The 72,089-nt window shown below is 43.6% G+C and overlaps 2 protein-coding genes across 2 annotated transcripts; both read left to right on the top strand.

The window, feature by feature from the left end:
- Positions 1–29,337: 29,337 nt before the first annotated feature.
- LOC143935787 (keratin, type I cytoskeletal 19-like) lies at positions 29,338–36,820 on the top strand. The gene is made up of 8 exons (XM_077459897.1): positions 29,338–30,045; positions 30,586–30,668; positions 30,749–30,905; positions 31,766–31,927; positions 32,431–32,556; positions 32,634–32,854; positions 33,191–33,225; positions 35,488–36,820. Exons 1-8 carry the CDS (start codon positions 29,353–29,355, stop codon positions 35,586–35,588), a joined length of 1,578 nt encoding a protein of 525 aa, XP_077316023.1. The 5' UTR covers positions 29,338–29,352; the 3' UTR covers positions 35,589–36,820.
- An 8,941-nt stretch (positions 36,821–45,761) lies between these two features.
- LOC143935786 (keratin, type I cytoskeletal 19-like) lies at positions 45,762–55,533 on the top strand. The gene is made up of 8 exons (XM_077459896.1): positions 45,762–46,553; positions 47,094–47,176; positions 47,257–47,413; positions 48,183–48,344; positions 48,927–49,052; positions 49,210–49,430; positions 49,972–50,006; positions 54,106–55,533. Exons 1-8 carry the CDS (start codon positions 45,810–45,812, stop codon positions 54,204–54,206), a joined length of 1,629 nt encoding a protein of 542 aa, XP_077316022.1. The 5' UTR covers positions 45,762–45,809; the 3' UTR covers positions 54,207–55,533.
- The last annotated feature ends 16,556 nt before the right edge of the window (positions 55,534–72,089 follow it).

The following is a 72,089-nucleotide window of genomic DNA, read 5'->3' as shown; positions in this document are numbered from 1 at the left end:
GAGGCAGCCCTTTTGAAAGTAATGGCTGGTCTTTCATTGATGAACTGCATACATTACAGTATACTCAGCTAGAATAGGCCAATGGCTAATCAATATTCTTTTGATTTCTGATTGTTGATTGGTAATGTCTTAGCCCTTGTATACAGGGTTGGACATTCCAACGGAAAATATCCGATCGGACCATGTTGACGGATAATCCGACCATGTGTGGGCTCCATTGGACTGTTTCCGTTGGAATATCCGACCGACAAAGTTTTAGAGCTGGGCTATAAAATTTTCCAACAACATGATCTGATCGGACTTTGTCCAATCATTTGTAGAGAATTCCGATCGGACAAAGTGCCACGCATGCTCAGATCAAATTCCTAGACCAAAGCTATTGGCTACTAGCCTTAACATAGTCCCGTCCTAACGAAATAACGTCATCATGTTCTGAACGATCAGATTTTCCGACAACTTTGTCCGACCGTGTGTATGCAACACCAGTTTTGGACAAAATCCGTCGGACAAAATCCGACCGTGTGCAAGGACTTAGCATCCGATCGTTCGTAACATGATGACATTATTTAGTTACGGCAGGACTACGTTCAGGCTAGTAGCCAATAGCTTTGGTCTAGGAATTTGATCTGAGCATGCGTGGCACTTTGTCCGATCGGAATTCTCTACAAACGATTGGACAAAGTCAGATTGGATCATGTTGTCGGAAAATTTTATAGCCCAGCTCTAAAACTTTGTTGGTCGGATATTCTGATGGAAACAGTCTGATGGAGCCTACACACAGTTGGATTATCCGACAACACGGTCCGATCGGACATTCCATCGGAATGTCCAACCGTGTGTAGAAGGGCTTAGAATTACATGTGCAGATGGAAGATCACTGAGGACTTTTTTAGGTTTAAGCGCTTGCCACCCGCCGGGCTTGATATGATGGCCAGGCTGCATGGCTCTTGTTCTGGGTGGGCATCATATGATATCCGTCCATTTAAACAGGACATGCGCACGATCGTGTGCGCATAGCCCTGTACCTTTGGTGACAGCATGTCACGGAGACACCGCTCGCCACCGAGGAGGGTGAACAGCCATTGAGCATGGCTGTCTACCATGTGATCAGCCATGATGAAGTCACAGCCAATCACAGATGGTACCGCCCCATTTTGCACGGCGCATGCGCCCGATCGGGAGCTCGCTGCGCATGCACATTGGTGGCAACCTGTTCTTGGAAAAACTGCTTGTCACCAATGCTGGTAAACAGCCATTGGTCAGTGGCTGTTTACCACGTGATTGGCTGTGATCCTTTCACAGCTGATCACTAAATGTAAACATAGAGCGGTAATGAGATGTTAACGGGTTCTCCTCCTCACACACTGATCGTATGTTATAAGAAGATTGCGGTAACATCTTGTACAGATATGTATAGTGTATAGACTATATATATAAGTGTATTAGTGCCATCTCGAAAGTAGAACCCAACCGAAGCAAGGAGTCCACTATAAAGTTGGCAAACCAAGGTAAAGCAGACCCCGAACAGCCCAACAATCATCCGACAAAGTCCAAACATAAGCCAATAGCGTTCGCATAGCGATCACACGATAGCACAATAACCATGCCGTGTTGTGTGTAAAGCCGTGTACACATGATATCCGACAGAAAAAGTCAGATGGAATCTTTTCATCGTATATTCCGATCATGTGTATGCCTCAACAGACTTTTTTTTACGAAAATTCTGATGGAAATAGAAATAGAACATGTTTTCAATCTTTCCGACAGAACCAATTCCTATCGGGAAAACCGTTCACCTGTATGCTGTTCCGACGGACCAAAAACGACACATGCTCTGAAGCAAGTATGAGACAGAAGCGCTCGGTGTGGTAAAACTAGTACTCGTATTGGAGCTAGCACATTCCTCACGTTGCTAATTCTGTGATCTTTTAATGCAGTGCATTCTTTTCTTCTTTAGAATGCTAGAATAATGAAGTTGTTTTGCTGCTCATATGCACGCAGAGTTCTCACAAACGGATGTCTTCATTATTTATCCTCATCTCATGACTAATATTCTATTTTTTTAAAAGCCCGATCTCCATAATAATGTTTACAATTATTTTTTATACTCATCTTTTATAATTTTCTTATTTCATCAAGATTTATTTTACGATTACTTAAAAATTATTTTCTAGTGATCTCCATGTATATATTTTTTGGAGTGTCAAGCTACCATAATAACATTATTTTCTTATATTTTTTATTAACCTCAAGAAGGTTGGTGTCCCTTGTTAATTTGACATTGTCTTTTTTTAAATGTACCTGCCTACTTACAAACAAACATTTCTTTTTGAAGAAAAACACATAGGGAAGTATTTTGTGAAAAGAAAATATCCATTTATTCTGGGTAACAAAATAAAGAGGAAGTCAACGCTGGACAAACTTTTGTAATTTGCTAAGCCTTTTGGCCCCCATGGCACACATCAACAAGTCTGTGGAAAAGAAATTTGGTAGCTTGAGGAGTCCATATAATTCCTGTGGCGTTGAAGGAAACTGTAGATTCAAATAAGAAAAAAATAAGAACTTTTGCACATAACATTGCAAGCAGAGTACACAAAAACATTCTTGCACAACATCAGTATACCTTTTATTTTACTTATACTTTACTTACCGTATATACTCGAGTATAAGCCGAGATTTTCAGCCTCTTTTTTGAGGCTGAAAGTGCCCCCCTCGGCTTATACTCGAGTCACCGCTGTCTGACTGCCCGAACAGCGTGTCGAGCAGACAGACAGCGGCCATTCTACCTTTCAAAAGCCGCGCCTCTGCCTCCGCCTCCGCCTGTGATAGGCGGAACACTCAATTTCCCAGCAGTCAGTGTTCCGCCTATCACGGACATCGGCTCATCCTCGGATGAGCCGATGTCCGTGATAGGCGGAACACTGACTGCTGGGAAATTGAGTGTTCCGCCTATCACAGGCGGAGGCGGAGGCGCGGCTTTTGAACAGGGGAATGGCCGCCAGGGCGCCGACGAAGAGCGGCGATCCTGGCATGGGACGACACGGAGGCTCGGGACGGGACGACACGGAGGCTCGGGACGGGACGACACGGAGGCTCGGGACGGGACGACACGGAGGCTCGGGACGGGACGACACGGAGGCTCGGGACGGGACCGGACGGAGGCTCGGGGCACAGGTAGGCTGGACACACAAGGCTGCACGGACACACACACACACACACACACACACACACACACACACACACACACGGATGGATGGATGGACACACACACACACACAGGGATGGATGGATGGATGGACACACACACACACACAGGGATGGATGGATGGATGGACACACACACACAGGGATGGATGGATGGATGGACACACACACACACACACACACACACACACACACACACACACAGGGATGGATGGATGGATGGACGCACACACACACAGGGATGGATGGATGGACACACACACAGGGATGGATGGATGGACACACACACAGGGATGGATGGATGGACACACACACAGGGATGGACGGACACACAGGGATGGACGGACACAGAGGGATGGACGGACACACACAGGGATGGACAGGCATATCTCACCCTCGGCTTATACACGAGTCAATAGGTTTCCCAGTTTTTTGGGGGTAAATTGGGGGCCTCGGCTTATACTCGGGTCGGCCTATACTCGAGTATATACGGTATAAGGTGTATATAAAAAGACAATAATATAAGGCTCACTTATCAGATTCCTCATCCCCTCTGATGGCCCATTGATAAAATTGTATGGGGGGGAGGGCTTGAGGTGACTTTGGGAGCCAAAAAAAAAGCCTCCAGCACTCTGCTTAAATTTAAGGACACACATTTTATGTCCTGTACACACGGTCGGACTTTCCGATGGAAAAGGTCCAATCGGATTATGTTGTCGGAAAATCCGATCATGTGTGGGCTCTATCGGACTTTTTCCATCGGAAATCCCGACAGAAAAAGTGGGGGTGTTTAGGGTAAAGCAGTACAATGGAGCTGACAATATACATTGTTAAAGGGACTAGGCTATAGGTGTATATGGGCCCAGAATAGCATGCTGGGAGATTAGTGAAGGCAAATATACATGTAGGCCAAAAAAGGAGCATTAAAAAAGCTTCCAGCATGCATGAGGATAAAGGGGACACTCACAGCATATTCCAATCATGGTAATTAGGGAATGATGAAATAAATACAATACGTTAGCAAACATTAAATACAAACATTAAAATCGGGCGGCTTTTCAGAACGAAATTAACAGAACGCACTGAAGAACAGCAAGGCCTGTGAAGAGCAAGCTGAAAATCAGTAACGAGAGGACCAGAACACACCGAAAAACAGATACGAACTGACTACATACACTGAAAACCAGATACAAAACCACAAGCACAAACTGAACAGCAATACAACGATCTGAATAAGCTGGAGTCTGAAAAGCGCAAATCATCTCTAACCAAACTTTTACTAACACAAGATCAGCAGAAGGAACCCAGTGGGTGGCGCACTGGGTCTTAAACTTCCCTTTTCTAGTCCCGTCATACGTGCTGTATGTCCACGCGTTCTTAACGGTTGGACTTTGGTGTGATCGTGTGTTCCTACGACAGTTTCAGTGGAACTCTGTCAGAACTCCGTCGGAAAAACCTTCAGAGTTTATTCCGACGGGAAAACCGGTCGTGTGTATGCGGCATTAGAGGGTCAATGTATATATCACATGGGGGTCATAAAGATAAAAGGTACTTGGCACAATAAAAAGCTGGCAAGGCAAATAATGAATTATGGGGACATATATTGAAAAATATATAACAAATCAGATAAATAAATAAACAAAACAGGCTATCGGTCTCGATATATGGAGAGAAGTATAAATAAATCACTCATAAAAATGACTAACATCCCACTCAAAGTTGAGCCTGAGTGGGATGCGAGTCTGGAGGTGAGAAATCCAGAAAACTTCCCTACGACAAAGGGACTGGAACGCATCACTCCTTCGTCTAAATACTTTGACCTTTTCTATAACCAGAACCTGCATAGCTGTTTTGTCCCCATGGTGACACCTGTTAAAATATTTGGCCACATTAGTGGACAAATCCTTGTCTACACTGTAAATGTGTTCCTGGAACCGATCTCTCAACCGTCTAGTCCTTCCCACATATTGCATGTTGCAAAGCACACATGTGATTAACCACATCAATACTGGGCACTTTTGCCCACTTCCTTCCCAGGCCAATTTTCAGCTTTCAGGGCTCTCGCATTTTCAGTGAAAATTGCGCGGTCATGCTATGCTGTACCAAAATTAAATTTATATCATTTTGTTCACACAAATAGAGCTTTCTTTTGTTGGTATTTATTCACGACTTAAATTTTTTCACGATATAAGTGAAAAAAGAGCGGAAATTTGGAAAAAAAACAATATTTTCTTTATTCTATTTTAAAAGAAATCCAATAAAATCAAAAATCGAAGTAAAAGAAATACCGTTAAGTGTATAATAACTGGTTTGTATGATCATGGATAGATGTATGCAAATGATCATGTACAGATGTGTGCAGGTGATCACGGACATGTGTCTGCAGATAATCATTGGGACATGTGATTTTACTGAGACATATATGGGGGACAGGTGTTTTTACTATGTGGGGACATGTGGGGACATGTGTGTTTTACACTGTATGTTACTATGCTAATGATCAGTGTGTAAAAAGCTGTAAAAAACAGATCATACACACTGATCACCAGCTGGCTGCAGTGATTCGCTCTCCTCTCCTCACGACAACTAATGCGTGAAGAGAGCCGATCACCTAGCAACTGGCTCTATGTTTATATCACATGTTGGCTGTGATTGGACACAGTTGTCATTTGATCAGGAGCCCTCCTGCCAAGAGCCCTCCTGCCAATCTGAGATGCGCCATGTCAGGGTGACACAAGCATATCGAGATTGCGCCAATGCGCTTGGCAGCGCGCCTGATTCCCCTCCTTCTGAGGGATGTTGCTAAACTTACACTCAGAAGGAGAAAGCGCCCACCTGGCCGTACATATGCGGTGGCGTGGGAAGTGGTTGCTAGTATTGCAGTTGAAAAAAACCCAATGTTTTATATTTTGTGATTAACAAAGGAGCTGAAGGTGTTACCACCCTGAATGTGACTGCAGCAGTTGCATCCCGCTGCACCACATCTATAATTACCCTTACAGTGTAACCAAGTAACCAGTCTGGGAGATTAGGTGTGAAAAAAGCTAGGTGACAGCGGACACCCCAGAGAGGGATCTCTACGTGAGACAATGTTGACACCCCCCTTTAATATCTCAGAACAAATATCGTCTGAGAATAAAGTAGGCAGATGTCGATTAAAGATCTGTTTAACCACTTGCCGACCAGTGCACGCTGATGTACGTCGACAGAATGGCACGGGCAGGCAAATGGGCGTACATGTACGTCCCTTTAAATTTGCCGCCCTGCCATCGGGAGCGCGCCACCGGCAGCGCGCTTCCGCGCTGGTCGGGACCCCCGTGAGTCCGGTTGCGGGACCCGCGGACTCGATCGCCGCGGGCATACCCGCGATCGTCTCACAGAGCGGCCAAATGAAGAAATGCCGTTGTAAACAGCATTTCTCCATTCTGCCTAGCAACTAGTGACGCTGATCTCTGCTCCATGTGATTGGAGCAGAGATCAGTGTTCACTAAATGAAAGCCCAACCCCCCCACAGTTAGTAACACACCCCTAGGAACAGTTAACCCCTACACTGCCACCCACTGGTTAACCCCTTCACTGCCAGTGTCATTTACACAGGAATCACTGCATTTATATAGCAGTGATTACTGTATAAATGACAATGGTCCCAAAAATGTGTCAAAAATGTCCGATGGGTCCCCCACAATGTCGCAGTCACAATAAAAACGCTATAAATTTTGCACAAACCAATCAATAATCGCTTATTGCGATTTTTTTTACCAAAAATATGTAGAAGAATACGTATCGGCCTAAACTGAGGGAAAAAATGTTTTTGATATATTTTTGGGGGATGTTTATTATAACAAAAAGTAAAAAATAATGCGTTTTTTTCAAAATTGTCGCTCTATTTTTGTTTATAGCGCAAAAAATAAAAACCGCAGGGGTAATCAAATACCACCAAAAGAAAGCTCTATTTGTGGGAAAAAAAGGACGTCAATTTTGTTTGGGAGCCACGTCGCACGACCACGCAATTGTCAGTTAAAGCGACGCTGTGCCGAATCGCAAAAAGTGGTCTGGTCTTTGACTAGCAAATTGGTCCGGTCTGAAAGTGGTTAATCATATTAAATTCACTACTGAAGTGAGTGGACAGTGTTAGTTGATTACTTATTTTGTTCCTACTGTTTTTCCTCTGAGGGGTTACTCTACTTATAAGTTCAGATCTCTTTTTATGTTTGGCTATAGTGTGTGCTCTGTCGAGCAGCCAGCTGGGATACCCCCGCTGTAAAAATCTCCCATATAGAGACCTTGCCTCCCATTCAAATTGGTCATTGTCCCTGCAAATGCACCTCATGTGTAAAAATTGGCCAACAGGGATGCCCCTGATAGTGTGTCTGGGGTGGCCAGACTGGGTAAGTAAGAGAGAGTTGCCTGACAGTGGTTTCCTGTAGAGGGTAGAACATACCTGCCATCAATGCCTGTCAGACTGACATCTAAAAAGGACAGTGAATGACAGATTAAGATCATTATCATTAAAGTATGTAAGCATAGATGGCATGAGATCCATGCCCCCACATAAAACCAACAAGAGGTCATCAATGAATCTCAGGTAAACGACAATCCTAGCTCTATAGGGATTTCTACCCCCAAAAATGCGGGACCGCTCCCACCAACCCATATAAAGGTTGGCTAACAAGGGCGAAAATTTCGTGCCCATAGCTGCCCCACACCTTTGGAGGTAGAAATCCCCATCAAAAACAAAGAAGTTATGTGACAAAAGATATTCCAGTCCATTATTGGATTGTGATGCACCACTTCAGTTACGTCTGCATTTCCAGATGTATACGGTGTTGGTAGCATAATCAATTTTGTCACGTAACATTTTTTCCTTTTTATTCATGATAATTTAATTTTCTACACGGTTTAATCCATTGTTAAATCTTTGATCGAGGTGTGTAAATTCACTTACACCTTGCAGTGGCTTTAGGGCTAATTGGAGCTCTGAAATTTCTCCCTGTAAAACATTCATCTCCATTTTCTTGGATGCAATGATAATGTCCATCAGGGTTGGTGAACATGAGGAGAGGGCGTCAGTCTATTGTGTTTTGAGGGACTCATTAGAAAGGTAGGAAACGTCTTAACTCTTAGGCCGCGTACACACGCGGGGACTGTTCGCTCAACTTTGTCCGCTGAACAGTGTTTCGGCGGACAGTCCGCTCGTGTGTGGGCTTCAGCGGACAGTTTCAGCGGACAGTCTGACGAACAAAGTTTTTCGGAAATTCCGAAAAACTGTCCGCTGAAACTTGGTTTGAGCGGACAGTCAGCCCGTGTGTAGGCTTGTTCGTCAAACTAAGTCTCGCGCATGCTCAGAAAGAATTTACACGCCGAAGGTTGCATTGCAGTGTATAGGACGTCGTTTTCTAGTCCCGTCGTACGTGCCGTTCACGTCATCGCGCACGGTTTCAGCGGACTGTTCGTTCGTCGTGTGTGGGCAAGTCCGTCCATGCTAATTTTGAGCGGACTGTCCGCTGAAACTGTTTGACGAACAAAGTTGAGCGAACAGTCCCCGCGTGTGTACGCGGCCTTAGTCCTCTCGGTATTCATTCAGTTAAAGAGGAGGGCCAGTTTAAAAAAAAAAATTAAAAGTCAGCAGCTGCAAACACTGTAGCTGCTAACTTTTAATAAGCACACTTACCTGTCCAGGGCGCCCGCGATGTTGGCCGCCCGAGGCTGACCTGTCCCTCGACTCTCGGGTCCCGGCGCCGCTATTGTGCCTAAGGGAAACAGGCAGTGGAGCCTTGCGGCTTCACTGCCCGTTTCCTACTGCTCATGCGTGAGTCGCTCAGCGCTTTGTGAATGGGGTGCGCTGTGTTCTGGGACACACAGTTCCCAGAACACAGCGCGACCCATTACCCAGAAGACGTTGCACGGAGGAGAGAAGACAGAAGATCTCCGCGGAGGAGGAAGAGGCAGATTAGGATGATGTGCCTAGCACCAGGCATTTCTGGTAAGTTAAAAAAAAATAATAATTAATTTTTTTTCTGATTATTTTCTAATTTTTAATGTATTTTTTTTTTCAGGGTGGCCCTCCACTTTAACAAGTATTCAGTAAGTGAACTTGTTTTTGAAAACACCCTCATTTACTTAGTCATGCTGCTTTCCAATTTTATAAACAACAGTCGTATTGAGCCAACTTCATGATCATTGATAACATTTTCACGTGCGTTCGTTCTCAATGGATTGTCACCCAACAAACGGAAGGTGTGGCTGGTGTCAGAGGATATGGTGTTATCAGTCATAATGCTTAGAATAGCGTGGAAACACTCATCAATAGTAAAGTCTGTATAGTCCACCATTCTAGCGTGTCGCAAGAAGCTAGTATACAAGAAAAAGATAAGGCTGATGTGAGTTTCTTACAGAGTGCTAGCCCCAGCCCACCTCCGTGGGAAACTTGGAAAGAAGAAAGAAATGGCTGCACATCCAGAACTTCTGATTGCCTTTTATTTTGCTTCACAAAGATAACACCAGAGACACCAAACTGTGGTCATGTAGACAAGTTTCACACATACATCTTGGGCTTAATCATTACAATGACTAAGACAACTGATAGATCTTAAATAGACCACCCCAATAGCTACAGGTGTTCTGGGAGCGGGGATTATCAGTTATGTGAACACAGCTCGATCCATCACCAAACCTCAGCCCTGTAGAGCATGCGGCTGGAGACTTGGGTAAAAGCCTAAACTGAAGGTCCATGTACCCATGCATAGCAAAGAATCCTGCATGCACATATTGACATGGACCAACAGTTGTATGTAAACAGCCCATCAGAGTACCCGAGTACCTGTCACCAGCCCATCAGAGTAACCGAGTACCTGTCACCAGCACATCAGAGTACTTGAGTACATGTTTGCAGCTCATCATGTTACCCGAGTACCTGTCTCCAGCCCATCAGATTACCCGAGTACCTATCTGCAGCCCATGAGAGTACCCCAGTACCTATCTGCAGCCCATGCCTCATAGAATATAGATTGGGGTGTTTGCTTTTCAAAATGGGGTCATTTTGTGGGTAATTCCACTGTCCCCCACTGTCCTAGTGCTCAAGGACCTTCAAAAGTGTGATAAGTAGGAATGAAAGGAGATGTGTAATTTATGCTCCTGGAACGCTTGAAGGTACTACTTCAATGTTGGGCCTCTGTATGTGGCCAGGTTGTGTAAAGGTCTCATCCATGGGGCATTTCCATATTTGGGAAGAGTAGCAGAATATATTTTGGGGTGTAATTTTTGCTATGTACATGCTATGTGTTATAAATATCTTCTAAATTGACAACTTTGTGTAACAAAAAGTATTTTTCATTTTTTCCCACAGTTTCCAAAAACTCTAGACTCTATAATGCCGCGTACACACGGTCGAACTGTTTGACGTACTTAGTCCGTTGAAACACATTTCAGCGGACAATCCGCGTACTAAGATTTTCGGATTTTCCAAAAATCTGTCCGTCGTACTTTGGTTTCAGCGGACAATACAGTCGTCAGTATGCTAGTTCGACGGACTAAGAATGGCGCATGCCCAGAAAGGATTTACACGGCGGAAGGGTGCTTTGCTGTGTCTTGGACTTCCTATTTCTAGTCCCGTCGTACGTGCTGTACACGTCATCGCGCAAGCTTTCGACGGACTATTTGTGCATCCGTGTGTGGTCAAGTCCGTTCAGTGGAAAGTACGACAGATTGTCCGTCGGATTGTATGACGGACTAAGTACGTCAAACAGTTTGACCGTGTGTACGCGGCATAACTTTCACAAAGATCAAATAATATTCACCAATTAGGGTTATTTTTACCAAAGCTATGTAGCAGCATACATTTTGGCCCGAATTTATGAAGAAAAATGACTAATTTGCAAAATTTTATGACGGAAACAAAGAAAAAAGGTATTTTTTCACAAAATGTACTTTTATTTATAGCACAAAAAATAAAAAACCCACTAGTGATTAAATACCACAAACTGTGAGCATGGAGTATTGTATTGCCAGCGGTACTCTTGTGATAGAGGCTGCTGGTAAGATGTTCTTCTGGCGTTTTAGTAATACTTGTGTAATACAGTGGTAATACAGTGGTAATACAGTGGTTAGGTCATAGGTCATCGTAAATTTTTAATTGAATGAATTGTTGTTCATGGCTTCAAGACATTGATATAAAATGTCGCCTGGACCCTCCCAGATGAGGTATATGTCATCTATGTACCTTTCCCTTGTAGAGACACGGCATGTGCACAGACAGTTACTCATCTGAGCTCAGCCCTTCCTTCTTTGAGCTTGCCACCCAGCTATCGGCTAATTGCCAGCTCCCATCTCTCTCCATAGTTACTCAGATGTTGCTACTATCCTGCTTGTCAGTCCTGCCTACTTAAGCTGTCCAGTCCAGAGGAGTTCTGCCTTCACCTTGGTCAACATCACAAGAAACATCTCCTGTGTTCATGTTCAAAGACTGGCTTTGCTGACATCCCTTCTGGCTCCGGATCCTGCTTGTTGTTACACTACTTTGATCCCTGACTTGTGGCTTGGCAGGCTATCCGTTCCGGTTACTGAACTTTAGCTATGTTTTGATTGTGTTTGTTATTTTTACTTTTATTATTAAACAAGTGTGATTTAACTGTACTTCTGTCTGGGTCTGATTTCATGGTTTCTGATTAGTGATGGCCGAACGGTTCGCCCGGCGGTCGTTTCGCGGCGAATTTCCGACATTCGCGGTCCGCACGTTCGAACGCCTTTTTCCGTCGTTCGCCGCGGCGGACTTACGTGTTTAATGTATACAAGAACTTTAACCTTTGGTGACACGTTTATCATGTGATACAGGACAGCCAATTGAGACATGACAGCACATGGACACTTGTACATTCCCCCTAACCTATAAATACACCCGATCCGGTGGCCATTTTACATTCTTTCTTCTGTTAAGATAGGGACAGGTTCCTGTGTGGAGTAGGGAGAGATAAACCACTAGCTATTTGGTACACAAAAGTTCTTTTCAGGACTGGTATAGGTGTTAGGTGTTGATAGGTTTGCTGTGCTGCTGATTCTTGCAGCAGCCTGAGTGTCTTTTGTTAGTTTAGAGAAAGGGAAAGGACGGTGTATGCTACAGGGACAGCCAGATTAGTCTTTCATCATCATCATCATCATCATCATCATTAGCTGTTACTATCAAGGTCCACAAAAGAGCTGTTCCAGTAACCACTAATCGTTCTCTTTTTTTGCCAATTTGTATAGGGACAGGAAGGAAGCAGTGTTGTCAGGCAGTGAGGGTAATTTTAAAGACTTGCTGTTATTATTAGTTCCACAAAGGTTCTTTTCAGGACTGGTATCAGTGGTACAGTAATAGGCTTGTACATGTATAATATTCTTTCTTCCAAATATAGAAAGGATATTATACTTGACTGCTGCCCTTCTGCTGCAGTCTGCTAAACATTCACAACTCACTTGTTCCACAAAAGTTCTTATAAGGACTGGTAACTTGGTATAGGGTGCTACGGTACATAGGCTTGAGTGCGGTACAGTCTGCTGTTCTGTAAGGACCGCTATCGGTCCACAATAGATAGGGTTGACGTGCACCACTGCTGACCGCTGCCCTATACTGCAGCAGTCCTTCAGCGGTATAGGGACTGACGTACAGTCTGCTAAACACTAATACACAACCTGCTTGGTCCACAAAAGTTCTTATAAGGACTGGTAACTTGGTATAGGGTGCTACGGTACATAGGCTTGAGTGCGGTACAGTCTGCTGTTCTGTAAGGACCGCTATCGGTCCACAATAGATAGGGTTGACGTGCACCACTGCTGACCGCTGCCCTATACTGCAGCAGTCCTTCAGCGGTATAGGGACTGACGTACAGTCTGCTAAACACTAATACACAACCTGCTTGGTCCACAAAAGTTCTTATAAGGACTGGTAACTTGGTATAGGGTGCTACGGTACATAGGCTTGAGTGCGGTACAGTCTGCTGTTCTGTAAGGACCGCTATCGGTCCACAATAGATAGGGTTGACGTGCACCACTGCTGACCGCTCACCTATACTGCAGCAGTCCTTCAGCGGTATAGGGACTGACGTACAGTCTGCTAATCACTAACACACAACCTGCTTGTTCCACAAAAGTTCTTATAAGGACTGGTAACTTGGTATAGGGTGCTACGGTACATAGGCTTGAGTGCGGTACAGTCTGCTGTTCTGTAAGGACCGCTATCGGTCCACAATAGATAGGGTTGACGTGCACCACTGCTGACCGCTGCCCTATACTGCAGCAGTCCTTCAGCGGTATAGGGACTGACGTACAGTCTGCTAAACACTAATACACAACCTGCTTGGTCCACAAAAGTTCTTATAAGGACTGGTAACTTGGTATAGGGTGCTACGGTACATAGGCTTGAGTGCGGTACAGTCTGCTGTTCTGTAAGGACCGCTATCGGTCCACAATAGATAGGGTTGACGTGCACCACTGCTGACCGCTCACCTATACTGCAGCAGTCCTTCAGCGGTATAGGGACTGACGTACAGTCTGCTAATCACTAACACACAACCTGCTTGTTCCACAAAAGTTCTTATAAGGACTGGTAACTTGGTATAGGGTGCTACGGTACATAGGCTTGAGTGCGGTACAGTCTGCTGTTCTGTAAGGACCGCTATCGGTCCACAATAGATAGGGTTGACGTGCACCACTGCTGACCGCTCACCTATACTGCAGCAGTCCTTCAGCGGTATAGGGACTGACGTACAGTCTGCTAATCACTAACACACAACCTGCTTGTTCCACAAAAGTTCTTATAAGGACTGGTAACTTGGTATAGGGTGCTACGGTACATAGGCTTGAGTGCGGTACAGTCTGCTGTTCTGTAAGGACCGCTATCGGTCCACAATAGATAGGGTTGACGTGCACCACTGCTGACCGCTGCCCTATACTGCAGCAGTCCTTCAGCGGTATAGGGACTGACGTACAGTCTGCTAAACACTAATACACAACCTGCTTGGTCCACAAAAGTTCTTATAAGGACTGGTAACTTGGTATAGGGTGCTACGGTACATAGGCTTGAGTGCGGTACAGTCTGCTGTTCTGTAAGGACCGCTATCGGTCCACAATAGATAGGGTTGACGTGCACCACTGCTGACCGCTCACCTATACTGCAGCAGTCCTTCAGCGGTATAGGGACTGACGTACAGTCTGCTAATCACTAACACACAACCTGCTTGTTCCACAAAAGTTCTTATAAGGACTGGTAACTTGGTATAGGGTGCTACGGTACATAGGCTTGAGTGCGGTACAGTCTGCTGTTCTGTAAGGACCGCTATCGGTCCACAATAGATAGGGTTGACGTGCACCACTGCTGACCGCTCACCTATACTGCAGCAGTCCTTCAGCGGTATAGGGACTGACGTACAGTCTGCTAATCACTAACACACAACCTGCTTGTTCCACAAAAGTTCTTATAAGGACTGGTAACTTGGTATAGGGTGCTACGGTACATAGGCTTGAGTGCGGTACAGTCTGCTGTTCTGTAAGGACCGCTATCGGTCCACAATAGATAGGGTTGACGTGCACCACTGCTGACCGCTGCCCTATACTGCAGCAGTCCTTCAGCGGTATAGGGACTGACGTACAGTCTGCTAAACACTAATACACAACCTGCTTGGTCCACAAAAGTTCTTATAAGGACTGGTAACTTGGTATAGGGTGCTACGGTACATAGGCTTGAGTGCGGTACAGTCTGCTGTTCTGTAAGGACCGCTATCGGTCCACAATAGATAGGGTTGACGTGCACCACTGCTGACCGCTGCCCTATACTGCAGCAGTCCTTCAGCGGTATAGGGACTGACGTACAGTCTGCTAAACACTAATACACAACCTGCTTGGTCCACAAAAGTTCTTATAAGGACTGGTAACTTGGTATAGGGTGCTACGGTACATAGGCTTGAGTGCGGTACAGTCTGCTGTTCTGTAAGGACCGCTATCGGTCCACAATAGATAGGGTTGACGTGCACCACTGCTGACCGCTCACCTATACTGCAGCAGTCCTTCAGCGGTATAGGGACTGACGTACAGTCTGCTAATCACTAACACACAACCTGCTTGTTCCACAAAAGTTCTTATAAGGACTGGTAACTTGGTATAGGGTGCTACGGTACATAGGCTTGAGTGCGGTACAGTCTGCTGTTCTGTAAGGACCGCTATCGGTCCACAATAGATAGGGTTGACGTGCACCACTGCTGACCGCTGCCCTATACTGCAGCAGTCCTTCAGCGGTATAGGGACTGACGTACAGTCTGCTAAACACTAATACACAACCTGCTTGGTCCACAAAAGTTCTTATAAGGACTGGTAACTTGGTATAGGGTGCTACGGTACATAGGCTTGAGTGCGGTACAGTCTGCTGTTCTGTAAGGACCGCTATCGGTCCACAATAGATAGGGTTGACGTGCACCACTGCTGACCGCTCACCTATACTGCAGCAGTCCTTCAGCGGTATAGGGACTGACGTACAGTCTGCTAATCACTAACACACAACCTGCTTGTTCCACAAAAGTTCTTATAAGGACTGGTAACTTGGTATAGGGTGCTACGGTACATAGGCTTGAGTGCGGTACAGTCTGCTGTTCTGTAAGGACCGCTATCGGTCCACAATAGATAGGGTTGACGTGCACCACTGCTGACCGCTCACCTATACTGCAGCAGTCCTTCAGCGGTATAGGGACTGACGTACAGTCTGCTAATCACTAACACACAACCTGCTTGTTCCACAAAAGTTCTTATAAGGACTGGTAACTTGGTATAGGGTGCTACGGTACATAGGCTTGAGTGCGGTACAGTCTGCTGTTCTGTAAGGACCGCTATCGGTCCACAATAGATAGGGTTGACGTGCACCACTGCTGACCGCTGCCCTATACTGCAGCAGTCCTTCAGCGGTATAGGGACTGACGTACAGTCTGCTAAACACTAATACACAACCTGCTTGGTCCACAAAAGTTCTTATAAGGACTGGTAACTTGGTATAGGGTGCTACGGTACATAGGCTTGAGTGCGGTACAGTCTGCTGTTCTGTAAGGACCGCTATCGGTCCACAATAGATAGGGTTGACGTGCACCACTGCTGACCGCTCACCTATACTGCAGCAGTCCTTCAGCGGTATAGGGACTGACGTACAGTCTGCTAATCACTAACACACAACCTGCTTGTTCCACAAAAGTTCTTATAAGGACTGGTAACTTGGTATAGGGTGCTACGGTACATAGGCTTGAGTGCGGTACAGTCTGCTGTTCTGTAAGGACCGCTATCGGTCCACAATAGATAGGGTTGACGTGCACCACTGCTGACCGCTCACCTATACTGCAGCAGTCCTTCAGCGGTATAGGGACTGACGTACAGTCTGCTAATCACTAACACACAACCTGCTTGTTCCACAAAAGTTCTTATAAGGACTGGTAACTTGGTATAGGGTGCTACGGTACATATGCTTGAGTGCGGTACAGTCTGCTGTTCTGTAAGGACCGCTATCGGTCCACAATAGATAGGGTTGACGTGCACCACTGCTGACCGCTGCCCTATACTGCAGCAGTCCTTCAGCGGTATAGGGACTGACGTACAGTCTGCTAAACACTAATACACAACCTGCTTGGTCCACAAAAGTTCTTATAAGGACTGGTAACTTGGTATAGGGTGCTACGGTACATAGGCTTGAGTGCGGTACAGTCTGCTGTTCTGTAAGGACCGCTATAGGTCCACAATAGATAGGGTTGACGTGCACCACTGCTGACCGCTCACCTATACTGCAGCAGTCCTTCAGCGGTATAGGGACTAAGAGTTTTGTCACAGGGTCATTTAAAAAATGACATGCAGAGGAAGAGGCAGGCCCTTCCGCAGGGGTGGTAGGGGTAGGGCAGGAGCAACAGGCTTGAGCCAAAGTGGGAAGTTGCAGAAGGTGCGTTCAATTACTTTAAAGGATGCACCAGACTTGGTTGAGTGGCTCGCTCAGCCTTACTCTTCTGCACCCTCCTCATCCTCTCGATCTGCACCCTCTTCTTCACTCTCTGCTATGTGCACCCCCAAAGACACTACCACCAACAACACGACCACCACCACCACCACCACATACCTTCCGCTTGAGTCACTGGAATTATTTTCCGATCCATATCAAGAGGACATTTCTGATGCGCAGCCACTCTTGGTATTGGATCAGGAAGAGGAGGTAGCAACAAGCGCTACTCAGCAGTCTGACGCCAGTACCCAGATCAGCCCAAGGAGGAGGTTGGTCCCCGGTGTTGCTGCCTACTCCGAGATCTCTACTTATAGCGGTGGGGAAGGTGACGTTGATGATGACGTGTCTAGTGATGTCACGTGGGTGCCCACAAGAGAGGAAGAGGAGGGGAGTTCAGAGGGAGATATGGACCAGCAGATAGGGAGGAGAAGCAGCAATGACTTACATTGCACAGCAGGGACAAAGCAGACTGCAAATGTATCAGGAGCGAGTCATCGACCATGTACGGTCACATCTGGCGCTCCCAGGACACCGGCACATGGCTCCGCAGTGTGGGCTTTTTTTAACGTGTCCGCTGCTGACAATAGCGTTGCCATCTGCAATCTTTGCAGTCAACGCGTTAGTCGCGGTAAGCCCAATACTCACCTAGGGACGACCGCCTTAAGAAGGCACATGAGCAGCCATCACCGAGCCCAGTGGGAGCAACGGAACACACAAAGCCACACTGCAGGCTCTCACCGTCCAGCCTCGTCTTCTACTTCTCCTTCTCCTCTCTCCTCACAATTGTCCTCCACTCCACCTTCCATCACGCCAAGCTCACATTTTTCTGCAAAAAGGCAGGCTTCCGTGGGCCTAATGTTTGAGCGTAAAAAAATGATGATGCCGGATAACCCTCTTGCCCAACGGTTGGCGGCTGGCTTGTCAGAACTCATAGCCCGCCAACTACTGCCATATAAACTGGTGGACTCGGAGGCCTTTCGCAAATTTGTGGCCATTGGAACACCACAATGGAAGGTCCCAGGAAGGAAGTATTTCTCAGAGAAGGGCATCCCAGAGCTATATGGCCATGTTCAGCGGCAAGTGAATGTATCTCTGGCACACAGTGTCGGTGCCAAGATACATCTGACCACAGACACGTGGTCTAGCAAACACGGGCAGGGAAGGTATATCAGTTTTACTGCCCACTGGGTGAACCTTCTGACGGCCGTCAAGCATGTAACCCGTGGCACCCGTGTAGATTTGGTTTTACCGCCACGGATTGCATGCAGGCCTGACTCTTCTTCTCCTCCTCCTACTCCATCCTCCTCCCTCTCCTCCTCAGCTGCCTCCTCCTTTTCCGCTGCTAGCGTCTCTTCCACTGCACCGCCCAAGCTCCCCAGAACCTATTCCACATGCCAGGTGAGACGTTGCCATGCCGTGCTGCGTCTGTTGTGCCTGGAAGCAAAGAGCCACACTGGCCCGGCACTCCTTTCAGCTTTGCGTTCACAGGCAGATGAGTGGCTAACACCGCTCAATTTGACAGTTGGTAAAGTGGTGTGTGACAACGGTGCCAATCTGCTTAGCGCATTGAAACAGGGCAAAATCACGCACGTGCCGTGCATGGCACACGTCTTAAACTTGGTCGTGCAGCGATTCCTTGTCAAATACCCTGGGGTCCAGGACATCTTGCGGCAGGCAAGGAAAATCTCGGCCCATTTCAGAAGATCTTACACGGCCATGGCTCGCCTTGCTGACATTCAGCGGCGACACCATCTGCCGGTCAGACGTCTTATTTGCGATTGCCCGACGCGATGGAACTCAACCTTCTATATGCTTGATAGGCTGCTCCAGCAGAAACGTGCAGTTAACGTCTACCTGTATGAACTCTGCGAAAGAAACGGTTCTGGGGAGCTGGGTTTTTTTTCACCGCGCCAGTGGCTGCTCATGCGCGACACATGCAGACTTCTGCGGCCATTTGAGGAGATCACCAAACTGGTCAGTCGCAGCCATGGCGCCATCAGTGACATGGTACCTTATGCCTTCTTTCTGGAGCGTGCATTGCGTCGTGTCATTGATCAGGCTGTGGAGGAGCAGGAGCGGGAAGATGAGGAAGTCGCAATGCTGGATGAATTCCCAGGGGGGGCTACTCTATCTGAGACAAGTCAACAACAGGAGTCTGATGAGGAGTCAGAGGAGGATGGTGCCGGGGCGGATGAGCAGGAGCAAGAAGAGCATGCTTTAAACCTTTCTGGGATCCCTGTTGTGCGAGGATGGGGAGAGGAGAATGAAGAGGACGACATTATCCTGGATGATGAGCAGGAGCCAGGCCACCACACCGCTTCCACTTTAGTGCAAATGGGGGCCTTCATGCTCCAGTGTTTTAATAGGGACCCCCGTATAAAAAGCATGAGGGTCAAGGACCAGTACTGGGTGGCAACGTACTTAGACCCCCGGTACAAACACAAAATGGCGGAAATGTTACCGCCGTCGCAGAGGGCTGTCAGAATGCAGCACTTCCAGGCCTTGCTTCGAGAAATGCTGCATTCTGCTTTTGCGTGCGCTGGCAGAGGAGCAATTCCCACTCCCAGAGAAGGATTTGCGGGTACCAATCCAACAGCGCCTGCAAGAAGAGGCCGGTTTGAAGATGTGTTGGTGACTTCGGATATGAGGTCATTCTTTCAGCCGACCCATCGACAGGTGTCATCCGGATCCAGCATCAGGGAACGCCTAGACCGTCAGGTGTCCGACTACATTGGGTTAACGGCCGATGTGGACGCTCTGAGGAGTGATGAACCCCTAGACTACTGGGTGGGCAGGCTTGACCTCTGGCCAGAGCTTGCCCAATTTGCAATCGAACTGTTGGCTTGCCCCTCATCCAGTGTCCTGTCCGAAAGGACGTTCAGCGCAGCAGGGGGGATTGTGACCGATAAGCGTACTCGCCTAGCTCACCACAGTGTTAACTACCTCACATTTCTAAAAATGAATGAGGCATGGATCTCGGAGGAATTCAACACATGTGACCAGTAGACCATGTATATGTCTATAAACTATTTTTTTAATCAAGCACACAGACCTTCTTAATTCATTTGGCTCACTTCCTTGACCCAAAAAAGCACACCGTACTATATGCCCCTACCCTCCTCTTTGAAGAGGTTGAGCGGTGTCATATTTCTACTGGGGCTGCTTATGATATCCCTGTGCTGTGCTGACTTCCTCCTGGGGGTTCTTATTATGAAGGGATCACACTATCCCTGTGCTGTGCTGACTTCCTCCTGGGGGTTCTTATTATGAGGGGATCACACCATCCCTGTGCTGTGCTGACTTCCTCCTGGGGCTGCTTACGGTGCTGCTGTCAGTGCTGTATGTCACGGTGCTGCTGTCAGCGCTGTATGTCACGGTGCTGCTGTCAGCGCTGTATGTCACGGTGCTGCTGTCAGCGCTGTATGTCACGGTGCTGCTGTCAGCGCTGTATGTCACGGTGCTGCTGTCAGCGCTGTATGTCACGGTGCTGCTGTCAGCGCTGTATGTCACGGTGCTGCTGTCAGCGCTGTATGTCACGGTGCTGCTGTCAGCGCTGTATGTCACGGTGCTGCTGTCAGCGCTGTATGTCACGGTGCTGCTGTCAGCGCTGTATGTCACGGTGCTGCTGTCAGCGCTGTATGTCACGGTGCTGCTGTCAGCGCTGTATGTCACGGTGCTGCTGTCAGTGCTCTGTATTACGGTGCTGCTGTCAGATGCCTCTATCACGGTGCATGTGTCATTCCGGTATGTCACGCTGCTGGTGATCATCTCCTGCACCCTCTTCTTTGCCTACCCTGGTCCCTGACCTTCCCTCTCCTCCATTGCCTTCATTAGCTCCATAGTCCTGAATTGTTAGAACAATTTCCCAAATAAAATAAAAATGCTTGTAGTTATCGATCCCAAATTCACCTCATACATGTATTATGTCATTGTCCAGATGGTGGGACTACGTTTTACCCCCTAATAATTACCACGTGGCCGCAAATTCGACATGAAGGTTTGCAAAGTTCGCCTCCCATTGAAGTCAATGGGGCCCGCGGCGAACGTTCGGTTTCGCGAACGTTTGGGTCCGTTCGCATTTCGCGTTCGCGAAACGTCCCGTCGGAAGTTCGTCCATCACTATTTCTGATAGAGCTATAGAACCAAAAATAGTTATGGTGCAGGATGAGTAGTACTGCAAGTACTTACAGCTGCTAAACCAAGGTTGTGTGGTATTGAACTATACAATGCCTCCACGTCCATTGTGATGATTGTGACAAGGTAGGCATTGGCTGGAACTGAAAGGTTATCAATGACCTGGAGAAAATTAATTGTATCTTTCGTGAAAGAGGGTAGAGCCATGCCATGTGGTTGAAGATACGCATCGATGACTTGACTTTAATTCTTAGTCAATCCCTTGTTCCCAGAAACTATGGGTCTTCCTGTTGGATTCATAGGATTTTTGTACAAATTTAGGAGGCTATAAAAGATCTGAATCCTGAGATATGGTGTACGTATATATTCCCAAAGATCTTTGGGAATTTTTTATTGAATTTCTCCACTGTAGAGGAATGAATTTAGCGATACCACTCTCTGTTGGAAAGAATATGCATACACATATTCTTATATTGAATAAAACTGACAAATCGCTGTCCAACTTCAGTCTGTTTCCTATATTTTGTTCTAAAAATGGTTATCATTTTCCTAGTGCAGGTATTTACTGTAGATTGTCCTCCCATTGCTTTTTGCAATCTGTACTTACATGATGCTAGCAGAATTGGCCCAGACATGTCGCTCATCACCGAACGCGCACAAGCGACCAAACACAGACAGCAGATGGCTAGGTCCCACTCTGAATAAGTGTAAAACAGTTCTGGATTCACCATTTGCTGGCAGGGGTCTGCAGTCCCCTTTGGTGTAGCAACCAATAGCAACTGAAAAGAGTATTTTTGTGCTAGCTGTGTTCTAAGTGGTCTACTTGTCCCAGTCAGTCCTGTGCAGACTCTGTCAACCCTCCTAGCTGCAGCAGCCTAGCTCTATTCCCAGAAACATTACAGTCTCTCTCGCTGGCTCTGCATCTACTTCTGGCATGTCTCTTCCAGATTTTCTTACTGTGCCTGCCACTCACCGACCTGGGATAGATTCCAGCTTATGACTTACCCGACAATGTTCCCCACTGTCCTTCTCTTGCTCCTGTTCAGGATACCCCTCATTTGGTTTATATGGAGAGGTTCCTTCCTGGCTCACGAGCTCCAGGCCCAAGATCACCTCCCAAGAAGAGGGGCTCCCTCAAAGGCCAAAGGAAAATTGGAAATAATGGCTCCTGATGAAATAAGTTGGATGGGGTAAGGGAAACAACTTGGCTGGTGAACTGTACAAATAAATATCAGTACATAAATAGATACATTTTCTGTGTGTATTTACAACTGTACAGCATGACTAAGACACTCCTATCTACATATACACATTTTTGAGCCAGACCATCTCTTCCTAAGGAAAACTACTCTGCTTGCTGGCATTCTTGTCCTCTGGAACGATGGGGAAAGACAGCCATCCCATTCCTGAAGATCCTAAGAGAAAACATAAAAGAACACATCCTACACTCACATCTACCTATATACTGTAAAAGCCTCTATTGAAAGGGATTTAGTCTCCTTCCAGCAAAGAAAAATAAGCAACACAACATGTACATTTTTGCTTGCTTTGTTCTGTCAGGAGGGAACTATAATTGAACAAACAGAACAACAACAACAAAACATACATATTTTCACGATGAACAATCCTTCTTCTGCTCTGCCACTCCCTGAAGAAACAGGCTCCAAAAGAGGTGAGCAGGAACAGTTACACCCAAAGTGTCCATGAACAGACAGTCCCTCTGTCAGTCACACAGGGTGGCAGGCATAGTCTGTTCCTGAAAATTAGGATAATAAGGAAGAAAGGGCACAGACTGCCTCTCCCACAGTTCAATTAACCAGATTTTACGCATTTTCCAGCCTTTCTCTCCTCTGTGGAAAAGAAGTGTATAAGTGCTGCAACCTTCCCACATAAAAGCTCCGCCCAATGCGCAGGCCTTGAGGCTGCTGATACCTCCAACATACCAGAATAAGGAATGGGATGGTCGCCACTCGGGGTGACATCCAAAAAAGTATTCCTTTATTAAATACATGCACAGAGCAGTAAAACAGTCTATGTGTTTCGGAAATGGCTGATAAAAAACAAACTAAGTAACACTTAAATAGTATATACAAAAGTCACATGATAAACCAACACAGTTGAATTAAAAATGCAAAAGGGAAAACTCAGCATGAATCCATGCAATGAAACACATGACAAAAAGTAGACATATGAAAAACCAGGAATATAAAAAGTAACCCAAAATAGCATGCGTAGTTTGTATTTTTTTCAAAAAGGGAACCTCATAAACATAATGGGTGTGATAATATATATTTTTAATTCACCTCTGTTGGTTAACCACTTGCTTACTGGGCACTTAAACACCCTTCCTGACCAGACCAATTTTCAGCTTTTGGTGCTCTCACACTTTGAATGACAATTACTCAGTCATGCAACACTGTACCCAAATGAATTTTGTGTCATTTTTTTCCCACAAATAGAGCTTTCTTTTGGTGGTATTTGATCACCTCTGGGGTTTTTATTTTTTGCGCTATAAATGAAAAAAGACCGAAAATTTTGAAAAAAAACGCATATTTCTTTGTTTCTGTGATAAAATTTCGCAAATTATAATTTTTTTTCATAAATTTTGGCCACAATTTATACTGCTGCATATCTTTGGTAAAAATAACCCAAATTAGTGGATATTATTTGGTCTTTGTGAAAGTTAGAGAGTCTACAAGCTGTGGTGCGAATCGCACAAAATTGATCACACCTGATGTACTGTCTCATTTCTTGCGACCCGAACAAGTCAGGAAAGTACAAATACCCCCCAAATGACCCCTTTTTTGAAAGTAGACATTCCAAGGTATTTACTAAGATGCATGGTGAGGTTTTTGATGTTGTCATTTTTTTCCCACAATTCTTTGCAAAATGAAGATTTTTTTTTTTTTCTCACAAAATTTTCAATGTAATAGGTTATTTCTCTCACATGGCATGTGTATACCACAAATGATACCCCAAAATACGTTCTGCTACTCCTTCTGAGTATTACGATACCAAATGTGTGAGACTTTTACACAGCCTGGCCACATACAGAGGCCCAATATTGAAATAGCACCATCAGGCGTTCTAGGAGCATAAATTACACATTTCATTTCTCAACCACCTATTACATTTTTGAAGGCCCTGGAGCACCAGAACAATGGAAATGCCCACAAAGTGACCCCATTTTGGAAAGCTAAAACCCCAATGTATAATCTAGGAGGCATAATGAGTCGTTTGAAGGGTTCATTTTTTTTCCAGAAGTTTTGGGAAAATGTGGAAAAAAAATGAAAATGCATTTTTTTTACGCAAAGTTGTCCATTTAGAAGATATTTCCAACACATAGCATGTACATAGCAAAAATGACACCCCAAAATACGTTCTACTACTCCTCCTGAGTATAATGATACCAAATGTGTGAGACTTTTACACAGCCTGGCCACATACAGAGGCCCAATATTGAAATAGCACCATCAGGCGTTCTAGGAGCATAAATTACACACCTTATTTCTCAACCACCTATTACAGTTTTGAAGGCCCTGGAGCACCAGGACAATGGAAATGCCCACAAAGTGACCCCGCGTGGCACTGACAACATGTGGCACTGACGACATGTGGCACTGACAGATGGCACTGGAGGTAGATGGCACTGGAGGCAGATGGGGCTGACAGATGGGGCTGACAGATGGGGCTGGCAGATGGGGCTGGCAGATGGGGCTGGCAGATGGGGCTGGTAGATGTCGCTGGCAGATGTCGCTGACAGATGGCACTGGGGCTGGCACTGGCAGATGGCAATGGCACTGGCAGATGGTGCTGGCTATTTGCTCTGGCTAATTGCTCTGGCAAATGGGGCTGGCAGATGGCACTGTGGCTGGCAGATGGCACTGGCGCTGGCAGGTGGCACTGGCGCTGGCACGTGGCACTGGTAGGTGGCACTGGCACTGGCGGCACTGGCGCTGACGGCACTGGGGCTAACGGCACGGGGGCTGACGGATGGCACTGGCGCTGGCAGGTGGCACTGGCACTGGCAGGTGGCACTGGCACTGGTAGGTGGCACTGGCACATGGCACTGGCGGCACTGGCACTGGCGGCACTGGGGCTGACGGCACTGGGGCTGACGGATGGCACTGGCGCTGGCAGGTGGCACTGGTTCTGGCAGGTGGCACTGGTACTGGCGGCACTGGCACTGGCGGCACTGGCGGCACTGGGGCTGATGGCACTGACGGCACTGGGGCTGATGGCACTGACGGCACTGGGGCTGATGGCACTGGGGCTGACGGATGGCACTGGCACTGGCAGGTGGCACTGGTGCTGGCAGGTGGCACTGGCACTGGCGGCACTGGCGGCACTGACGGCACTGGGGCTGACGGCACTGGGGCTGATGGATGGCACTGGCGCTGGCAGGTGGCACTGGTCCTGGCAGGTGGCACTGGTGGCACTGGCACTGGCGGCACTAGCACTGGCGGCACTGGCGGCACTGGGGCTGACGGATGGCACTGGCAGGTGGCACTGGTGCTGGCAGGTGGCACTGGCAGGTGGCACTGGCACTGGCGGCACTGGGGCTGACGGCACTGGGGCTGATGGCACTTGGGCTGGCAGGTGGCACTGGCGCTGGCAGGTGGCACTGGTGCTGGCAGGTGGCATTGGCAGGTGGCACTGGCACTGGCGGCACTGGGGCTGACGGCACTGGGGCTGATGGCACTTGGGCTGGCAGGTGGCACTGGCGCTGGCAGGTGGCACTGGCGCTGGCAGATGGCACTGGCACTACTGGCAGATGGCACTGGGCTGACAGATAGCACTGGGCTGACAGATGGCACTGGCACTGGGGCTGAAAGATGGCACTGGGGCTGACAGATGGCACTGGGGCTGACAGTTGGCACTGGGGCTGACTCACAGATCCTCTCTCTCCTCACACGCTGTCTCTGTGTGAGGAGGGAGAGACACGGCAATGAGAGATGATCTCATATGTTTACATTTGAGATCATCTCCCATTGGCAGCTGCGATCGCGATGTGAACGGCCGCTTTGATTGGCTATTCACGGCGATCTGTGTTTGCCTGTCTCCGGGAGACACGGCGAATACAAAACTTCTGCGATGCGTGCCCCCGGTGGTGCGCATTGCGGAAGTAAACACAAGGCCATCCAGGGAACGGCCAGGCGAAGGAACCCGCCTGCTCTACGGCCGTCATTCGGCTATAGGGCGGGCGGGAGGTGGTTAATCATGTGACTTTTGTGTATACTATTTAAGTGTTACTTATTTAGTTTTTTAATCAGCCATGACTAAGAACTAACCTCTGAAATGCGTAGGCTGTTTTACACGCTCTGTAAATGTATTTAATAAAGGAATACTATCCTCTGTCCCTGGGGACTGAATAACTCATACAATACACAATATGTCCAAAGCAAATCAGCCAATTACATTTTGAAATAAATACATTTAAGCCCCTAATAATTTCCTGAATCCATGGTCATGTTATGCTCTGGACTGCAGAGTGGAAGGGCTCTTCTTTGGGTATCCACACTGTTACCTATATAATGTGGACGCTTCCCCTTGATTGTCCAGTGGCAGAGTCCCCTCAGGTTCTAGAAGACTGCAGTAGCATACTGATGTCAGGGAAAGAGGCAACAACTGCTAATGGCAATCCCAAACTGCAGTCTTGGATCACTGGTCTGCACTCCCAGAAAGGCATCAGAGAAAGATGTCCCTCAGTAGATTTCCTCCAGCAACAATAGACCTCCCCAGCATTAATGCCCCCCCCCATAACAATGGAGCCCCCCCAGTGACAATAGATTCCCCAGCAGCCAGCATTAAAAGACCGTTCAGCACACTGCAACACCCCTCTCCATTACATAGATTCAGTTCTGGAGGTGACGGAGCTGCCATCCCCTGTGTTCCTACTGAAAAAAATTCTGTGTATGGTACATCTGCCAAGTGGCATCTCTATCTTCAGACAACCTTAACTTGCAGCATTTATTTCAAAGGACCAAAATCTGTAATTCAAGGTGCTCTTGGACAGATATGTTTTTAAATGTTTGTTTTGTAGAATAAGCTATGAAATTCTGTGGAGAATGTTGTTTCCTCTGTTTGCAACTAAACCTTGTTCTCATTATTAATAAACTTAGAATATGGCAATGTTGGTACAGGGGCTTTAAAAAATGGTCAACTTTAGCTTTTCTGCCAGAAATTAAATACTGTGGATTCTGGTCTATTTTGATTATTAACTTTTTTTTTTTTTGCAGCCTCCCAAATAAAATAATACTAAGCACATTTAGAAACATCTTAAACATGTTTCTGTAACTGCTCAGCTGTGTGGTCAGAAATTCCTTATTCTCGCTCAGCACAATTTGAAAGCAGGTCCTCTGTCCTCTACCTAATTTGTGAACAATTTGAACGAACTTCCTCTGAGCCACAAGTTCTTGAAAATGGCCCTTTCAAACTATACCATGTGTGAGTATTTTCTTCTGCAAATTTACTTTCTACCACCTTCATCATTTAGCTCTATTGGCATAGGCGTGCGCACGGAGTGTGCCGGGTGTTCCTGGGCACACCCAAATGCTCAGGCACATCTGGCAGACCGCAGGGCTATTTTTCTGGCAGTATGTGCGGAATCTCCATTTTGGCATCTCTGCTATATGACAATGGCAGTGCTGCAATGGGACTATTTTTCATTTGGCTATGTAACTCCTGTGTGTGCAAGCCACGGGCTGTGGAGTAAGCTGACAGGCGGTCGCATTTTCCAATGCTACCACTATAGTTCCGGCTCCCTGAGCTGAATATCACTCCACCACCTGCTTGCACCATGGCCAGTGGCTTGCGCTCACAGGAGCAAACCGGTTTTATAGCATTGTTTTAATCATCTGAACACATCCTGCCCCCTGTCACCGCAGGGGCTGCCACAGCCCATCACTGTTGAGAAAATAATTGGTTGCCAGGACCGCTCCTGGTAGAAGAGAAGAGTGTATCTTTCTCCTCCCTGCTCTGCCTCTGAGTGCCCCGCCTCCGGCGTCCGCTCTGCATACAAGGGAACTAGCTGTGGTGAGGAGGACCCGCCGTTTGTGTGCGGCACTGCAGCAGGCAGGGAGATTGTGTAGTGCAGTCTTTCCCAGTCACATTGTGTATGGGGCACTGGAGAGCAGCTGAGAAATAGGAGCCCAGCCTGCTATGCTGGGATTTGTAGTCCCATGGAGGGGAGGACAATGCTCACACATACTGGGTGGGGGGTGGAGTTGGTGATATAAAGTAAAAGGCTCTGTGCTGCGAGGAGGCTGCTATGGCTGACCTGACCCCTTTCAAGAAATACTTATTGTCTGGTATACTGGATTAAAGGGGAGCTCTGCAGACTCTAGGGTAAAGGCGAATGTAAGTGGGATCTCTGTGGTATCCAAAGAGCCCGTCACATCACAGTCTGCAGAGATGCCCTTTGTGTCAGAGTCTCCCCTTACAGTGTATATAAAGGACAACTCTGATGTAAGGGGTCTCTGATCACCTGAGTCCCCCAATTACATAGGAGTTCCCCCTTCAGTGAATACATTGTTTGAGTGGTACTTGACACTTTACCGCTGTAGTTATATATTTCAAACAAGCTTGATCAAGTTGAAAATAAATCTGATGCTTTGTGTGCAGCTTTAGACCAACTGCATACTGTGATTAACCGTTTCATTAGTTTATCATTTCAATATTGCATTTTTGAGTGTTTTATTTGAGGTGTGTTCAGCCAAGTCAGTTGGCTTTTCCTTTATTGTTATTTCTTTAGAGTGGAGTGAGCAAAAGTTTCTAATGAGTTGGGCAGTAATAAATGAATTATTGTGAAGTTGTTTTACAATGGTCTAAAGTTTTCCAAGCAAGCAGATAACCAAATGTTTAATGTTAGAGATACTTGTAAACATTAATATTAGTAATTAAAGTTTTGTGGCACTCCCAGTCTTCCATATATAAGACAGCAGAATGAATAGAGAATATATCGTGAAGGACATCCAGAAACACACACTTTTAGGTGATCTATACCACCCAAATCCATCATCATGAGTTACGGTGGTCACTCCTCTGCTGGATCACACCATGGAAGCTGCCATGTTGGTAATCATCCTTCTAAGATCCCAAGCCACACATATGGTGTTTCTCATGGAGGATCTTCAATTAGCCATCATGGAGGATCCCACTCTTCTCACCACCATGGAGGATCTCATGCTTCTCATCATGGAGGATACCACTCTTCTGATCACCACGGGGGATCATATGCTTCTCATCATGGAGGATGTCATAATTTACATCATGGAGGTTCCCATACTTCCCACCATGGAGGCTCCCACAGATTCCATTCTACAGGTTCTCATAGTTCTCATCATAGAGGATCCCATGCCACCCACCATGAAAGTTCCCATAAAGTTCATCACAGTAATCACTATAGAGTCCCCAGTGTACATGGAGGATCAGGAGGCAAAGGAATCTCCATATCCAAGCACATTCACGGAGGTGCTCACAGCAGCAGCCATAAAAGCATTGTTAGCCATCATGGTTTGTTCAATGTCAATGGGAAGGAAACCATGCAGCATTTAAATGATCGTTTGGCTTCCTACTTGGAAAAAGTTCGCTCCCTAGAGCAACAGAATGCCCAGCTTGAAAGGAATATCCGGGAGTGGTATGAGAGGAATCAACCCAGCACTTTACCTGATTACAGCGGCTTCTTCAGAATCATTCAAGAGCTTCAAGGCCAGGTAAATAAATTATACATTTATATTTTTTTAAACTCACCCTGACACCTACAAATTTAAAATATAAAAACAGATTAGGCAAATTAGGTTTTCAAAAGGATACCAGATTACATATTTTATAAATCACCCGAAATGGGTCTCAGTGCATTTCATTCATGCTTTTGGGCACTCTGAAGTGTTACAGAAATGCACCATTTTTCTGCAGCACACTAGATGGCAATGGAGGACACTTCAGCACAGGACTGTGTAAAGACCTGAATGGAGCGTTCACTTTGTACACTTTCAATAAAGTTAATAAAAAAGTAAACAATGTCTTGTGTTGTAAAAGCAATGGCCCCACTCATCACCATTGCTGAATACCAGCTGAATGCTAAAAGGGAATGTTTTAGCATGTGGCTAGTGTAAATGTACCTTAAGTCATATTACAGTGCAAACAGTAATAGATATGCAGTAAGCTACCTTAATTGTTACAGGACAAAGATTAGGTAAATGCACTCTATGAATTTATTGTTTGCAATAAATAATTAACACTATAATTTCCAGATTTCCTCAACTTCTGTGGAAAATGCCAGGATTGTATTACAAATAGACAACGCTCGTCTAGCAGCAGATGACTTCAGAAACAAGTAGGCCTTTCTATATTTCATGTCTTTCATGATTATTATCAATATCAGCATTAATTGCTTTGTCTTCCTTTTGTCACCAGGTATGAAATGGAACGCCAACTGGCAAGCAGTGTTGAAGCTGATGTGAATGGACTTCGTATACTCCTGGAAGAACTTACCAGGGAAATATGTCATCTACAGGCACAAGTAGAAAACCTTCAGGAGGAACTGCAGCTAATAAAGAGGAACCAGGGGGAGGTGGGATTGCTGTTACCCCTTTTTTAAGATAAATCAGACATTTCTTTTAAGAAAAATAATTTTATAATGTGTTGTTACAGGGTAGGTGTAAATATTGTTGAAATCACTTTTGCTTTAGAGGTATGCTGCCATCCTGGGCCATCTGTGGGAAACTGACAATTTTTAACACCTTTTGTTATTTTTTTATCTTTTTTTTATTTGTCAATGAACTTAAAGTGTTACTAAACCCAGGACACTGCATTCACTATATCTGGTCTCCCACGGTACACAGAAGATGGAAATGAAATTATTTTAGTAAATTAAAACTGCTAAATGCATTTTCTCATCAGCAGTCAGAGCAGTCTTGTGACTTCTATTAGTGTCCAGCTGAGCACTGGTTAAAGCTGATGGGAGGACTTTTCTGACTGCCCTATAAAACTGCAAGACTCCTGACCCTCTGTCTGATTAGTGCTGATTGGCCCTGTGCTGATCACATGCACTCTACCAAGAAAAAGAAAACTCTGTACCAATACACACCAAACTGTGCATGTGCAGCTTGACTCCATAGGCTCTGTGTTATCAGGAAATTATTAGGGGACAATGAAAGGAGAGGAGGATCAGAGAAGCCAGAATCAAACAGTCTTTCTACACAATGCAGAGGATTAACCCATTAGGTGCCACAGGGGGGTTAGTAACACTTTAGATGATCTCAGAAATGTCTCAAACTATTATCAAATCCATCTAAAAGCCCACTACGTTTGTACATTAACATAAGCCCAAAAGCGTCAAAAAAGAGTCAACACAGGTTCTAAAGCACACATTATGGCGATCTTCAGAAATGCACCCATAACACAACTAGTTTCTAAATTTTTTTCTTACAGGAAGTCAACACTTTGCAAGCTCAGTTGGGTGCCAGGGTCAATGTGGAAGTGGATGCTGCTCCATCGGCTGATCTGAATAGAACCTTGTTTGAGATCAGAGAGCAGTATGAGAATCTGATGGAGCGGAATCTGAGAGAGGTGGAAACTATTTTCCGACAACGGGTACGTCTTTTTGTAGACTAAAAAAGCTTGTTGAACCTGTTAGAAAAAAAGTGGGATAGCAATCGATTACATTTTGATCATTAGGCCCTATTACTTCATGGTTATATTCCAATTAACAATAAATATTGATGAGCTTTAATGCTCATTTGTACTGTACCATCCCAATCTTCCCATTACAGTGAACATCAGGACCACTGATCTCATATAGAAACCTTCACATGTCCACCACACCCCTTGCACAGTTACAACTACTCTGGCCAATGGCCACGCTCATGCTTCCTGATTAGGGATGTGAGTGTTTATTGGGGCACTGGTGCAACTGGGCTTTAAGGCTGTTGCCTAAGTACACAAAGGAAAAAAATGCAGTGGCATAACTTGAAATATATAAAAACTAATATAAATGTGCAAATCAACTTAAACCTAGCAACTGTATATTAAAAATGTGTGATATGTTTCTTCACAGAAAGTGGTACATGACTCTAATAAACTTTCTATTTATATAGACTGAGGAACTGAATCGTGAAGTTGCTTCTGGTTCTGAACAACTCCAGTCTGTACAAACTGAAGTCATTGACTTGAGACGTTCCATCCAAACCTTGGAAATCGATCTGCAAAGCCAGCTCAGCTTGGTAAGTGTTATTGCCAGCCAATTAATAAAGTTTGTGTCAATGACTAGTTTATACAATCTTTCTCTATTTTTTCCTAGAAATCAGCTCTAGAAAACTCCTTGGCAGAGACAGAAGCCACATTTGGGGCTCAACTTGCTCAATTACAATGTTTAATCAACAATGTAGAGTCCCAGCTGGCCCAGATGCGATCTGACCTGGAACGTCAGAATCAGGAATACAGGATCCTGATGGACCAAAAGACTCACCTGGAGATGGAGATCGCCACCTATAAGCGCCTATTGGAGGGTCATGATATCCAGTATGTATTTCACACAGGACAAGTAACTGAACTAATATTCCTTAAAACACGCAGGCCTCAATTTATAGCAACACCTATTCACACTTAATCTTATCAGATGAAATAAATAATTGTTATATTTAATATATTTTTTATATAAATTATTTGCTGTAATATTTAATCTGCCACCAGAATAGAACAATCCAATTTGGAGAACAGTTTAATTCTTAAACCAGACAGTTAATAAAATGTTTCCATTTTGTTTACCAATATATTATTTAAACCATAAAGCCATACAGAATAGTCAGAATACCATATATTTCTTCATTATTCTTTACTGTGTGTTTTACATTTCAGCACTTCAAATCAAAGTTTTCTAGGAGACAGCCATGGTATGTAAACATATATTGTCTTAAAGTGATTGTAAACCTATATTTTTTTTAAAAACAAACATGTCATACTTACCTGCTATGTGCAATGGTTTTGCACAAAACAGGCCCGATCCACCTCTTCTGTTTGCTCTCATGGCTCTTCCCATGCAGAGTACCCACCATAGCAGCTTGCTATGGGGGCACTTGTGGGGGCTTGCTCACAACCGGGCTCTGTGTGTCCATAGACACACACACAATGTAGCTTGACCCCACCCCCGATCCCTCCTCACTGACTGTGAATGATAGCAGCAGGAGCCAGTGGCTCCTGCTACTGTCTTTGAATCTATGAGGAGGGAGAGAGCAGAGAGAGCCACGGCTCTCGTGCACAGGGTTAGATCGAGGTTGGGCTCAGGTAAATATAAGGGCTGCACAGAGAATCTTTAGGCATTAAAAAGCAGGGCACAAGCTGGTGGAAATATGTGTACAATGTAATATATGGGAAACATTTTAACTGGTATATGGACATTAGTGGCATTTAGACACCATGCCATAGGGTTTGGACCTCATTTCAGATTCTTTAAAAGGTGACCCCCATCCCATGACCCGGGTAGGCCACCCTATTCCTTCCTCCCTCCCTCTGTAGCTCACCCCATCCAACAATTGGTGTCCTCCTATGCCCCCCTTTGGTTCTCCTATAACCCCTACCTCCCTTATCTGTTTTTGTCCCCTAACAACCCCATTAATAAACTCTGACACAGAGGCCTTCTTGAGAGATTGGAAAGGATGACTTATTTATCAATATTAAATCTTTTCCTGTACATGTGCTGTATTTGGCCTATGGTAGCTTGCCCTATTTGGCATTACTATCCATTATTCCTTCAGGAAACCAAAAAAAATCTTGCCCTACCCATCATGTATATATTTATATTCCTTGGTCTGCCACCATTTTATATCCCATATTTTCCCTACCTTTGGGACCCCTGTTTTGATGGTCCCTCATAAGATTTTGTGCTTTACAGTTAATAACCAAATATCTTATGCCCTGTACACACGGTCGGAAATTCCGACGGAAAAAGTTAGATCGGATTATATTGTCAGAAAATCCGATTGTGTGTGGGCTACAGTTAATAACCAAATATCTTATGCCCTGTACACACGGTCGGAAATTCAAACGGAAAAAGTTAGATCGGATTAAATTTTCGGAAAATCCAATCGTGTGTGGGCTCTATCGGACTTCCAAATGATCGGATTTTCCGACAACTTCGTCCGACCGTGTGTATCGGACCAGATTCGGACAAAATCCGTCTGGAAAAAATCTGACGGATTTTGTGGTCGGAATGTCCGACCATGTGTACAAGGCATTAGACTATTGGTCTATACTGACCTTTGTCAGATGATACAAAAACTATTACAATGACTTTTGTCTCCTGCAACTGTATCGTTATTTTGGCCATTTGGCCTACATTTATAACTGTTGATTGTATTAACTGTATAACTGTCGATCCTTGTTTTGTATGGTATTACGAAAACTTTTCAATAAAGTTCCTGTTTATTAAAGACCTCCCCATCTGTATGATCTCCATCTTAATGACATTTGTTTACTGAAACCCAATACCAATCACTTTAATTAGCAGTCATACTCTATAAACGTTTATTTTAGCCAAATATATTTCCAAAATTCTATCTGAAATTTACGTTGCTTAAATCACTATGTAGCCAGATATTTCCAGGCAGTTTTTGCTAATGATTTCCATGGCAGTCACATTATCTGCTGTGAATTTTGATATGCCCGGCTTGTATATGGGACAAACAACATTCAAAGTGCCAATATTATGAATGATTAGACAGCAACTTGTTTCCCTTCCTACCATGTGCCAATGGTGGGCTTTGGTCCAAAAAGGACCCACAGTAGTTTTCAGCTGTGAAAATGTGGAATAGTTTTGCACAGGAACTTATTCTAGCTGTAGACAGTTTCTACAAATGTTGTGTGCATTCATGATACTGCAAAACATAAAGGAATAACTACATTTTCAAATACATACTGTAGTTTATGTTTGTCCAAGGCAAACTTTCTCAACTTTTTTACTAAATAAATACATTTCAGGTCTCGAGGTACCCCTGCTCATGGTACATAAGCAGTTTTCTCAACTTAACTAATTATGCAACTCTAACAATGATAATTGTAATATAGTGGATTGATATGAGGGACATAGACAATTTGCATCCCTTTTTAATGTGACATAGATCTTTATTAATTTGAACTATCATATCTTCTACTTTCAGGATCTCACCACACAGTGAAAGTTCACCATGTGACTAGCCCCACTCATTATAGACATCATCAAAGTCATCATCAACATCATAATCACCATAATTTTTGTTAATGTGTTTTTGACTCTTCTGGAGAACCCTGTGGATAATAGTATTATCCTAGCTCTAGAAAGTCTTTTGGTGTCTTCCTCTGTCTTCTTCTTATGTGGCCTTCAGTATCTGATTCACCTAGGCAAAACTTGGTATGAGACATGAACTAGATCCACCAAGATACCCAGTAGACATAACTGAAATGATTCAAGGTTTAGGAATAGTTAGATACAGTATGTGTTCAACTTTAGAGGTTGGTGGTAGATGATTCAAGTTTACCTAAATTGTAAGTTAATTTCAAGATATTAACTCACGTGTTACAAAAGCTACAGAGTTCAGGCCTTTGAACACTTTTAAAGATCCAAAGATTCCTTTTAATGTGCAGATGTTGTGCCAACATGTAGTGCAATGTGTTGCAGTGCCATTTATTCTGCAACAGCGTTGAATGTCACCCAAATGCATGAACAGAAAGCATCTATGCTATAGTATGACACAGTATACAACATGGTACGATATGGGTTATGTTGTAGTGCTTTGGAGAAAACAATAAAGCGCAAGGATTTTTACCTGGGACCCATTCAAAACAAATAACCTGTGGTACCACAATGCCCTAAAAGTAAGTTGTGGTGAATATGTTATTGTAACACTTTCAAGCGTAAACAGGCTCTTATGGTGCATACAGTTGCAATGCAGTTTTCTTTGCTCAGAAGAAGTGAGTTAATCGATCATTTTGAATTACAATGAGCATATGCAAAATGAGTTAGAATATGAACCAGTCTGAACAGTATAGACCAGAATATGAATTTTTGCTGAATTCTCCTTCGCAATGTATTTTCCGATTAAAAAGATCCAAAAACAGCATCTTGAAATGTGCCTATAGTACGTTAATGCACAAATAAAACACGTGCTTAATTCAAGTGGAACTCTAGTTTTCTGTTGTGAATTTAGGGGGTTTTATTAACATAATTGTGTGCAGGTTTTATTATAGAGTTGAAACATTTTACGGTTTTATAATGATATGTTATGAACATATTTGTATTGTCTACCATTGTACATATTAATGGATTATTAGCATGCAAAATTCATATTTTATTGTGGTGGACATGCTAAGCCCTAGATTCTGGTTATTTAGAATGTTTTAGGATTATTGTGACTATATTTATATTTTTGTGTACTACTGCAGTAATCTGGTGAATTTTGATCATCATTCTCTTGTCCTTGTCACCTACTACATTTTCAATAAAACAAATCCTATATTCATGCAATCAGCTGTGTGTGTGGTATTAATGATGCACATGATTTTTCCATAATAAAAAAAAAATTCTAAATAGTCTTTCATATTAGTGCCCACAAGGCACCATTGGACCCGTGCCTAGGGCAGCAAGATTTCAAGGGCCAGCATCTATACTCAGACATTACTATCCATCTGGTCATTTGTGGCTTAAATTGAGAAAGAAACTGCAGGAAAGGGGGTGCAAGGGATTCTGAGAGTGGTAAAAGACTCTTTATAGTTGAGGAAGCATATAAAGCAGACCATATGCCACCTCTAGTAGTTTCTATTATATAATTGTGTAGCGGTGCCCCCCGTGGGGTCACTGAGTGTAGTAGTTCTACCCGTCACCCTGCTAAGTCCAGCATTCACTTCCAGTTACTCCTCACTGGACAATAAACAGTCCATCAGCTTGTTTTTGTGGTTCTATTGAGGGATTTAACTTGGATGGGGTAAAGGGAACATGGGATGCCAAGATAATTGACTTTACGCAAATCAAAGATATTTGTTATCTGTATTTGCAGTCTCTAAAGCTCCATACTCCTCCAGCACATCACTTATTAGTCATCTTTGCTTCTTCTACTTGATTCCTGGCACAGCTAGCACATGGTTAGACCCCACACTGAACAAGGCCCAACAGTTCTGGATTCAACATTTGCTGGCAGGGATCTGCAGTCTCCTTTGGCGTAGCAACCAATAGTAACTGAAAAGAGTATTTTTGTGCTATCTGTGTTCTAAGTGGACTACGGGTCCCAGCAGACACTGCCAACCCTTCTGGCTGCAGAAGCCTGTCTCTATTTCCAGCGACATCACAGTCTCTCTCTCTGGCTCTACATACACTCCTGGCATGTCTCTACTAGATCTTCTAATTGTGCCTGTCATTCACTGACCCCAGATGGATCCCTCCCGATAACTTCCCCGCAATGTTCCCTGCTGTCGCTCTCCTGCTCCAGTTCAGGACACCCCTCGTTTGGATTGTATGAAGGGAATCCTTCCCAGCCCCCGAGCTCCAGACCCAAGATCACTTCCCCAGAAGGGGGCTCCCTCAAAGGCCATGACAGCCTAACACTCCATCACTCAGTTCTTCCACCTGACAACTCCTCCCCCAGCAGGCTTACCCTGGAAATATATAGGAGGCTGCCCCCGGCCAATCCTAGTTGGGGATTGGCCAGGCCTCCCAGATACACCCCATGTCACTACAATCCTCTCTCGCCACCCTTTTTCCAGAACCTTCCAGAAACCAGAGGGAGGCACCAAAGAGATGAAACCATATGTCAGTCACTTGCTGCTACTCTCAAACCACTCCCAGTCCCCAGATTAAAACAAACAGGCCTAGCTTTTATCTAGGCCTGCCTAAATTTACCAGCACTGGCTAAAACAAAAAAATACAAACTCTAGCAACCTACCTACCTAAGGTAGAGCTCGCTACACTCACCCCCCACCAGAAATTAGCTGGTCCCTAGCTATGAAAATTTTAAAAAATTGCTCCTGGGCCCAGGAGCAAGGGCATCCCATGAAATAAGTTGGATGGGGGAAGGAAAACAACTTGAATGGGGAACTGTACAAATAAATATCAGTACAAAAATAGATATATATTTTTTTGGTAGGTACAACTGTACGGCATGACTAACTACAGGTCCCTGCAGCTAACAACATATACACATTTTTGAGCCAGAGCATCTCTTCCTAAGAAAAGATAGTCCGCTCGCTGGCATTTTTGTCCTCTGGAACAATGGGAATGGACAGCCATCCCATCCCTGAAGATCCTAAGAGAAAATATAAAACAATCACATCCTACACTCACATCTACCTATATAATGTAAAAGCCTCTGCTGGAAGAGGGTTAGTATACTTCCATCAAAAGAATAATAATCAACACAACATTTACATTTTTTCTTGCTTTGTTCTGTCAGAAGGGAACTATAACCTAACAAACAGAACAACAACAACAACAAAACATACATATTTTTACGATGAACAATCCTTCTTCTGCTCTGCCCCTCCCTGAAGAAACAGGCTCCAAAAGAGGTGAGCAGCTATACCCAAAGTGCCCATGAACAGAAAGTCCCTTTGTCAGTCACACAGGGTGGCAGGCATAGTCTGTTCCTGCAAGTCAGGGAAAAAAGGAACAAAGGGCACAGACTGCCATTCCCACAGTTCAATTACCCGGATTTTAGGTGTAGTACCGTAGGGCTGGTAGTTTCTTCCAGCCTTTCTCTTCTCTGTGGAAAACAAGTGTATAGGTGCTGCAACCTTCCCACATAAAAGCTCCACCCAGTGCTCAGATATTGTGGCTGCTGGCACCTCCAACGTACAAGAATTAGGAAAGGGATGGTCGCACTCAGGATGACATCCAAATAGTATTCCTTTATTAAATACATGTACATAGCTGTACAACATCCTACGCGTTTTGGACCTTAGTCCTTAACCACAGTCTCTATTTCTGGCTCTACATCTATATCGACCCTGGATTGATCCCTCCTGATGACTTGCCTGGCAATGTTCTCCACTGCTCTTCTCCTACTCCTGTTCAGGACACCCCTCATTTGGGTTGTATCGAGAGGTTCCTTCTCGGCTTTTGAGCTCCAGGCCCAAGATCACCCCCCCAGAAGGGGGGTTCCCTCAGAGGCCATGGTAGCCTAATACTCCATCACTCAGTTCTTCCACCAACCACCAACCACTACTACCCCAGCAGGCTGACCCTGGGTATATATAGGAGCCCTACTCCCTGCCAATACTAGTTGGGGATTGGTCAGAGTTCTCAGATACACCCCATGTCACTCCAATGCCCTCTCCCCACCTCTTTTCCAGAACCTTCCAGAAACCAGAGGTAGGGGCAAGAGAGATGAAGCCCCTACATCAAAAACAAACAAACAGGCCTAGCTTTTATCTAGGCCTGTCTAAATTTACCTGCACTGGCTGAAACAAAAAATAACTACTACCTCTAACAACCTACCTACCTAAGGTAGAGGGTGCTACACTTAACATGACAGAAGGTCAGTTATAATAAGGAGCATTATCACTCATGTGTGCCCAGAGCTTCATCTAGCTATTGAACTGCATAAACAATGTACCTAAACAACTGTGTATTCAAAACACTAATTATTTTAAGTATGTAAAATAAATGTGGTTCAAAGTGGAAATATTAGTCATGGTGAACAAACAATCCTTAAAAAAGTTATGGGAATATTTCACTTATGTCCAGAGCAAATCAGCTAGTTCCATTTTGAAAAAAATAAGTGACTATGTACGTCCATTTTTTGAAGAGGGATATCTCGGTAACAGCAGCAGCTGCTGCCACCACCGAAATATCCATCTCTTCAGGCGCCGGTCGTTTGCACGATAATGGTGGTCTACATGGTGGGTTCGCCACGAGATCACTGTTATCGGCGGCAGGAGAGGTGCCACCCCCCGCTGCTCTCCCGCGCCCTCCGCCACTTACCGGAGCTGTCGGTAGCAGCGGAGGTGATCGGGTCCTGTCTGTGCCTGGGTATAGAGATGAGTGAGGCTAATGCTGCGTACACACGATCAGACTATCTGGCGGACTTAGTCTGGCGGACAAACCGCCGTAAAGTCTGCCAGACTGTCCGAACGAGCGGACCTGACCACATACGTGACTTTTCCGGCGGACTAGGTCCGATGAACATAGTCCGCTGGATTATCCGCCGTACTTTTGAAATGAACGGACTTTCCCACACACAGGAAAGTCCGTCCCACGCAGAGGAAAGTCCGTTCATTTTGAGCGCGGCTCCAGGTAGCCGGGACTAGCGAAGGAAGCATCGCTGGCCCCGTCATCTGGTATGGAGTTAAAGGGGAAGCCCTACGCCGTAAAAACGGCGTGGGGGTCCCCTCTAGGTCCATATCAGACCCTTATCCGAGCACACAACCCGGCTGGTCAGGAAAGGGGGTGGGGAAGAGCGAGTGCCCCCCCTCCTGAGCCGTACCAGGCCGCATGCCCTCAACATGGGGGGGTGCTTTGGGGAAGGGGGGAAATGTGGCCCTCCCACCACAAAGCACCTTGTCCCCATGTTGATGAGGACAAAGGCCTCTTCCCGACAACCCTGGCCGTTGGTTGTCGGGGTCTGTGGGTGGGGGGCTTATTGGAATCCATAAGCCCCCTTTAATAAGGGGGCCCCCGGGTCCCGTCCCTCCCCCCTATGTGAATGAGTATGGGGTACAATGTACCCCTACCCATTCACCTGTGAAAAAAAAAAAAAAAAACACACAAAGGTTAAAATAGTTTATTGCACAGCTCCAGGGGTCTTCTTCCGTCTTCAGAGGTCTTCTCACCGGACTCCTCCGCTCTTTTGCTAACTCTTTTACTAGCGGAGGAGCCCGGCTTTCTTCTTCATCAACGCCCTCTTCTTCCGACTTCGGGGGTTCTTGTCCCCCTCTTTGGTTCTTCTTGCCGGGCCTCCACTTTAAACAGTGTAAAAACCAAATAAAATATAAGAAAATAATATAATAATAAGAAAAAAAATATTTTTTAAAACACCTGTCCCTTCCCAACAAGCTCGCGTGCAGAAGCGAGTGCATACGTAAGTAGCGCCCGCATATGAAAACGGTAGTTAAACTACACGTGAGGTATCGCCGCGATCAGTAGAGCGAGAGCAATAATTCTAGCCATAGACCTCCTCTGTAACGCAAAACATGCAACCTGTAGAATTTTTTAAATGCCGCTTGTCACTTTTTTAAATGTTGTCTTATAACATATATAATGTTTGGGAGTTCTAAGTAATTTTCTAGCAAATATGTAAACACCGAGTCTGAAAAAGAGGTCTGGTCCTTAAGTGGTTAATAATTTCCTGTTTTTAGTTTAGCTCAAAAACACAAATTCAAACCTAACTGTCATTAACCCTTGCTTGGCTTTCATGCCAAGTACGGTTAAAATAATAAGAAATGTGGCTAAAAAGAGTAGCATACTGATGTCAGGGAAAGAGGCAGCAACAAAATTGCTAATGGCAATCCCAAACTGTCTTGGATCGCTAGTCTCCACTCCCAGAAAGGCATCAGAGTGAAATGTCCCTCAGTAGAACTCCATCAGCAACAATAGACCTCCCCAGCATTAATGAACCCCACTGTAACAATGGATCCCCCCCAGTGACAATAGATTCCCCAGCAGCCAGCATCAATAGACCATGCAGCACACTGCAGTACCCCTCTCCATTACATAGATTCAGTGCTGGAGGTGCTGGAGCTGCCATCCCCTGTGTTCCTACTGAAAAAAATATTGTGTATGGTACATCTGCCAAGTGGCATCTGTATCTTCAGACAACCTTAGCTTGCAGCATTTATTTCAAAGGACCAAAGTCTGTAATTCAAGGTGCTCTTGGACAGATAGTTTTTCTCATTTTTGTTTTGTAGAATAAGCTATGAAATTCTGTGGAGAACATTATTTCCTCTGTTTGCAACTAAACCTTGTTCTCATTATTAATTTATTAATAAACATAGAATATGGCAATGCATTGGTACAGGGGCTTTAAATGGTCAACTTTAGTTTTTGTACCAAAAAAGAAAAAACTGTGGGTTCTGGTCTATTCTGCTAATTAACTTTATTTTTTTTACAGTCTTCTAAATAAAAGAATACTAAACACATTTAGAAAAATCTTAAACATGCTTATTTAACTGCTCAGCTGTGCGGTCAGTGATTCTTTATTCTTGCTCAGTATCAGTAGGGATGAGCCGAACACCCCCCCCCCCCCCGGTTCGGTTTGCAGCAGAACATGCGAACAGACAAAAAATGTGTCCCCTTTGACCCTTCAGATTGTGTATGGATTTAAAGGGGAACACGCACCATTTTTTTTTTTTAAATGGCATGGAGTCACCCCCAAAAATCCATACCAGACCCTTAACTGAGCATGCAACCTGGCAGGCCAAAAGAAAAGAGAGGGATGAGAGAGCGCACCCCCCTCCTGAACCGTACCAGGCCACATGCCCTCAACATGAGGAAGGTGCTTTGGGGTAGCCCCCCAAAGCACCTTGTCCCCATGTTGATGGGGACAAGGGCCTCATCCTTACAAGCCTTGCCCAGTGGTTGTGGGGGTCTGCAAGCGGGGGGCTTATCGGAATATGGAAGCCCCCTTTAACAAGGGGACCCCCAGATCCCGCCTCCCCTGTGTGAAATGGTAACGGGGTGCAGATGTACCCCTGCCATTTCACAAAAAAAGTGTCAAAATGGTAAAAATGACAAGATATGGCTTGGGACAAGTCTTTTTATTAAAAAATAAAAATGTCCCACAAAGTCCATTCATCATCTTCTTCTCCTCCGCCAACGGACCGAAAGAGAAATTAAAAAGCCACGACTGACCTGCCTCCATGGGAGGCTCCTGCCATAATGACCATCCTCTCAGATGACAGTTCTTATATAACGCCACACTGTAATGTTCCTGGGTGACCCCACCCCACTCTGATGCACAGAGACTTCCCTATGGCTTTCCTGGGGCATCAGAGGGGGCGGAGTCACCCAGGAACAACACCATGTGGCCCCACTCTCAGTTATAAAAAAACATGCCGTTTTTTTCAATGACTTCTTTAGCTGTATTGCTGGGACCGATAATTCATTATAGCCGCAAGTACTTTTAAATTACTTTTTTTCCTTTAGAAATGTCATTTTGTGCAGGGACTTTTATAAACACGGGAAACATGCACCACTTTACACATATACTATAGAAACCCCCCAGGTACTATAAGCATTATTAAAATCACTGCTCCCCAAAAAACTTCAGTTTTTAAAACTTTTTTTGAATTGATACATATCCTGCCCCAGGTCCCCAAACACTTTTTATGACAATAGCGCGCATATAAGCCTTTAAAATAAGCACTTTTGATTTCTCCCATAGACTTTTAAAGGGTGTTCCATGGCTTTTGAATTTGCCGTGAACACCCCAAACACCCCAAACTTACGTTCGACTGGAACATCGGGCTCATCCATATTGCTCAGCACAACTTGAAAGCAGGTCCTCTGTCCTCTACTTAATTTCTGAACAATCTGTGAGAACTTCCTCTGAGCCACAAGTTCTTGAAAAAGGCCTTTTCAAATTATACCATGTCTGAGTATTTTCTTCTGCAAATTTACTTGCTACCACCTTCGTCATTTAGCTCTATTGCTCATAGTTTTTAAAGGGTGTTTCAGAAACCAAAGTGTTGGATGTAAACCATTTCAACACAATAGCGTGAAGACAAGTTAAAGTGGCCTGTTAGTCAATATTATAATATAACTTTTAGTGTGGCTTTAGTGGTACTTAAATGCTAAAGCAGGTTGATGATTTAGGGCCAATGCCCGCAACTTTACTAATGACACTGGGCAAGCTTTATCAGAGAGATTCTCTCGGGTCTAACTGCACTCCCGATAGGAATCAATTTACAGGCTGTGTCTATTTGCCTAAACCAGGCATGTCCAAAGTCCGGCCCACAGGCCAATTGCGGCCCGCGTTCTGGTTTCGGACGGTCCATCTGGTAATTTTGACATATCTTTTGTGGCCCCAGTGCATCCCCGAGCGCCAGGGGCCACAAAAGATATACTAGCTGGCTGCCTTGGAGGGGGGCGGGACGAGCGCCGTACATATAGGAGGATAATTTCCTCTTTAAAAGGAAGTCCCGTCTCCTGCACTGCCATTGGACAACTGTTCTGTCCATCACAGGAGGCGGGACTTTCCAGTAAAGAGGCCACTGAGAAAACAGGAATTTCTCCTATATGTCTGTTGGCACTAGTCCCGACCCCCTCTCTGTCCACTCCGAGGCTGAAGATGGGCATCGATCAGGCTGCACTGATGGCAATGGTGAGTCTGCATTCAGGACAATGTGGGGGCTACTGCATTCATGGCAATGTGGGTTCTGCTGCATTCATGGCAATGTGGGTTCTGCTGCATTCAGGGCAATATGGGTGCTGCTGCATTCAGGGCAATGTGGGTGCTGCTGCATTCAGGACAATGGTGAGGCTGCAGATGGGCACTGATTAGGCTGCATTGATGGGCACTTACCCTTATTTTACTTCAGTTCTTTATTTAAAATTTAAGATTTTTTTTCCTGAAACTGCCCTCTTAAAGTTAAGGTGCATGTTATAAGCCGATAAATACGGTATATCCAAATAGCACGCCCAAGCTCATCTCTTCACCCCACACGGCCACAAAGGGAAAAGAATTTCTGTGGGGCAGTGTATTAGTGCTCGGATGAACACACTCAGACCAAATTTTAATGGTTCAAAGAATGTCAGACAAAATGGTCGGCCCTCACGTATGTTCACTTCATCAGATCTGGCCCTTTTTGAAAAAAGTTTGGACACTCCTGGCCTAAACAGTGTCAAAAACATAGGTCCTCAAGTAAGATAATCGAGTAAGAAATATTTTGAAAACTTGACTCTTTATTGTATAGAATAGAGAAATGTGATTATGACAAAGAAACAAAATTTTCCAGCTGATAAGTGCACAGGCTATTTAAATATATATAAATGGAATACTGAATATATTGTTTGGGTAGTAGCTGACACTTTACCACTGTAGTTATATATTTAAGACAAGCTTGATCGAATTGAGTACAGCTTTTTACCAACTGCATACTGTGATTAAACATTTCATTAGTTTATCATTGCAATATTGCATTTTTGAGTGTTTTATTTGAGGTGTGTTCAGCCAAGTCAGTTGGCTTTTCCTTTATTGTTATTTCTTTATGGTGGAATGAGCAAAAGTTTCTAGTGATCTGGGCAGCAATAAATGAATTAATGTGAAGTTGTTTTACAATGGTCTAACGTTTTCCAAGCAAATAACCAAATGTTTAATGTTAAATCCTAATGCCAAGCATGTAAAGCAGTGGATAGATGAGCAGTCAGATAGTAAACATAAATATTAGTAATTAATGTTTTGTGGCACTCCCAGTCTTCCATATATAAGACAACAGAATGAATAGAGAACATATTGTGAAGGAAATCCATTTAGAAAAACACACTTTTAGGTGAGCTGTACAACCAAAATCCATCATCATGAGTTACGGTGGTCACTCCTCTGCTGGATCACACCATGGAAGCTGCCATGTTGGTAGTCATCTGTCTAAAATCCCAAGCCACACATATGGTATTCCTCATGGAGGATCTTCAATTAGCCATCATGGAGGATCCCACTTCTCTCACCACCATGGGGGATCTCATGCCTCTCATCATGGAGGATCCCACTCTTCTCACCAGCATGGGGGATCTCATGCATCTCATCATGGAGGATCCCTCTCTTCTGGTCACCACAGGGGTTCTTATGCTCCTCATCATGGAGGATGTCATAATTTACATCATGGAGGTTCCCATACTTCCCACCATGGAGGCTCCCACATATTCCATTCTACAGGTTCTCATAGTTCTCCTCATAGAGGATCCCATGCCACCCACCATGAAAGTTCCCATAAAGTCCATCATAGTAATCACTACAGAGCCCCCAGTGTACATGGAGGATCAGGAGGCAAAGGAATCTCCATATCCAAGCACGTTCATGGAGGTGCTCACAGCAGCAGTCATAGAAGCATCATTAGCCATCATGGTTTGTTCAATGTCAATGGGAAGGAAACCATGCAGCATTTAAATGATCGTTTGGCTTCCTACTTGGACAAAGTCTACTCCCTAGAGCAGCAGAACGCCCAGCTTGAAAGGAATATCCGGGAGTGGTATGAGAGGAATCAGCCCAGCACTTTACCTGACTACAGCGGCTTCTTCAGAATCATTCAAGAGCTTCAAGGGCAGGTAAATAAATGATCAATTTATATTTTTAGAAACTCACCCTGACACCTACAAATTTAAAATAAAAAAAACAGACTAGGCATATTAGGCATCTTTATATAGCACCCAAAATGGGCCTCAGTGCATTTTGTTCATGATTTTGGGCACTCTGATGTGTGTTACAGAAAAATATAGATTAGATACATAGATAAATTTTTCTGCAGCACACTAGATGACACTGGAGGACAAGGCAGCCCAGGGCTGTGTAGAGACCTGAATGGAGTGTACACTTTGTACACTTTCAATAAAGTTAATAAAAAGGTAAACAATGCATTGTGTTGTAAAACCCATGGCACCACTCATCACTATTGGTGAATGCCAGCTGAATGCTAAAACTGAATGTTTTAGCATGCAGCTAGTGTAAATGTACCCTTAAGTCATATTACAGTGCAAGCCATAATAGATATGCAGTAAGATACCTTAACTGATACAGAACAAAGCTTAGGTAAATACACTCTATGAATTTATACTTTGCAATAATTAATTAACACCTATCATTTCCAGATTTCCTCAACTTCTGTGGAAAATGCCAGGATTGTATTACAAATAGACAACGCTCGTCTAGCAGCAGATGACTTCAGAAACAAGTAGGCCTTTCTATATGTCATGTCTTTCATGATTATTATCAATATCAGCATTAATTGCTTTGTCTTCCTTTTGTCACCAGGTATGAAATGGAACGCCAACTGGCAAGCAGTGTTGAGGCTGATGTGAATGGACTTCGTATACTACTGGAAGAACTTAACAGGGAAATATGCCATCTACAGGCACAAGTAGAAAACCTTCAGGAGGAACTGCAGCTAATGAAGAGGAACCATGGGGAGGTGGGATAATTGTTACACTTTTTATAAGCTAAATCAGACATTTATTTTAAGAAAAAATAATTCTATAATGTGTTGTTACAGAGCAGGTGGAAATATTGTTGAAATCACTTTTGCTTTAGAGGTATGCTGCCATCCTGGGCCATCTGTGGAAAATTGACAACTTTAACACCTTTTTTTTTTATCTTTTTTTATTTGTCAATGAACTATATCTGGTCTCCCACGGTACACAGACGATGGAAATGCAATTATTTCAGTACATAAAAACTGCTAAATACATTTTCTCATCAGCAGTCAGAGCAGTCTTGTGACTTCTATCAGTGTCCAGCTGAGCACTGGTTAAAGCTGGTAGGAGGAATTTTCTGACTGTCCTATAAAACTGCAAGACTCCTAAACCTCTGTCTGTTTAGTGCTGATTGGCCCTGTGCTGATAACATGCACGCTACCAAGAAAAAGAAAACTCTGTACCAATACACACCAAACAGAGCATTTATCAAGGGACAATGGAAGGAGGGGAGGATCAGAGAATCAAACAGTCTTTTTACACAATGCAGAGGATTAACCTCTTAGGTTCCATACAGGGTTTAGTAACACTTTAAATTATCTCAGAAATGTCTCAAACTATTCTCAAATGCATCTAAAAACCCAATACATTTGCACATGGAAATAATCCCAAAAGCCAAGTCAACACAGGTTCTAAAGCACACATTATGAAGATCTGCAGAAATGCACCCATAATAACACAACTAGTTTCTAACATTTTTACTTACAGGAAGTCAACGCTTTGCAAGCTCAGTTGGGTGCCAGGGTCAATGTGGAAGTGGATGCTGCTCCATCAGCTGATCTGAATAGAACCTTGTTTGAGATCAGAGAGCAGTATGAGAATCTGATGGAGCGAAATCTGAGAGAGGTGGAAACTATTTTCCGACAACGGGTACGTCTTTTTGTAGACTAAAAAAGCTTGTTGAACCTGTTAGAAAAATAGTGGGATAGCAATCGATTACATGTTGATCATTAGGCCCTATTACTTCATGGGTATATTCCAATAAACAGTAAATATTGATGAGAATATGTTCAGCTTTATTGCTCAGTTATACTGTACCATCCCAATCTTCCCATTACAGTGAACATCAGGACCACTGCTCTCATACAGAGGTCCACCACACCCTTTGCACAGTCACAACTACTCGGGCCAACAGCCACGCTCATGTTTCCTGATCAGGGATGTGAGTGTTTATTGGGGCTAGGGTGCAACTGGGCTTTAAGGCTGTTGCCTAAGTACACAAAGGAAATAAAATGCAGTGGCATAACTTAAAATATCTAAAAACTAATATAAATGTGCAAATTAACTTAAGTCTAGCTACTGCATATTAAAAATGTGTGACAGGTTTCTTCAGAGAAGATTAGGAATAAACCTCCTTTGACTTTATATATAAAGCTATATGGAAATCAGCCTCCATATATTAAGGGGTACATGACTCTTACAATGACTCTAACAAACTTTCTATTTATATAGACTGAGGAACTGAATCGTGAAGTTGCTTTTGGTTCTGAACAACTCCAGTCTGTACAAACTGAAGTCATTGACTTGAGACGTACCATCCAAACATTGGAAATTGAATTGCAAAGCCAGCTCAGCTTGGTAAGTGTTTATACCAGCCAATTAATAAAGTTTGTGTCAATGACCAGTTGCTGGTCATTTTAGTCTGTAAACATCTTAGGTTCATTCTACAAAGACTAACAGTATGTATTGTAATTACCAATTTTTTTGTATAAATCTTTCTCTATTTTTCCTCCAGAAATCAGCTCTAGAAAACACCTTGGGAGAGACAGAAGCCACATTTGGGGCTCAACTTGCCCAATTACAATGTTTGATAAACAATGTAGAGTCCCAGCTGGCCCAGATGCGATCTGACCTGGAACGTCAGAATCAGGAATACAAGATCCTGATGGACCAAAAGACTCACCTGGAGATGGAGATCGCCACCTATAAGCGCCTATTGGAGGGTCATGATATCCAGTATGTATTTCACACAGGACAAGTAACTGAACTAATATTCCTTAAAACATGCAGGCCTCAATTTATAGCAACATCCATTCACACTGAATCTTTTAAAGCCCCATACACACTATCAGATTTTCTGCTGATTTTTTCCTTCAGATTTACCAAAACCATATAATATGAGGTCAAACCTTAGGAGTTTCAATTTGCATGCAATCAGGCAGGCCCTTGCACTATATGGTTTTGGTAAATCCGAAGGAAAAAATCAGCAGAAAATCTGACAGTGTGTATGGGGCTTAAGAGGAAAGAAATAATCATTTAAGAGAAAATAAATAATTGTTATATTTAATATAATTTTTCTATAATTTATTTGCTATAATATTCAATCAGCTACCAGAATAGAACAATACAATTTGGAGAACAGCTTAATTCTAAAACCAGACAATTCATAAAACGTTTCCATTTTGTTTACCAATATATTATTTAAACCAAGCCATACAGAATAGTCAGAATACCATATATTTCTTCATTATTCTTTACTGTGTGTTTTACATTTCAGCACTTCAAGTCACAGTTTTCTAGGAGACAACCATGGTATGTAAACATATATTGTCTTAAAGTGATTATAAAGCTATATTTTTTTTAAAAACAAACATGTCATACTTACCTGCTTTGTGCAATGGTTTTGCACAAAGCAAGCCCGATCCACCTCTTCTATCTGCTCTCCTGGCTCCTCCACTGCAGAGTGCCCACCATAGCGACTTGCTATGGGGTTACTGGTGGGGGCTTGCTCCCAACCTGGCTCTGTGTGTCCATAGACACACATATAATGTGGCTTGAGCCCACCCCCCAGAGCAGCTCCTGCTGCTGTCTCTAAATCTATATGGAGGCAGAGAGCAGAGAGAGCCACTGCCCTTGTGCACAGGGTTAGAGCGAGGTTGGGCTCAGTTAAGTATAAGGGAGGGCTTGGGGCTGCACATAGAAGGTTTTTTTTATGCAGAGCATGCCTTAAGGCGAAAAAAAAACCTTTAGGCATTAAAACCACTTTAAAAAGCAGGGCATGAGCTGGTAGAAATATGTGTAGAATGTAAAATATGGGAAACATTTTGTAACGAAATGTCACACACTCCGCTTGAGTGCTTTCATCATACACCACTTCCTCCCAGTCTGAATACAGATATCAGATATTCCAACTGCTCACAAGCACAAAACAAGACAATACTTGTTTAGCTGCTGACATGGACTCTTTATTAGAACCAAAATTACAAGTCTTATATACAGTAAAAGAGGAGGTCCCCCCTCCTGCTCATATTACTCCAACAATACATCTGTAAACAGAAACAGAATTAACATGAGCTAATTAATTAATCCCTTAAAGCAGCCGAAGTGACTCCGTGCCCTCCTGAGCATTGTTATGATTAATCAGGATTTCACTACAGGTCAGACTTGTTGTCACCAAACTTCACACAGTAGTATAAACACAGGACACCTTCTCACAATAGCAGGCGTTAATTACAATTAACAATACAAACAGTACAACTATTGTAGGAGTAGACTGTCCGGATTCTACCCAATTCTAGAGGCCAATATGATCAGGTCTCTGCACTAACATGTTGAGTTCAGAATCAAACAAACCAAGAATAGTCTTTAGATATATCCTGGGAGATATTGTGGATAAATATTACTGTCCCATTTTAAGCGATCCAAGACATACCTTCCCAGTCACCATTTCCAATATGGCATACACAGGGTTCTCAGAGTCTGTGTGTCATGGGGGACAAGGAACTGAATCCAAAGTAACACCACCTAAAGGGTCCGCAGGCATACAGCTCACAAAGCGCACCATTCCCCCTAATGCCAGGGCCCCTAATCGGATATCTTAGAGGCTAGCATTCAGTCCCCTCCAAAAGTCCCGGGTGAGTCTGTCACACATTTTAACTAGTACCTGGACATTAGTGGCATTTAGACACCCCATAGGGTTTGGACCTCATTGCAGATCCTTAACCGCTTTCCGACTGCCTCACACAGATATACTGCAGCAGAAGGGTGCGTACAAGCAGATTACCTTACCTGCACATTGCCCTTTAAAAGGCGGCTTGGGGGCGCACGTGAGCGCGATTGCAGACTTGATGTCCGCAGGGATACCCGCGATCATCTCACAGAGAGGAAGAACGGGGAAATGCTAATGTAAACAAGCATTTCCCCGTTCTGCCTAATGACACTGACACTGATCACAACTCCCTCTGATTTGGAGCGGTGATCAATGTCGTGTCACACACAGCCCCTCCCCCCCAATTAGAATCACTCCCTATGTCGCACGTAACCCCTACAGTGCCAGCTAGTGGTTAACCCCTTCCCTGCCAGTCACATATACACAGTAATTAATGCATTTTTAATTGCGCTGATCGCTGTATAAATGTAAATGGTCCCAAAATTGCACTAAAAGTTTCCGATGTGTCCACCATAATGTCACAGTCCTGATAAAAAATGCTGATCGCCGCCATTACTAGTAAAAAAAAATAATAATAAAAATGCCATAAAGCTATCCCCTATTTTGTAGACGCTATAACTTTTGTGCAAACCAATCAATAAATGCTTATTGCGATTTTTTTTACCAAAAAAATGTATTAGAATACGTATCAGCCTAAACTGAGGAAAAAAAATATTTTATATATTTTTTTTGGGATATTTATTTTAGCAAAAAGTAAAAAATAATGCGCTTTTTTCAAAATTGTCACAATTTATTAGTTTGTAGCGCAAAAAATAAAAACTGCAGAGGTGATCAAATACCACCAAAAGAAACCTCTATTTGTGGGGAAAAAGGATGTACATTTTGTTTGGGAGCCACGTCGCATGACCACGCAATTGTCAGTTAAAAACGACGCAGTGCCGAATCACAAAAAGCGCTCTGGTCTTTGGCCAGCCAAATGGCCCGGGGCTTAAGTGGTTAAAAAGGCGACCCCATACCATTACCTGGGGGCTAGGCACCAGGATGGGGTAAGCCACCCTATTCCATTCTCCCTCCCTCTGTATCCCACCCCACCCAACAACCATTGTCCTCATATGCCCCCCTTTGGTTCTCCTATGACCCCTACCTCCCTTATCTGCTTTTTTCCCATAACAACCCCATGAACAAACTCTGACACAGAGACCTTCTTGAGAGATTGGAAAGGATGGATTATTTATCAATACTAACTCTTTTCCTGTACATGTGCAGCATTTGGCCTGTGGTAGCTTGCCCTATTTGGGATTACTATCCATTATTCCTTCTGGAATTCCAACAAAACAAAAAAAGTTCTTGCCCTACTCCTCATGTATATGTTTATATGCCTCGGTCTGCCACCATTTTCTATCTCATATTTTCTCTACCTTTGAGACCCCTGTTTTGATGGTCCCCCATAAGATTTTGTGCTTTGCCGTAATTAACCAAATCTCTTATGCCCCATACACACGATCAAAAATTCCATCAGAAAAAAACTTGGATGGTTTTTGCAACGGAATTCTGCTCAAGCTTGACTTGCATACAGATGGTCTCACAAAAACGAAGTTCAATGCTTCCGAGCATGCGTCAAATTGTTTCCGAGCATGCATGATTTTTTGCGCGTCCGAATTGCATACAGACTAACGCATTTTCAGATAGCAACATTTTCCGATTGAAAATTAGAGAATCTGCTCTCAATATTTTGCTGGCTGGAATTCTACCAGCAAAAGTCTGATGGAGCATACACACGGTCGGAATTTCTGACCAAAAGCTCACATCCGACTTTTGCTGGCAGAATTTCTGATCGGGTGTATGGGGCATAAGTTTATTGGTCTATAATGACTTTTGTCAGATTATACAAAAACAATGACTTTTGTCTCCTGCAACTCTACCTTTATTTTGGCCACTTGGCCTGCATTTTCTGTATAACTGTCGATCCTTGTTTTGTATTGTATTAGGAAAACTTATTAGTAGTAGTAGTAATAAAGTTCCTGTTTATTAAAAGGCCACCCCATCTATATGATCTCCATCTTAATGGAATTAATTTACTGAAACCCAATACCAATCACTTTTTACTCTATAAACATTTATTTTAACCAAATATATTTCCAAAATGCTATCTGAAATTGACGTTGCATAAATCACTATGTAGCCAGAAATTTCCAGTCCTTTTTTTCTGAGTTCCATGGCAGTCACATTATCTACTGTGAATTTTGATATGCCAGGCTTGTATATGGGACAAACAGCATTCAAAGTGGTAATATTATGAATGATTAGACAGCAACCTGCTTCCCTTCCTACCATGTGCCAATGGTGGGCTTTGGTCCAAAAATGATCCACGGTAGTTTTCAGATGTGAAAATGTGGAATAGTCTTGCACAGGAACTTATTCTAGCTGTAGACAGTTTCTACAAAAGTTGTGTGCATTCAGGATACTGCAAAACATAAAGGAATAACTACATTTTAAAATACATAGTTGACTGTTTGTCCAAGGCAACCTTTCTCAACTTGTTTACTAAATAAATACATTTCAGGTCTCGAGGTACCCCTGCTTATGGTACATAAGCGTTTTTCTCAACTTGACTAATTATGTAACAATAACAATGATAATTGGAATATGGTGGATTGATATGAGGAACATAGACAATTTGCATCCCTTCATAATGTGACATAGATCTTTATTAATTTGAACAATCATATCTTCTACTTTCAGGATCTCACCACACAGTGAAAGTTCACCATGTGACTAGCCCCGCTCATTATAGACATCATCAAAGTCATAATCAGCATCATAATCACCATAATGTTTGTTAATGTGTTTCTGACTCTTCTGGAGAACCCTGTGGATAATAATATTACCCTATCTCTAGAAAGTCTTTTGGTGTCTTCCTCTGTCTTCTTCTTATGTGGCCTTCAGTATTTGATTCACCTAGGCAAAACTTGGCATGAGACATGAACAAGATCCACCAAGATACCCAGTAGACACAACTGAAATTATGCAAGGTTTAGGATTAGTTAGATACAGTATGTGTTCATCGTTAGAGGTTGGTGGTAAACTATTCAAGTTTACCTAAATTGTAAGTTAATTTCAAGATGTTAACCCACGTGTTACAAAAGCTATGGAATTCAGGCCTTTGAACACTTTTAAAGATCCAAAATGAAAGAAGATCTTTCTGTGTACCCAACATTTTTAGGTATTACTTTCAATACTTTTAGGGCCCAGGCACATTCATCTTGTTACAATAATGCCTTTTAATACGCAGATGTTGTGCCAACATGTAGTGCAATGTGTTGCAGTGCCATTTATTGTGCAACAGCATTGAATGCCACTCAAACGCATGAACAGAATGCATCTATTCTATAGTATGATGCAGTACACAACATGGCACGACACTACTATGTTGTAGTGCTTTGGAGAAAACAATAGAGCGCAAGCATTTTTACCTGGGACACATTGAAAACAAATAACCTGTGGTACCACAATACCCTAAAAAAGTAGTTTGTGGTGAATGTGTTACTGTAACAATTTTAAGTGTAAACAAGTTCTTAAGGTACATACAGTTGCAATGCAGTTTTCTTTACAAAAAAGTGAGTTGTTCCATAATCAGTCATTTTGAATTACAATGATTATATGCAAAATGAATTAGAATATGAACCAGTCTGATCGCTATAGAATAAAATATGAATTTTTGCTGAATTCTCCTTCGCAATGTGGTTTCCGAATGAAAAGACCCAAAAACAGCATCTTGAAATGTGCCTATAGTACGTGAATGCACATGTAAATCGCGTGCTTAATTCAAAAGGAACTCTAGTTTTCTGTTGTGAATTTAGAGGGTTTTATTAACATAATCCTGTGCAGGTTTTATTATAGAGTTGAAGCATCGGTTTTATAATATGTTATGAACCTATTTGTATTGTCCACCATTGTACATATTAATGGATTAATAGCATGCAAAATGCATATTTTATTGTGGTGGACATACTAAACCCTAGATTCTGGTTATTTAGAATGTTTTAGGATTATTGTGACTAAATGTATATTCTGGTGTACTACTGCAGTAATCTGGTGAAATTTGATCATCATTCTCTTGTCCTTGTCACCTACTACATTTTCAATAAAAAAAATCCTATATTCATGCAATCAGCTGTGTGTGTGGTATTTATGATGCATATGATTTTTCCATACTAAAAAAATAAAATAAAAAGCAAAACATTTCTAAATAGTCTTTGATATAAGTGCCCACAAGGCACCATTGGACCAGTGCCTAGGGCAGCAAGATCGCAAAGACCTGCATCTATACTCAGACATTACTATCCAACTGGTCATTTGTGGCATAAGTGAGCAAGAAACTGCAGGAAAGGGGGTGCAAGGGATTCTGAGAAGGGTACAACACTCTTTATAGTTGAGGAAGCATATAAAGCAGACCATATGCAAACTCAAGTAGTTTCTATTATATAAATGTGTAGCGGTGCCCCAGTGGGGTCGCTGAGTGTAATAGTTCCACCTGACATCCTGCTCAGTCCAGCACTCACTTCCAGTTACTCCTTACTGAACACTGAACAGTTTGAACTCCCGACACATGGCTGGGCACTTAAAGAGCAACATACAGGTATGTGCTTGTGCCCAGCCGTGCCATTCTGCCGACGTACATCGGCGTGAGGCATTTCTTAAGTCGTTAAACAAGCGGGATTTAACTGTACTTCTGTCTCGGCCTGATTTCATGGTTTTTGATACTGGATTCACCATTTGCTGGCAGGGGTCTGCAGTCTCCTTTGGTGTAGCAACTAATACCAACTGAAAAGAGTCTTTTTGTGCTAGCTGTGTTCTAAGTGGACCTATGCATGACTTGCCCTGCAATTTTCCCTGCTGTCCATCTCCTACTCCTATTCAGGACACCCCTCATTGGGTTGTATGGAAAGATTCCTTCCCAGCTCCCAAGCTCCAGGCCCAAGATCACCCCCCCCCCCCCAGAAGGGGGGCTCCCTCAAAGGCCACCACAGCCTAACATGCCATCACTCAGTTCTTCCACCCCACAACTCCTCCCTCCAGCAGGCTGACCCTAGGTATATATAGGAGGCCTGCCCCCTGCCAATCCTAGTTGGGGATTGGTCAGGGCTCCCAGATAAACTCCATGTCACCCCATGTCACTCCAATCCTCTCTCCCCACCTCTTTTCCAGAACCTTCCATAAACCAGAGGAGGCGCCACAGAGATGAAGTCACATATCAGTCACCTGCTGCTGCTCTCAAACCACTCCCAACCCCAGATCAAAACAAACAGGCCTAGCTTTTAGCTAGGCCTGCTTAATGTACCTGCACTGGCTGAAAGAAAAAAAAATACTACCTCTAGCAACCTACCTACCTAAGTTAGAGGTTGCTACACTCACCCCCCACCAGATATCACCTGGTCCCCAGCTGGGAAAATTTTATAAAATGTTTCCTGAACCCAGGAGCAAGTGCATCCCATAAAATAAGTTGGATGGGGGAAGGGACACAACTTGTACAGCGAACTGTACAAATAAATATCAATACAAAAATAGAAAAATACATCTTTGGTGGGTATTTACAACTGTACGGCATGACTAAGACACTCCTAACTACAGGTCCCTGCAGCTAACAACATATACACGTTTTTGAGCCAGAGCATCTCTTCCTAAGAAAATATACTCGCTGGCATTCTTGTCCTCTAGAACTATGGGGAAAGACAGCCGTGCCATCCCTGAAGATCCTAAGAGAAAACATAAAACAGCACATCCTAAACTCACATCTACCTATATACTGTAAAAGCCTCTGCTGGAAGGGGGTTAGTATCCTTCCAGCAAAGAATAATAAGCAACACAACCTGTACATTTTTGCTTGCTTTGCTCTGTCAGAAGGGAACTATAAACAAACAAACAGAACAACAACAACAACAACAACAAAACATGCATATATTCACGATAAACAATCCTTCTTCTGCTCTGCCCCTCCCTGAAGAAACTGGCTCCAAAAGAGGTGAGCAGGAACAGTTACACCCAAAGTGTCCATGAACAGACAGTCCCTTTGTCAGTCACACAGGGTGGCAGGCATAGTCTGCTCCTGCAAGGCAGGGAAATAAGGAAAAAAGTGCACAGACTGCCTCTCCCACAGTTCAATTACCCGGATTTTAGTAATAGTACCGTGGGGCTGGTAGTCTCTTCCAGCCTTTCTCTTCTCTGTGGAAAACAAGTGTATAGGTGCTGCAACCTTCCCACATAAAATCTCTGCCCAGTGCTCAGACCTTGAGGCTGCTGACACCTCCAACATACCAGAATAAGGGATGGCCGGCACTCAGGATGACATCCAAAATAGTATTCCTTTATTAAATACATGTACAGAGTTGTAAAACAGCCTATGCATTTCGGACATTAGGTTCCAGAATGGAACATCAAAAAGATAGTGGGTGCTATAATATATAATTTTAATTCACCTGTGTTGGTTAATCATGTGACTTTTGTATATACTCTTTAAGTGTTAATTATTTGGTTTTTTATCAACCATGACTAAGGCGTAGGCTATTTTACAGCCCTGTACATATATTTAATAAAGGAATACTATTTTGGATGTCATCCTGAGTGCGACCATCCCTTTCCTTTCTCTCCTCTGTCCTTGGGGACTGATTAACTCTCTGCAGGCTGACCCGCTCTGCATATCAGCACCTGGTTCTTGTAAATTATCCTTCTCCGTTGCTATTCCTCTTTAATCTCTAATAACCAGGCCCCAGCCACACCACCTGCCACCCATGACAGCTTGGGCACGCCTAGATACACCCAGACCATGTCATCCTCTCATCCACCCAGGGATCTCTCGATGTCATCCATGATCTGAGAGGGGACATACAGGAAGTCCAAGCCCCACTCCAGGGCCACTCTCTTCTGCACCATCCACTGAAACCATGAGAACTGAAGACTGTCTGCTCTCAATCAGGGTGCTGCAACTCTGCCCACCTTTTAGGGGTATTTCTGGGCCCTCCGGTACCTCCACAGCTGCAGGCTACAAAGTCCTGGAAGCAGGTCCAGTGTGTAGTACCTTTCTTCTTGTTGAAAGGGTCCCAGCCAGGTATGTGGCTCCCCACAATGGCTGCGACCACCATGATCAGAAGCCAGCAATCCGGGCAGAGCAAGCAAAGTCATTCTGCTTCGTCAATAACCCCAAGGGCAAGACCTCCTTTGAAGATCCAGACGGACACCAGTGTCCACCAGTGTCCTACCCTGCTCCCCAGGCAGCCAATGTAAGGTATCAGCCGATTATCCTCCGCCATCTTGCTCACTCTGTCTCCTGTCTGCTGCTAGCAGGAACTTGTTAGTCTCCTCCAGGGTGTGGCTCCGCCCCCCAGCTCTCTGACGGCCAGGCTGAGAAGCAGGCCCCTCTTTGTGCATGCTGCTATAATCTCTTGATTAATGATCTGAAGTTTGCAGGCATGCTGATGCTAGCAGAATTGGCCCAGACATGTCGCTCAGCGCCGACCACGCCCAAGCAACCAAACACAGACAGCAGATGGCTAGGTCCCACCTTTGGTGTAGCAAACAATAGCAACTGAAAAGAGTATTTTTGTGCTAGCTGCAGCAGCCTAGCTCTATCCCCGTTAGCTCTACATCTACTTCTGGCATGTCTTTGCCAGATCTTCTCACTGTGCCTGTCACTCACCCCGGATGGACCCCTCCTGATGACTTGCCCGACAATGTTTCCCGCTGTCCTTCTCCTGCTCCTGTTCAGGAGACCCCCTCATTTGGGTTGTATGCAGAGGTTCCTTCCTTGCTCCTGAGCTCCAGGCCCAAGGTCACCCCCCCAGAAGTGCTCCCTCAAAGGCCATGGCAGTCGAATACTCCATCACTCAGTTCTTCCACCCGACAACTTCTCCCCCAGTAGGCTGACCCTTGAAGAATAGAATTAATATGTAGTATTCTAGTATCTCAAGGACGTTAATGGATGAATAGCATTGATAGTCAGACTGACTTAATAGTTACAAAGTGTGAGTTTATTGTCACACAGTTGGCCTCATAAATATATTGTAAAAGGTATAATAGTTCAGTTCAATGTAGGTAAAAATATATGAAATAAAATAAATAGTTATAAAGCTGTAATAAGCTTATGAAAGCATGTGCGCTTCATGGCTGCTGTCCTCTGTCTCCATGCTGTCTTGTGTAACCAAAAAGAATCAGGAAATTATGTTCTTATGCCCTGTACACATGGTCAGAAATTCAGACGGAAAAGGTCCGATCGGATTATATTGACGGAAAATCCGATCGTGTGTGGGCTCTATCAGACTTTTTCTATCGTAAATTCCGACAGAAAAAATTTGAGAGCAGGATCTCAAATTTTCCGACAACAAAATCCGATCAGACTTTGTCTGATCGTTTGTAGAGAATTCCGATTGGACAAAGTGCAACGCATGCTCAGATCAAGACCAAAGCTATTGGCTACTAGCCTGAACGTAGTCCCGTTGTAAAGAACAAATGTGATCACGATCAGATTTTCTGACAACTTTGTCCGACCATGTGTATGCAACACCAGTTTCGGACAAAATCCGTCAGAAAAAATCAGATGGATTTTGTGGTTGGAATGTCCGACCGTGTGTACAGGGGCTAAGACTTCTGGGAGCATTCAGCTGTTCCAACTTGTCAAAGTCTTTGTGTAAATAGGTCTGTATCATCTCTCCTAGTGGGTATGGAATATGGAAGCGTTGGCTTTATATATTGCACGTGAACTTTATAACCTCACAAAAACATAGAACCTTGTATGGCACACATTTATTTCTGCTAACTTCAGCAATATGCTATACAAAAGGAGATACTAACTCAGAGAGTCATATATAGAGTTTGATTGACAATCCCATATATAACACTTGTAGTTATGTGCTGATCATGTAATATCATATAACCAAACATCTACTAATACAAACACATATTACCAACTTTAACTAAATGAAGTAACTATATATGAGACTACACTAATCTAACTTAATAGGATATAAAAAAATATGTATTATTCCTTTAGCTACATAGATATGTATCTATTTTAGTCTTCTCATGATGTTCTATTCCAATATACCTTATATGTCCTTCTCATACACCAGAAACTTCCAGCAATATTTGGAATTAGATGAAGAATCATACCAAATAAATTGATCAAAGTCATTCACACACACTATGAATATATATTTATTATCACTAATCATAAAACCAAATATGTTTTGCAAGCTTGCCATGAGTAATATATAACACCTATAAGTGCTGAATTATGAATTTGGAATAATATTCTAACAATATTCTATATAGGAGGCCTGCCCCCTGCCAATCCTAGTTGGGGATTGGTCAGGGCTCCCATATACACCCCATGTCACTCCAATTATCTCTCCCCACCTCTTTTCCAGACACTTTCAGAAACCAGAGGGAGGTGCAAGAGAGATAAAGCCCCCAGATCAAAACAAACAGGCCTTAATATATTAGTCATGGTGTACAAACAATCCTTAAAAATGTTCTGGGAATATTTCACTTATGTCCATAGCAAATCAGCTAGTTCCATTTTGAAAAAAAAAAAATTAAATTTAAGCTCTTAATAATTTGATAATTTTTATTTAGCTCAAAAAACACAAATTCAAACCTAACTGTCATTAACCCTTGCTTGGCTTTCATGCCAATTACAGTTAGAATAAAAAGAAATGTGGCTAAAAAGAAAAATATTAGTTAAGGTGATCAAAAAATCCATAAAGATTTTCTGGGAATATTTCACATACAATCTATCCAAAGCAAATCAGCCAATTAATTTTGAAAAAGTACATTGAAGCCCCTAATAATTTCCTGAGTCCATGGTCATGTTATATTCTGGACTGCAGAGTGGAATTGCTCTTCTTTGGGTATCCACGCTGTTACCTATATAATGTGGACACTTCCCCTTGATTGTCAAGTGGCAGAGTCTCCTCAGGTTCGAGAAGACTGCAGTAGCATACTGATGTCAGGGAAATAAGCAGCAACAAAACTGCTAATGGCAATTCCAAACTGTTTTGGATCGCTGGTCTCCACTCCCAGAAAGGCACCTGTCAGGAGCTTGGTAGGAGGCCGAGATGCTGGGATGGCTCCCCTTGCAGCCGAGAGCAGCACAAACCTGAAGATGACACAGGGATGAGGTGCCCACAGAAGCACAGGTTGCCTGGTTGGTCAAGCTGGTTGGCAGGAACTTGGTAGGACAGGCAAAGTTACTGGAAGCAGGTGTGCTTAGGAGGTCCAGTGGATGGGGACCAGTGGAATGTTCAGGTAGCAGAGCCAGGAGCCAGGCTAGGGGTCAAACACAGCAAGACAGTCTGAGGTCAAAGAGCAGCTGAGCCCTTAGCACAGGAGACAGGAATATACGGAGTCTGTTAGCCAGGCCGGAGTCAGATGCAGAAAGCAGGCAGGAGGAAGTCAGGTACAAGCTGGAAGTCAAGCCAAGGAATCAGAAGGAGCAGGTCAGACAAGCCGGGTTTGGTACTTTAGGAGATCAGATAAGCAGGAGATGCAAGGCACAGGAACGCAGGGGAAGCTGACGATAAACCAGTGATGCACCACTGTCAGCAGTGAGTTAAATAGGCAGTGGCGCCCCTATCACTTTGTGTGAGTCATTGCGCATGCACGTTCACCTAATCATGGCACTGCACGTCCATCTTGTGTGCTGATGCGCGTCAGCGTGTCCTTGCCTGTGCCGGTTCACCATCCTTGTAGTATTGAGCATAGGGATGTGCCTTTTTCCCTGACAGTGCCCCCCCCACAAAGGGGCAGCCTTCAGATGCCTAGGCGTGCCCATCTTTTGGGGTGACTGTTGCGGAACCTCTATATAAGCCTAGGAGCGTGTACATAACTCGCAGGTTTCCAAGAGTTTTCTTCTGCAGAATACCCCCTCCACTTAATTAAGAACTGAATTGTCCTACCTCTCCAATGACAGTCAAGAATAGATTCCACTTCAGTTTCATCTGCAACCTGGACCGGAAGTGGGGCTAATTCTTCTCTCCCTGGAAAAGGACTTGAAATAACATGTTTAAGATGTGAGACATGAAATACCAGATGGATTTTAAAAGATTCTGGCAAGGCAAGTTCAAAAGCTACAGAATTAATTTCATGTTTGATTTCAAAAGGACCCAGGATCTTGGGTCCCAATTTCCGGGATGGACATGGCAATTTGAGATTTGCTGATGAAAGCCACACTTTGTCCCCTATCTTAAAGGTAAGGTCACCTCTTTTCTTTTTATCATACTGTTTCTTGTACCCTTCTTGAGCCTTCTTCATGGTATCCTGGAGTATTTGGTAGTTTGCTTGGATGAAGTTTACTCTGTCCTGAACTGTCAGAAATGAGGTTTTAGGAATGATATTAGGTAAAAATGAAGGATGAAAGCCATAATTTGCCCAGAGGGGAGAGTGGTTGGTAGCAGTGTGCAGAGTTATTATATGCAAATTCCACACAAGGTAATAATGAAATCCAGTCATCTTGAGAAAACGAACAAAAACATTGTAGATATTGCTCTAATGTTTGGTTGGTCCTTTCAGTTTGACCGTTACTTTGTGAATGATAGGCTGTGGACAAGCATATCTCGATTGACAGTAATTTGCAGAGGTTTCTCCAAAACCGCGAGGTGAATTGCGCACCTCTGACAATATGTTGTCTCGTATGCCGTGTAATCGGACAATTTCCTTAATAAAGATCTTTGCTGTGTCCATGGTGGAGGGTGTGCGCATCATTGGCAAGAAGTGCACCATCTTGGACAGGCAGTCCACCACTACCAGGATAGTTGTGAATTCCTCTGAGGAGGGCAAATCCACTATGAAGTCCATGGAAATCTTTTTCCACGGTTGTTCCAAGACTGGTAATGGTCTTAACATCCCCCAAGATCTGGTGTTGGACCCCTTGTTCCGCTGGCAGGTTGTACAAGAGTTGACGTATTCCTTACATTCAGATCTCAGAGTGGGCAACCATAAGGACCTCTGGACAAGTTTGGTCATCTTTTGGACCCCAAAGTGGCTAGCCAGCTGGTGGTCATGAAAAGTTTTTAACACTTGTAGCCTGGCTTGCTGTGGGATGAAAATCATGTCTTGGTGCCCTAGGAGCCCCTCCTGACTTTTTAGGGAAAAGTCTTCAGCTTCTGTACACTGAGTGGAGGCCTGCTAAATGGAGGATGTTAAATCAGGCTGGATCACAAGGAAATTTTGAGGGGACAAAATTGTACTGGGTGTGATTTCTTCAGGAGTATCTGGGAACATTCGGGATAAGGCATCCGCTTTTCCGTTTTTAGACCCTGGGCGGTAGGTTATATTGAAATTGAACCTTGAAAAGAATAGGGCCCATCGAGCCTGTTGGGGGTCTTAACCATTTGGCCGTGTGGAGGTAATCTTATACCTCGTACATACAATCCCACCCGACAACAAAATCCATGTTTTTTTTTTTCCGACGGATGTTGGCTCAAACTTGTCTTGCATACACACGGTCACACAAAGTTGGTCGGAATTTGCGAACGTCAAGAACGCGGTGACGTACAACACGTACGATGGCACTAGAAAAAGGAAGTTCAATACCAAGTGTGCCACCCTTTGGGCTCCTTCTACTAATCTTGTGTTAGTAGAGGTTTGGGGAAAGAAGATTCACGCTTTTCAGCCTCCTGCTTTTCCGATCATTAATGCTCTTCAGTTTGTGCTTGTGGGTTCTTATTTCTATTACGTATTTTGTTCTCAGTGTGTTCTTGTCCTCTCGTATCTGATTTTCAGCTCCAGGCTTAGTTTTTCAGTGCTTTCTGTTAGTTCGTTCTGACCAGCTGACCATTTTGAAGCCATGAGGACCCTCACACCAGACCAGTGGGTTTATAACTACCGTCTGGCCAGAGCCAAAAGAGAAAACGCTTTTGGGATAATGGCCAGACAGTTCCGCCCTATTCCTTATGCCAATCAATATGGCGGAAATATACACCCAAAAAATAAAAAACAACAAAAAATGATAATAAACACACCCTAAAGAGTAAAACTACATAATTTATTAGCTATAAATAAGCAGAGTACAAGTAGGCATCCTAAACATCCCCTGACCCCATACAAATAGACCAAGGGGAAGTCCTGTCAAGCAGGGTCTAACTTCCAAATGGTCTATATCCTCCCCAAAAGAAAACCACTAAAACAGATGATCAAAAAATCATTTTCCACAATGAAGATAAAGACATGCAGTCCATGGATCCCTCCCTCCCTCAATAAGGAACACTTCCAGGGGCGTGGCCGGCAGCCGAGGAGTATGGCCGCAGTGTGAGAGAGCTCCGTCCGCCGCTTGTATACCGGAGCTTACCACAGCGTACCTGTGAGGTTGTTCATGGCGGTTTTCACATCTCCGAGGTCGGGCGGCAGTGGCGATCATGTCCCAGAGAAGAAAGGAGGCAAAACAGCTGAGTCGAATGACGGACTTCTACCGCCATCCCCGCAGCGTGCAGGCCCAAGATGGCGCCGGTAAGCTGGAAGACAGGGAGCGAGGCAGACAGGGAGCGAGGCAGACATTCAAATAATAAAACCCCGGTATCCTCCCAAGCACAACCCCAGGCTGAACCTCCTTCAAAATTACATCGTTCAATGTTAGAGGCCTAAATAGTCCTCATAAAAGGAGCTTATTGTGGAGAGAAGCCACGAAACTGCACAGTGACTTTTTATGTCTTCAAGAAACTCATTTTTTGGACACCCGCAGCTACGAAATAGTCATTTTCCAACAACTTATTTTCGAATGCTCAGAAAAAACATAGAGGTGTAGCAATATTGATTAGAGACACAATACAATTTAAATGTACCCAGGTTGAAATTGATAAAGTGGGCAGGTATATCATCCTAATAGGGGAGATTAACAATACAGTTTACACTATAGTGAATGTATTTGTACCAAATGCTAAAAAACTGTCCTTCCTACATAAAGTAAGGAAAAGGGTGGCGGCAATGCGCAAGAGTTTTCTACTACTCTGTGGCGATTTTTTTTTCCCCCAAAAAAAGTTTTATTGATAAAAGGTATGAACATTTACAGCATGAAAAGCCGACATAAAGTACCGCAGGTACTCAATAAGTCATTCAAACGTGACAAATCTGTGAGGAGGGTAAATACCCTGAAATGGTACAATACATTAAAACAACTTGAATAGCTTTAAGTTCTTGAAATGATCTACAGAAATATAGACCCCAAGGATTGGAACAGCAGCGTAACCCAATAATGAAGACAATTGGTGTTCACATTCTCAAAAATTTTCTTAACAAAAAGACACCATTAGACCAGTTGTTAGACAGTGAAGAAAGAATTAGGGATGAGCCCTAAAGAATGGTATAAGTTAAAATAAAAGTGAAAGTGCAAGGCCCTAGGAGATTAATGAGGAGTATTCCGATGAATTTCGGAAATGCTGCCAGCAAGCCCAAATTTTCCAGAAACTTAATGGGGAATCTTTCGATTGGTGTATTAATTCTTCCATCTCAGTCACCTTAGAAATGCGATGGAACCAATCCGAGATGGAAGGTGGAGTACTGGATTTCCATAGGACTGGGATGCACATTCTCGCGGCATTAATGAGGTGCTGCGTCAGTGATCCTCGATATTTTGATCTCGAGATCGAGGAATGGTGAAGAAGGAATTGTGCAGGAGTAAAATCAACGGATAGGGTAGTGATCTTACAGAGGAGACGGTGTACCTCCGTCCAGAAGGGTTGGATATTGGGACATGACCACCAAATGTGGAGGAGAGTTCCCTCTTCCTGGGAGCATCTCCAACATGTAGAGGATACTTGGGGGGAAAATTTGTGTAACTGGGAGGGAGTCTTATACCATTTAGCAGCAATTTTGAAACCATTTTCTTGAACTGACACATTGACAGATCCCTTGTGTATATGGGAGAATATAGTTTCCCACTCTTCTTCTGACCATTGCTGGTCCAGGTCTGATTCCCAACTGCTGGAGGATTTAAGAGATTTGGGATTACAGTCCGTGAAGAAGAGGGTGTAGATTTTAGATATGAGGTGTCTTTGAGGTTCTATCGTGTGCGATTTTAATACAATACCGAACCAAGCCCTGGATGTATCTTTAAGGCCCAACAAATCCAGAGATAGGGTCACCCTTGCGCATTTCATGGCATCAGAAAGCTTGTTTGATGTGTGGCGGTGTCAGCACTCCACAGAACGTGACTACTCATATTTTTCTAGTGTGCATAACTCGTATTCAAGGATAGACCTGTTTCTAGTTGACAAATTTCTTTTACAAAAAATCAGTATGTCATGTATTCATAATATCACTTGGTCAGACCATGCCCCAGTATCTGTGGTAGTGGAGGGGAGACAGGCAGAGACTAGGGCAAACAGAGGGAGAAACGATACATCCCTTTTCTCACATCCCAAATTTAAACACGAGATTACGTCTGAACTTCGGGAGTTTTTTGACCATAATGCTCAGTCTGTATCAGACCCTTTCATACTATGGAACTCGCACAAGGCTTTTATGAGAGGGGTTTTCATAAAATTAAGTTGCACAGCCAAAAAACTGACAAATCACAAAATTGACAATCTCCTCTCCCAAATTGAAAAATTGGAATCCCTAAATAAACAGACCCCTGAACAAACTACGGGTTCCCAATTAGATGGTCTTAGGCATGAGCTTAGATTGCTGCTGATCTCCCAACATGACTATGCCTTAAAGAAATGGAAAGCCCGCTTTTACCAGCAAGGGAATCGCGCAGGGAAACTATTAGCTAGGCAAACTAAAGAGAAAACCATTAAACAGAAAATTCCCTTCATCTACCATCCGATTAGTGGTGTCAGACTGTCCAATCCAAAAGACATAGCTAACGCTTTTAGGGACTACTATAGCACCCTATACAATTTAAAAGATGATAATTCTATCCCACAACCGACCGCGGAATCGATTGATAATTTTCTTCATAAAATAGTACTCCCTAAAATAGATCGAGATCAACTGAATGCTTTATTTCAAAGATTTTTATTTTCAAAAGACATAGTACAGAAACATATCAGGTGCAGACATCAGAACATAAATGCATTCTAGAATAGTCCACCGTCTGAGAATCTTAAGTACAGGTGAAACATTATAAACCCCTGAAACCACTAGAGGTCGACACTCTGTTCCCACAATCTGTAACCTCAGGGAACGACATGTATTCGAACAACATTAAAACAAACAGAAAAAAATGGGAGAAAAGGGAAGGGTGCCCGGGAGCCAGGGGGAAACGGCCCAGCACCCCTAATGGGAGCTCGCTGTGCCGGGCCGTCACCCCCCAAACCCCCAGACACCCACTGCTCCCAATGCCAATCTGGGAAAGGCACAGAGCGGTGAAAAATTATGTGTAAATGGCTAGAGCTTCATGGGGAGGACCCCCAAATCAGTTGTGTAAACAAACTTAGATTCAATCGGGGCCCCTTCAACTGAATGCTTTAAATGATCCCATACCATTGAATAAACTTCACAAAACTATCCTAGCACTACCACTAAATAAATCTCCGGGCCCAGACGGATTTTCATCTGAATATTATCGCACCTACTACCCCATTCTAGGTCAACACTTACTTAATACATTCGAGAAAGCCACTTCAAACTCTTCGCTTCCCCCAGAAATGCTAGCTGCCACGATCATAACACTTCCCCTTCCGCTATGATCTACACGGAAGGCATGTTCTCCGAAAGTTTCAATATTACTAACGGGACACGACAAGGATGCCCGTTATCCCCCCTAATTTTTGCCCTCTTAATGGAACCCCTAGCTGAAACAATTCGTACACACCCATGCATATCAGGCATCCCTATCTTGAAGCACTCGCATTCCATTACTTTATTTGCGGATGATGTAATCCTGTCCCTGTCACGCCCATCTTTTTCCCTACCAGCGTTTCATAATACCCTAGAACACTTTAACAAAATTTCCTACTATAAGGTAAATGCATCCAAATCAAATTTGTTAGCAATCAATATAAAGGAGAAAACTCGAATACACCTAGCTACACAATTTCCATATCCGTGGGCAAACCAACTGATTCAATATTTAGGTGTTAAGATAATGTCACCTAGTTCTGGCCTATTTAGAGTAAATTTTTTGCCTCTCCTGTCCTCCCTTCATCAAGAGTTGGACAGGCTTAAAAAGTTCTACCTAACCTGGATGGGAAGATTGGCGGCATACAAAATGCTAATCCTCCCAAAACTTTTATATCTGTTCAGGGCCCTGCCTATACAGATCCCCTCGTCCTTTTTTTCATCAGCCCAAGCTCAACTTTCTTCCTTTGTATGGCAGGGGAGGAGACCTAGGTGTTCCAAGGCTATTCTTTGCAGAAGAAGGGAGACTGGGGGTATGGGGTTCCCTATATTGAAAGACTATTACACGGCATGCTTGTTAGATCAATTGAAGTACTGGTTCCAACCTCGGGCAGAAAAACAATGGGTAGCAATAGAGAAGTCATGGCTGAACCCCAACTCCTTATACTCTACACTGCTGGCCTCCTCCTCTGCTAACACAACATTTGTATCTGGGCATCCCATTATTCAATTGGTAATGGACACATGGATACATTTTCTTCAAAGCTTGGCTAACCATCAGAACTGAAATACCTGCTCCCATTTCTTCACTATGTACATTTATGGAGGATCTGGATCTAGCACTTTGGGAACAAAAAGGTATCTCACTGGTCTCGGACCTGTGGGAGAAGGATAGGTTGATTCCTTTTGAGACCCTGGCAGGCAAATACTCTTTACCAACAACAGCTTCTTTTACTTATCTAAGACTTGCTTCCTTTTTAAACCAACACCGGGGCACTTCAATTAAAATACCACACCAGGCATGGACGTTCTGGTCTGATGTGGCGACAGTTAAAGGGGGTATTTCCCTTTTCTATAACCTGCTACAACACAAGAGTCAATTCAGTAAGATGTCTCCCCTTCAGAAATGGGAGAGGGATCTTGCTGTATCTTTTTCTGAAGAACAATGGAAGGTAGCTATACAAAGCAACTGTTGCTACATCAGATCCATATCTCATTGGGAGACAACACAGAAAATGTTGCTTAGATGGTACTATACCCCTTACATTACAGCGAAATTCACAAAGGGCAACACACATGACTGCTGGCGAGGATGTGGGAGGATTGGTACAATGCTACATATGATATGGGAGTGCCCCCATCTCAGAAGTTTTTGGGGGGGGAGTGTTTACCTTAATCTCAAAAATTACGGGCATTATTAAGAAAGCAACTCCGGAATTAGCAATTCTAAATATTCATATAGACCAATTTCCACCACCTCTCAGAATGATAACAGTTCAGATTCTATCGACGGCTAGGCTCCTAATTGCCAGAAACTGGAAAACTCCTACCTCCCCTAGTGTTAGTGAACTTATTAAAAAAGTGGATGAAACCTTCAAATATGAACAGATTCTTACCACAATAGAAGGGAAATCTTATAGACTATATTCTCAATGGTCACCTTGGATTGATACCAGAAAAATTGTATAAGCTTCTGCATTTTTTTCTTTATCTTTCTTTTATTTCTTTTGTTTTGTAACAAGTTATATAGAAGGAGAAACAAAGTTGTAACATTATAAAGATATGTTTTGAGAGGTTTGGAACTCATATGTATGTCAGTGGATGAGATTATGTATCTCTTCTGTAAAAATGCTGGTTTTATTCCTTGTACAATTCTTGCTGTTCTTAGTCATCAATAATTGATGTTCATTGTATTGTCTTAACCTCTCATTAAAAATTATTTGAAAAAAATAAATAATAAGGAGCACTTCCAAAAAAGCACCTGTTATTAACCCAAATCACCTAAGACGAGAACTGAACTGTGAAATTTCCTGAAGAGGACAGTGTGATTCTAAAATATTGAAATGTTCACACTGTTCCATTTGGAATGACCCAGTCATAACAACCTATAAATGTTGTGCACAGAATGTAACCCAACAGTCAAAGGTCAGTCTGGGACATTAAAAAACGTCATTTAGGAAGAATAACATCATAAAGAGTTGTATAAAAATTCGGATAATCGTCAGTTAGGGGGATGTACCATATTCCTCTCAATATTTCCATATATATGGAAATATCCAGCATGTTACATCCTGCTGTTTTTTTTATCCTGCACAGTACAACGAATGACAGAGACTAATTAGATTACTAAACACTGCAGTCCAGGTTAATCAAACAAGTAAAGCCAAGTATGTTCAGTGTAACCTTATGTCGAGGTGCCCACAATGTGCAGGTATGTCCTCTAGACAGTTAAAGCCGTATACAAAGCTCTTTTGGTTACTTACTGATAGTTGTTTTTTTTTTAACTTCTCTTCAGAGTATAGTGAGATTCAATCTGTTGGTCATATAGATACCAATTTCGTCCAGCTGATTGCTTATCTTGTTGATCCTGATTCGTGTTCAACGCAGTGTTAGTATATCACATATATTCAGGTCCAATGACTAGTGTTTAATCCATGTCCATAGCCATAGTGTCCATCAATGGTAGATGGTTATCCATAAAAGTACATATATATAGGTTGCATAAGCTGGTCGTTACCCAAGTAAGACAGAAGTATGTTGAGTACTTTGCGGATGGGGGTCCATTGATATGCCAGAAACTGTTTAAGAAACATTTTATACAACATTTACTTAAACTGAAAGAAGATTTCCTGCCTGGGTTTCTTTTAACTGTCTCCTAGGTTCTCCAATGGTCTTTTCTTTTTGGACATTTTCTTCAATAGTGAAAATGTAATTTATTTGATACATGAGGTGACAATCTCTTTTTCAACAAACTATTATTATGTTGTGGGTCTGCTACACACACACATTGTATTTGTTGTTAATGTATGTAATGCATTACTGAGAAAAATATTCATAATTTTCAGCACCATAAATTAATTTTGTGGAGTCATGAAAATGGCCTGATTGTGGCAAATTAGAAAGCACTGTGGGAGTTATTTACTAAAGGAAAATCCACTTTGCACTCCAAAGGCACTTAAAAGTGCACATGAAACTGCACGTGTAGTGCAAAGTGGATTTGCCTTTAGTAACTAACCCCCATTGTCACTGTAAACACCAACATAATACAAAAATTGCTATTGAGCATTAAAAGAAAAAGCCACATATTGTTGAGTAGAAAACATTTTACTCAAAGCACATTCACACGTGCGTTAGACAGGGTTTTTGAACAAACCAACATGTTTGGTGTATATTTTTTTCACATTGTAAATATCCTTTTTTTTATTAAACAGGCATGTTTCAAAGCATGACATACACAACGCAACCCATGAACTTACAAAGTTCAACTTTGACAAAGTGAAGGCAATATCAGACATGAGTATGTCCAAAATGTGTTGATATTGCCTTCATCAGATAGGGTGATGTCACCCCTGTAAAAGACACATTTTGAAGATGCACACAAATTGGATTCAAACTGGGGATTTCCCTCCTGATCCCATGCATAATGTCAACATGTGCTAGCTCCCATCATGGGAGATCAATGGAAGTGTTTTGGGGCTGCAACCCCTTCCTCTCACCTAATTGAGTTGGGAAGAAGGGGTTGCATACATAAAACACGTACATTGACATCCCGTGAAGACACACTGTGTGCATCTTCAAAATTTGGCTTTTAAAATACTTTTAAAAAAAATGTAATTAAAAAATACACGAGAAAGCGGTCCAATTTTTGTGTGTTTTAGATTCTGCCTAAAACATAA

This window comes from Lithobates pipiens, unplaced genomic scaffold, assembly GCF_037356315.1.
Source record: "Lithobates pipiens isolate NorthernLeopardFrog02 unplaced genomic scaffold, aLitPip1_a1.2 Scaffold_28, whole genome shotgun sequence".
Lineage (NCBI taxonomy): Eukaryota > Metazoa > Chordata > Amphibia > Anura > Ranidae > Lithobates > Lithobates pipiens.
Note: the sequence above shows the minus strand (reverse complement) of the source record. Positions and strands in the feature narration are given on the sequence as shown.

What these genes read in the sequence shown, in the direction of transcription:
- LOC143935786 (XM_077459896.1), top strand. Translation starts at nt 45,810, where the DNA reads ATGAGTTACGGTGGTCACTCCTCTGCTGGATCACACCATGGAAGCTGC. An exon ending in GCAGATGACTTCAGAAACAA is followed by an intron (nt 47,177 to 47,256) that starts GTAGGCCTTTCT and finishes TTTTGTCACCAG; the next exon opens with GTATGAAATGGAACGCCAAC. An exon ending in AAACTATTTTCCGACAACGG is followed by an intron (nt 48,345 to 48,926) that starts GTACGTCTTTTT and finishes CTATTTATATAG; the next exon opens with ACTGAGGAACTGAATCGTGA.
- LOC143935787 (XM_077459897.1), top strand. Translation starts at nt 29,353, where the DNA reads ATGAGTTACGGTGGTCACTCCTCTGCTGGATCACACCATGGAAGCTGC. An exon ending in TAAAGAGGAACCAGGGGGAG is followed by an intron (nt 30,906 to 31,765) that starts GTGGGATTGCTG and finishes TTTTTCTTACAG; the next exon opens with GAAGTCAACACTTTGCAAGC. An exon ending in AAACTATTTTCCGACAACGG is followed by an intron (nt 31,928 to 32,430) that starts GTACGTCTTTTT and finishes CTATTTATATAG; the next exon opens with ACTGAGGAACTGAATCGTGA.